The following is a 72,089-nucleotide window of genomic DNA, read 5'->3' as shown; positions in this document are numbered from 1 at the left end:
AGTTATTCTTGCACACATCCATCCTGTTCGCTCTCCTCATTCACTTGTAGAGTCTGAGAATTTCAACTACTCCCACTGTACAAGTCTGTGTGAGAGGAAACGTGAACCAGAACTCTCTGCCTTTCTCACTCTGTGTGTGGGTGGGTCAGTGGATGTCAGTGTAAACAGGTGCTGTATAGAGTCCAATAACTGTAAAAAAAATACTTGTAAAATATGTATAATATTTTGAGTTGAACTATCGTACTTTCAAATCCAGACTGCACCACAGCTATATCAGAGTTTGCATCATCTGGTTCCCAGTCCAGTCAAGAGTTCACCAAGTTCACTGCAATGAGCTGCAATTATTTTTCCAGTGTTTGTCTTAATGGAGCCTACAGGGCCAAACAGGGCACACTATATACACACTGTATACTGTATGTGTCAACAGAAGTTGTCAAACTGATACAATGGCATTAATGGAGTTTATCTGTGGGTCATGTTTTGACAATACATCACAGATATAGTGGCCGTATTCAGTATAAACAGTGGATCTCATGAGAACTTGTATGTCAAAGGTGTTATTCTGGCCCTGCTCACATTAACATGCATGTTGTGAGCCGATAAGAAGCTGTCAGCTCTAAGTACGACTGTTCACACTTTAAGTTGCATCTCAAGGGACCACTTGTGATCTCACCTCCCTGCTTTATATGCAAATGAACATGCAACTTCTAAGTGCAGTCTCAGGGAGTGATCAGAAACTAAATGCGTCCTCAATGCATCTTTGGTGCATTCACCTCAGCTTATAGAGATTTGCAGCAGCTTTTAACTCTTTTTTTTTTTTGGTTTGCAAGATTGAAATATAGTGTTGGTTTTCAGCCATCTGTGAAACCAGTGATACATTACATATCCAGCACCAAGTAAAAGACAGACAGAAAACATAGGAGAGTATTTAGGAGCCAGGGAGAATGATACTTACCTCAAGAATGGTAGAGACTTAAGGATGTGCATACCGCCCATAAATATGATGCCAACTTAATTTTAATGCTGCTCTTGTCAGCTGGATGTATAAATAAGTAACTGTATACTGAGTTTGCCATATACCTAATGAGGTGATCTACGTGTTGTGTTTATAATTTGTTGCCATTGCCCCTGAGTGGTCAAATATTAAAGCAGAAGTAAGCGATCCGATCGTTTTGGCTAACTTCTAGTCAGCAGATGGAGTTAGCAGTCCCCGCCCTCGTCCCTCCGTCACCACATTCACGCGCATCCCTTGGCTGCACACACAGAGAGGACCGCCCCTTTATGCCGTTCTCTCTCCTCATTGGATAAAGGTTGTAGGATACAAGGAACGTTTTCTCCTCGGCTTACAGCAGAGCAGAGTGACTGACAGACCCGTGTTTCAGACCAAACACTCTATATAAGTGATTGCTGTCGGAAGATATAACTATTTAAGACTCATATTAACACAAACATTCCGCTTACTTCTGCTTTAATTTTTCAAATATTGGTTTTATACATTAAAATTAAGTTGGTTTCTTTATTTATTCCAATAACTACTGGTATTATTATTGTTTTACTTATTTGTATTCATTTATTGTTTTTATTTTTTGTTTTAAATATCCCTATTTTGGAGTTACAGAACTAGATACGGTTTATGTGCTCTACCTACAGCTATCTATCTATTCTTTGTTTTCTTTTATGATGTTAATTGCCTGCTAATGTGCATTAAAGGCACAAAAAAGTTGGTCACAAATCACTTATTTCACTTTCTCTCTCTCACAGTGACGTGCACAGATTTTTGAAGGGCAGGGGCGAAAAGAAAAAAAGGGCACATACAGTACAGCATGTCCTCGCCACTGAAGAGGGCACTTTAACGTGTTTTTCAATAATTGCCCCCCTCTGTGCACACCACTGCTCTCTCACACACACACGTACACACACGATAGGCTACAATTTGTCTTGACCAAAGACTCTTCAACAAGCAGACTGGAGGATCCAGGGACCAAACCTCCGACCTTCCGACTGGAACAACCAGCTGTACCTCTGGAGTCAGGACCGTGGCAAACACAACAGTAGCAGCTATAGGAGCCAGGAGAATGATCTAAAAGAGTGTGAAATGAGGCAGATACTGTTTATTACCTAGTGGGCAGACCAGGACCTGCTCCCCACTCCAAGGTCCACTGTTATTGCAGTCTGTTGTTTAACAGTCAATAGAGCAGGTAAGTGGCAGTGACTTGATGTTATGGCACAAGCTACACACAGTCCCAGCTGAGCTACACAATGCCTCTACACACTGCTGTCCTCGCTCAGCTTGTGCCCATATGTGTGGTGCACTCTCATGGCAATTACCCAGATAAAAAATGTCTCACAACTGAGTTGAAAGGATTACTCTCTACAATAACTCAAGGCTTGGCTGCAGACACATCATCGTACAGTCCAAGAAAAGTCAGTAATTGAGCCAAGGACACAAAATGGCCTGCGCCTAACATTTCTGTTGTAAAACCAAATGCAGTAATGAAACAATCCGTGGCTCTTGGCTAAGCAACACACATGACAGACTTGTGTGGTAAATAGATCTGTCCTCAGAGAGATGAAAGAAAAAGACAACATGGACTGTATCTAGGTACAACTGTGTTTTGGGTGATCGAATGAAAGCACATTCATCTACTTACTTACACATTTTATTCTGTATTATCAGCTTATGTCTGGGCTGAGCTGTATGAGTTATTAAAACCAGGAACAACCTGATCTCCAGAATTGTTTGGTGCTTCTTATACTTTCCCTCTGCATCGCTCTGGGGTTCCACCGCTCTGCCAACACCGCTATCAGGCAAGCCTTTAACTGCTGCTGCAGAGAGAAGCATTGAGGGAGAATCGCCTCCACACTGGCCGAATTGGTTTTCTCACATCTTCATCAAAAAAGTAAAAGTTGAACTTCTACAGCAATCCAAATGGGCCCATTGCACATGAAAGAGTGCATGTGTTAGGAGAAAGGGTTGGGTCTCCAGAGCAGCATCACTGTCTGCAGCAAGGTATCAGCAGTCTGCAATAGCACAACATAAATAAGGCCCAAAGCTGCTCCTGACAGAAGAAGAGAAGACTCCAACCAACATCTTAAGTAACACACTCTAGTGTGAGGGCTCTATTAGTGTGTGGACCATACCTCTAGCTCTGCAATGTTTGCTTAATGTGAGCCTTAAATGCGTGTTTACCTCACTCCGACTAAAGGATTTCGATCAACTTTTAGTTGATTTTGGCAGCCACGTCTATCCTTGACAAGCAGAACTTCTGCTCTATTCAGGCTACATCACCATGGAGTATGAGATTTGCATTAAAGCCCTTTAGATTCATAAACCTTAACTTTCCTTGTTAACATTTCCTAATCATGATTAAATAAGCAACGAGAGAAAATGTTTTAAGTCTTTAGATATTTTTGAAGTAAATGTTTATCAGTCTACAGAGAGTCTAGCAGAACAGACACACACCCAAAGACTGCAGATTGGTAAAACAGATTTGCTGTGTCTCACCTCCTGGTTGGAGCTCCTGTCTGTTGGAGCCGTACAGTGAAGGTGACAGGTCTGTTTACAGTGATTCTGAAAGACTGCATGGAAAAAGAGGCGAAAATGAATATATTCACCTGGGTGTCATGTTTATCTCATTGCTGATTGGAGCTGTGGCAAATAAACATCTGTAAATACTGCAGAGTCATTTGACCATAATGTACAACTTTCCACATGCAGACAAATGCCTGATGTCATTGATGTACAGGGTGATTTGACCACTATCAAGGGCTTAAGGCTTTATGGGCACAGCTTGGTTTGGTTATTATTTAGTCATAAACCAATGTACTGGTTTAAGTATTTGACCTGATAACGGCTGTAGATTAAACTTTAAAAGATCCCCATAATGAATACAGTTCATCTGGGGGATATGAGTTTCTGTACCAAATTGCCAAACCATCCACAAATCTGATTGTGGTGGGGGAGGAAAAATCAACAGATCAGAGTCATTACTGAAGGAACTTGCCCCACATTTCATGACAACCAATCAAACTCAGGTATTTCAATGTGGTGGTGGATCAAAGGACCCTTGACCCACATCACCAGTGTGCAACCTCAGCTATTCTGTTTCATCAGGACAGGGTGGGTTATGTTTGATCAGACTTGACTGATAATGCTGAAAACCAAACAGCTCTAAGTGTATTATGATTCAAATATTATCAATTGTTGTCAAGTATTATCATGTTTATTATAACTGAGGCCCACCCACTTGTGGACTGATAGAAATCTAGCGTTCAGATTCTAAATTGGAGCACTCTTTGTGCTCACCCCTCAAACTAACCGTCAACTGATAACAAGAACTTTGACCGATTAATACTACCCGTTAATTTTTTTTATTATCTCCTTACGTTGTCAAACTATGGCGGCGTGCTGACACATGCAGACTTCCACTTGTGCCTTCAGTCATATTTTGCAGCAAAACGTTACACAGGAGGATTCAGGCCGACAGTATGTGCCAGTTATGCCGCGCAGTCCCCGTGAAGGAAGATCAGATGACAAACGTACACAGACGTATTATAGATATAGATACACAGACTCAATAGAGCTTTGGCTGTACATCTACATTTTGCTGTGATCACTTGTTCTCACCTGAAACTCATTGACTTAATTTTTCTGTCTATTAACAGAAATGTGTGCATGTGAACATCTGTGACAGCTGCAGTCGCTGTCTGGTGTGGATAATAAAACACCACGTTGAATGTGTGGATTTGTGTGTGAATGTGGTACGTCTGTGTTATTTTCAACGACTGACTCCAAAGCTGGCGACAGTTCAGCATGTACGCATGTGTCTTACAGGCCCTGCAGACCACTGAGCTGGCTGTGCTGATGGCAAATGTGGAGTTAGTGGCCCTGCTGGGATTATGATGGCCGCGTTTTTAATTATCATTTAATGACATTATAATTACATTTTCGTGTCAATGTGTCTCAGTAGGTGTCCCAGTGGCTTTTAAAGTATATGGCTAGAAGAGCGCTCGGAGAGCTGTGCTGAATAATCAGAATCGGGATGTGTAAGTCGAAACTTATTTACTGTGAGTAATACCGTACTAGAGGGAGTCTTTATTTATATTATCATGAATTAAAAAAAACCCTTTATGCTTTTAAAAGTTTAAAACAGACACTCCAAAGTTTGAATAGGTGGTAAATTTTGCTCAGATGGGAGGCCATGTATCGGGTGGTTTCTTAATCCCACTCTTGTTAAGCGTCTCTTTTGTGGATTTTTTGAGGAAACTGTTCCAACCTGAAATCAGCATGCATTCACCAAAAACCAATTCACATTGCTAATTACGTGTGACACACGCTCATTTTGAAACAACCTCTCTCAGCACCCATTGTATCAAAGTGTGTTGATTACAGGGAGTGATTACATGCCTTTCCAAATTTTTACACTAGTTTTCAGTAAAACTTTACCGGTCCACGTGGGTCAATAAACACGTGGGAGGAAAGTGATTTTACGGGGCCAGCCCCGTTGGTGCGTGTCTCCACTGCAGGAACTTTCCCCACAGGGCCGCTTACAGTAACCTTTACGGGGCCGAACGGAGTCCCTGCCTGGGGGTAGGTACTCAGATCGGCCCTGAAAAAGTCCCGGTGGGGTTTGAGATTTACTCTGTGCTGATTGGTCAGACTCAAAAGCAGGATCATGTGACTCTAAGAGAAAGCCCCAAAATAAGATGCATTTTTACAACCCAACGTTACTAAAAACGGAAAAACGGCCGGAAAAAAGAGAGAATAACTCAGTAAAAGACGAGAGTAGCAGTAGGCCTGGTAAAAAAAATAAAGGGTGGTAAATAGGCGATCGCAGGATTATGTGACGATCGAGACCGCATTTTTTTTTTAAGAAAGCGTCTATACTGACAGAAAAAAACAACAAGAGCAGTAAAAAAAAAAACGCTGCACGACGACTACGCGATCGAAACTGTCGCACGTCGCCATCAGAGCCCGGTTCCTGTCTGCAGTGGAGATACGGTCACCGAGAGGGCCGAGTGAGAGGACGGTTCCTGTAGAAGTTCCTATCCCCTCCCTTTACCAGGAACTCCTGCAGTGGAAACGCGGCTAAAGTGAAAAACTCAACTAGGTGCTTACATGGCAGCTGTCAGTCCTGACAGACAGGAACAATAAGGCTGAGATTTGTGGGGTCCTGCTCAGGTCCAGGTTATCCATCGTATGTTGAGAGTTCTGTGAATGGATGGAGAGGTTGTTGACCCTTTGACTCTGGAACTAAATCCATGGCTGAGATTACTGGCTTCCGTTATCAGGGCCTGCCGAGCCACAATAGAAGATTGCACATAAATCTCTGTGAGAAAATAATAAAGGGTTTGTTCTTCTCATCGCAAAGCTTTTCATCTGAGCCCTGAAAAACACAACTACACACACAACCGTGCAGCTGCATTAACACTCACACATACATCCACACATGTTTACAGACTCACATACAACCACACAGTCGCACAACAATCAATTCAAGTTTTAATAAATTGGAGAATACTGAAGAAAGGATTACGCGTGGACAAATAAAATCCAATAGCACATCTATAAAAAGATTATAAATGTGTGATTTTTTTTGTTAAGGTGCTGCAGAAAATTGTTACTCTTTTAATTCTAAAGGCCCTAGAGGCGCCATTTCAGTGTTGCCAAGTGCACAGATGACAAGTGGCTGTGAGGATGAGCTGGTTACCAGAGCGCATCTTCACAAATGACTCTGGGATCTTCCAACTGCGGGGATGATGTATGAATAGCCTGGGCTGAACTTGATGCTGAGTATATTGCCGTATCACAGCTGTGCTCAGGATCACAGGCTCACACACGCACACACGCAAAGCCGGCCAATATGTGCCACCTGCACCCACATGGATCACACATCACAGCTGCACTTTTCAGATACACACACACACATGCATATCCACACATGTGCAAGATTCTCACATGGCTGCACTCACACAAACACACAGATATAAGCAGAGGGTGACTGTAACCATGCAGCCAATGGTGAAGTTGTATTACAGTAAAGCTTATCTTTCCTCAGTCAAATGAGGCTCTTTAAAGGGATAGTTCAACATTTTGACAAATTGCCATAATCCCTATAGTCATAGCAGTAGGTTTGTTACCTATAATTGTCGGTGTAAGCTGTTTTTAGAATGGCCGAGCGGAGCTGCGAGCGAGGGTAATGATTTCTTGGTTCCCCTCATCAAACTCATCAAATACACAATCCAACAACTCCAAAACGCTTTTGTGGACAAGTTGTGATCTGCACATTCACCACGCTATGAGATAATAACGGAACGTTACTAGACATAGTTGTTTTTGAGGCAAATTCATGTAAAACTACTGATGCGCGTTGCCTTCAGGGAGGGGCAGTTTTCCGGCAAGCAGTCTCTGCATTTGCCTCGAAAAACAACTCTGTCTCGTAATGTTCCGTTATTATCTCATAGTGTGGTGGATGTGCAGGTCACAACTTGTCCACCAGAGCAAGCACCTATTGCTATTGATTTTATTTATTCGTCCATTCCACAAAACATAAACATATGCAAACAAGTCAAAATTTCATGATCAATATGGGCGAAAGGGCTTATTATTAAAGCTTATTAATGCCTACCCTGTTTACAGGAAGAAAAATTACAATAACAAAACAAAACAAAATTTGTAGGAAAAACAAAACTATACTACTACTATAGGGATTATAGCAATGGGCCAATTTGCCAAAATGTTGAACTATCCCTTTAAAGCATGAATGGCAAAGACATATTTGATGCAAAATCAAGCTGTGAATACACACTGACATATTGACTGACAAGTATGTATGAAAACAGTTATGCATCTGCATACAACCAAATACAAAGCAGCACTATACTATTTGCAGTCGTTTCTCTGGCCACCTGATGGATGCAAATGCAAATGCTCCACTCTGTCCAACAGTCAGTGCTCTGCATGTTGTTTTGGAGCTCTTTCCTCCACACAGCTGCCTGCCACAGCCAACGAAACAAAGGAAATCCAAAACAATGAGCCTAAAGAGGCTACATGGAGCTGAAGGGAACTGTAGTGTCTGGTAATAATTCTCAGCTTTCATCACTACGGGAGCCACCTCTCACATTAGTCACTGGATCCTTTGTTGTTATAAAAAAAAAATATTGATTTGCACAGCTTTAAATGTCAAAGTGGGGGCTGTTATAGCATGGTCAATAAATCTGCAGGGCTGCAATTAACATTAATTCTCATAATAATTAATCAGCTGAACATGTTCTAAGTAAGTGAGGCTTATGGGGAAGTCCTCCTCTTCTTCTGCTCTGTCTGGCAAACAGCTTAAACTCCCCAAAATACATCCAGTTAACTGTCACGTAACATAAATAAATAACAGCAGCGTGCAATGAACAACATAAGCTCAAACATATAAAATGTTTATGAGCCTTTCTGACCATCAAATAAATGCTGTTCTAATGTATGTTTGATTCTGAGCTTTGGATTCAGCGCACACACTCTGGGTGGGAGTTTTCACTGAGCTTCATGTAGGTGGGAGTCAATCTGCTTTTCTGAAGCTTCTATTCCAATCCATTTAATTTCAGGGAGGGCATGGAAATGTGACACTGTGCTACTTCTAAAATTAAGGGAGCCTATTATGATGGTGGTATTAATGCAATGTGTGTCTGCACAGAAGCACAGAGTACTTATTAATATTTATCTGGGTACGCAAGCGAGTGTTTGGCCCGCTATCGGCATGTATATGTTTTCTAATATCAACAGCCTCCTCGTCTCTACCCTTTGGCCCCTGTATATGTGTGCACAGAGTCCCCTGGGATCCTAGGGAGTCAACAAAGTCAGACAGACCTCCACAGTGTGTGTCTGTCTGCCCGCTAATCCTCACCCTCCCATCCCTCCTACCGTGGCAGATATCAAGCAAAATGAAATGAACACACATCCCCAGTCGATAGGTTTCCATTTGAAAGCACGAGGCGTTAATGTGAGGCCCCCCTGCACTCCTCCCACTCTCTGAGACTGAGGAGAGATGGAGAGAAAAGGAGAAAAAAAATGACAAGGCGGATCTCCCATGGGCCGCTACTCAAATGATAGATTTGTCGTGAAAGAGCTTTATGCAAGGCAGAAGCATAAGGATACATTTCATCACCAAAGAAATGTGTCAAAGTGTGTTACACCAAATATGTTCCCTGCTGTTTCTTAAATAATAGAAGACCTGCGTAATGCTTGAATTCCCTGTTGATAATGAAGCATGAAGGAATACTCAAAAGCAATTATTTGGTAATGGCATTAGATTCACATTTACCAGAAACATCTTTTTTTTTGCCAGTAGCCTACAGCGCCACTGTGTTTAACCAATGAATTCATTAACATATACTTAGACTGTAATATGTGATGCACATGGCATGACTGAAAATCAACACCAACCAAACCTGTAATGCAGGTAGAAATGAATTGTGGCATTTAATCTATTACCTGCCAGTTTAGCAATTCAGTTAGATTCTTGAACCCACTTTAAGAATCATTTTTACTGTCAACCAATCCAATTTCAGTACTCTCCTACATTGTCATGTCTATTTTCAGGCGACACTCGAGCAGTAAAGCCAGGGTTTGCTTCCTCCATTTTTTTGCAGCCTTTTTCTACCGTCACTTGGACTGACTCTTCTTCCATTGGGCTTCATCTGCAGGATTTTGCTCAGCACTGGAGCTGTGACAGCTTCAAGCCGACACAACGGAAACTGACACAGCTGATGTATTTCCCACTCAACATTAATGCTCCCAATGCCCTCTCACGAGCCAATGGCCTCTATAACTGTGGAGTGGCTCTGTTGCTCACTGTGACCTCAGGGAAATCTGTGAGAAATATTTATGATCCTTATTGGTCCAGGCAGTTGTTGTTGTTTTTGTTTTTTTTAATCTATGTGGTCTGGAGGTATACAAACAAGTCAAATCCATCCTCTTAGCCCGGGGCTGTTATTGTAGCTCTGGGATGGGGCGGCTCAACGTCTCTGCAGCAACATGCTGGAGGAAAAGGCATCACTTGTGTCTTCTCTGTATCCTGGCATGTTATGTGGGACATACAGCCTCCCGGAGAAGCTCACAGCAGCTGTTCATTTTTTATGGTGTAGGAGCTTGTGGGTACAACACTATGCAAACAGCAGCTCACACATCAGCTATGTGAAGGCTTGTTAGGTTGCCATGGGGAAGGGCTTCCTGCCAAGACAATGGCAGCCTTATGGGTTCTTTTCAGGGAGACGGTGATAGTGCACATCTGCATGGTGGCAGTTTGGTCTTCATCTCTCTTTGTAATTTATCACTATCAGGATTTTATGGATTTCCAAGTGTCCATGCTCAGTAGAGGCTTCTCTGATATTAAACAGGGTTGTGTTATATACAGTTAAGTTTTATCCACCACAGTTCTGGCTGTATATACTGTAGGCCCTCTTGTGGATGCAGAGTCAGGAAGTCATGGGGGTCCTTACAAGGTCATCACTGCAGGAAAAACAAAGATTCTGATTGGATGAGCAAGGTGTTTCTGCACCGTGGAGCATCGCATCACAAGATGTTTGTGGGTTTATTACTATTTATTTCCTCACACTCAAACAGACACATATAGCTTGTAGATGCAAGAGTTTATGTACTTACACTCAGGTTCAGGCCACACTAATACTTTTTCAAAAAAGGAATCTCTTTTGATTAGAGCATCTATTTTGAAAATGATGTCCAGAGATAGGAATATGCCTGCAAACAATTAACACATGATGACCATTCAAGAAAGTAGGAAGTAGAAATTGTCTGTTCTTTAGTTGGCTGCATAGTTACAAAAAATACTACAAACAAATAATTGCAAAGAAGAGTATAAGGGCTTCTCATGAAAAAAAGAGAGGAAAAGTTGTTTTTTCATCATGCACTTGTTGAGAATAAAGTTGAAAATACAAAGTCGAGAATACATTAAAAATGTTGTAGAAAATTTGAAAACATGTGATATGATATTAAAGCAGAAGTAAGCAGAATGTTTGTGTTAATATAAGTCTTAAAGCAGAAGTAAGTGATATATTTGTGTTAATATAAGTCTTAAATAGTTATATCTTCCGACAGCAATCACTTACATAGAGTGTTTGGTCTGAAACACGGGTCTGTCAGTCACTCTGCTCTGCTCTGAGCCGAGGAGAAAACATTTATCGTATCCTACAGTTTTTATCCAATGAGGAGAGAGAACGGCATGCAGGGCTGTGTGTGCAGCCAAGGGACGCCGTGAATGTGGCGACGTAGGGACGAGGACTGTTATGGTGCGTTCAAGGAAACTCGTATTTTTCCGACCGTGAAGTCGCACCAGTTCGATCTGGTACGAGTTCACCGGTCGGAAGTTACGAGTGGCCGTTATAGTGACTTTCACCGGTAAAACAGGTCGGGAAAACATGAGTGGGTTGCCTGGAACGCTACAAAGTCGTAAGTTGTGACTTGAAGCTGTAATTTACGATTTCAAAAGCCTGCCTGGAACGCAGCATTAGCGAAAACGACCGGACCACTTACTTCTGCTTTAAATAGGCTAGTTATATCTTCCGACAGCAATCGCTTATATAGAGTGTCTGCTCTGCTCTGCTGTAAGCCGAGGAGAAAACTTTCCTTGTATCCTACAACCTTTATCCAATGAGGAGAGAGAACGGCATAAAGGGGCGGTCCTCTCTGTGTGTGCAGCCAAGGGATGCGCGTGAATGTGGTGACGTAGGGACGAGGGCGGGGACTGCTAACTCCATCAGCTGACAGGAAGTTAGCCAAAACCACCGGATCGCTTACTTCTGCTTTAAGTGTGCAGTTGCATAACTTCAGGAACTCTTACCATTACTTTCCAAGGATGCATTCAATTGTCAGTAGCACTCCTGATTTGATGGACCAGAGAGGAAATGTTGACTTCAATCTCAACATTGTAATTTTTAAGTGCATAATGAAAAAATAAACTCCCTCCTCTCATTTTTCATGAATGGCCCTAATACTATTCCATACACAGGTGAAAGACCACAGTTTTGTTTTTGCTTTGTTTTTTTCAGATCATCAATGATGTGGAACTCTTGTACTGTATAGAAAGGGTGGCTCATCTGGTGGAGAGTATACCATTGGATGCCAGATGTAAACTGAGAGTGATATGTTTTTAAAACTAAGGCATGTAAGGGTTGATGTAGCCTCAAAGCACATTATATTATCATATGTAGTTTATCAAATGCTATAACTGGATATAGTGCCCATTTGTACATATAGTTTATGTCTGTCAATATACAACACATACACAGGAAATTAAGTTTTCCCATAGGCTTTATAGATTCTGATAGTGTGATTGATCAAATATCACTATCAATTTGCTTGATTTAATTATCAATCACAAGAAATAAGTCAGGTGAACAGCCAGGCGCATCTGCTTGATGACAATTGGAGAATTATGACATAGCGCCAAGGCTGATCATATACCTCCCTTGTTTCAACCACATGCTGTGCACGCCACTTGTTTTAAAGCTGCTCTGTAATAGATATGTGTGACAATGGGATTCTACACTGGAGAGCACAGTTTCCAGCATCATTGTTCAACAACACCCAGTCAGATTCCATTAAAGAACTTCCTGGGGCATTAATAGATGAAATTCCAAGATTGTATCAAAGCAATTATTTGAACACAGTGTGATTTTTTTTTTCTTTTTTGAAAGAATCCGCCTTATTTTGCATTCAGATGAGTGTGAGATGCTTCAGGGCAGCCGCACACAAATATTGTAAACATTAAAACAAAACAGTGACGATAGCGTTGAGACAAAAACATACGATTAGGCATGTAAAAACAAAGCTTCCTAAATTGGGAAATACTTAAAGCCTTTATCTACGCTGCTTCTCTGAGTCCATATCTGTATTCCAACTGCTCCAAAAGGGCTTTCTGAACACTGTGAGAAGAGTTCGGGTTTGAAAGAAAATGAAAAGAAAATGAAAGAGAGTGAGAGAAAGGCAAATCCCATCCCTCCCTCCATACCCTGATTAATTAGTTCCAAGTTATCCATGAAAGTAATACACTGATAAGGCCAGGAACAAACAGAAGCCAATTACTAGGTTTTCCCTGTGAGCGCAGAGCTCCTGAACACCAGCAGCACTGATGGAAAACATTTAAGGCCGGGTCTTGTGGGCTGATTGGACAGGTGTTGGGAGGGTGTTTGCAACTGCTCTCTTTGCCTGGCAGCACACAGCATGTCTTTTCATTACTGAGCCAAGTACACACCCTCACCAAGCTGTTTTCATTGGTGATGGGAGATGAGACCTTGCATAAAAAAAGCCATCTCCAGCAAGGGCTTTGATTGAGGGGAACCTTGGGACCCCAGCTGCACCTCAAGGACCACGAAAAGACCCAGAACACACACACACACACACCCCCAGGCTGGTCTGGTATTTCCAAGTCTCTCTAATATCTTGTTCTGTTGGTGTGCTTCTTGGCTTCTTAGTGTTTTGCTGTGCTGTGATCCTGCTGCTGCTGCTGCTGCTGCTGCTGCAACATCATCAATACATTGATTCTACTGCCACTATGCTTCACAGGCACCCTTTGACCCTGGGTACGAGTTTTTCTACAATGACCCAAACAGCTGGATTCTTTTACCCACAAGCATAATTAAGAATTGATTTGCCACTGACTGCTGTGCTAATGCATCATGTTCAAAACCGCAGAGTTGGTAGCTCTCCATACATCTTGATTTGTGTTTTTTCTTCTTCTCATAACTCAATGTCTGCGAGGTCTAATAGTGTGTTTATTTTAAAGCTTCCAGCTATGTTAAAGGAATAGTTCAACATTTTGGCAAAATGGCCCATTGCCATAATCCCTGTAGTCATAGCAGTAGGTTAGTTACCTTTATTTGTTGGTCCAAGCTACTTTTAGAATGGCTGAGCCAAGCTGTGAGCTGCTCAGAGATTTCTTGGTTTCCCTCATCAAACTCATCAAATAAACAATCCAAAAACTCCAAAACACTCTGGTGGACAAGTCGTGACCAGCACATTCACCACGCTATGAGATGTTGGATAATAACAGAACGTTACAAGACAGAGTTCTTTTCAAGATAAATTCATGTAAAAGAGCTGATGCGCGTTTCCTTCAGGGCCAATTTTTCAGCTAGCAGTCTTTGCATTCCGTTATAATCTCATAGTGTGGTGAATGTGCAGGTCACAACTTGTCCACGAGAGCATGAGCCTCTGTAGCTTAGCTCTGAGCAGCTCGCAGCTTGGCTCGGCCATTCTAAAAAAAAGCTTACACCGACAATTAAAGGTAACAAACCTACTGCTATGACTAGGGATTATGGCAGGGGTCGGCAACCCAAAATGTTGAAAGAGCCATATTAGACCAAAAAAAACAAAAACAAATATGTCTGGAGCCGCAAAAAATTAAAAGCCTTATATAACCCTTATAATGAAGGCAACGCATGCTGTATGTATCTATAGTAGCTATATTAGCTTATCAAAATGACTAAATTAACTACAAATACATAATGAGCATTCATGATTAAATGTTTATTTTTCCTGCAGTGCATTCTGTAGAGAATGACTCACCACGTGACTATACTCTGTTGCGAGATGCCGCCTCAAGTTTAACTTCATTACAATATTATTATGTTTCATTGCTTTGATGAAATTAAAGAAATGCAATAAAGAAATCAGATTTTTGATGTCGTTTTTATTTTGAGGATCCGAAAAAACAGCATAACATGCCCCTTATCGGCAACAGAGTGCAATAAAACATGCCATTTTAATTGCCCTTTCCTTCACTGTCTTAGCGGAGAGAGGCATGTCTTTAATTTTTTGTATTATCTCGGTTTTGTTTTTGCAAATATTGTCTGCAAATAGGTGTTCTGACACGTTGATGAATGACTCCTTCATGTACTCACCATCTGTGAACGGTTTGCCACGTTTTATTATCTCCCGGGCTGCAACAAAACTTGCAGCAGTAGTGGAGTTTGGAGATGCAATCCACTTCTTAAATCTATTTTTCCGCTCCTCTAATTTCTGCAGAAGTAATGCAATCGCACTTTTTCTCTCACTCCCAACTGGGTACTCGGCTGCAAATGTGGCATGCTTTCCCTGAAAATGTCTTTCCACATTGCTCTTTTTGTTATTGGACAACTTCTCGCTACAGAGCAAACATTCAGGCAATCCTTCCGCAACGTTAAATCCTCTGTTCTCCTCAGTTATTTTTCTCCTTTTTCCTTTGGGATCCATAGCCCATCACGCATCCGCCGGTTTGTTTACAACAGCCACCTGCCTGGCGAGACCTGTGTCGCAGGCTATGACGTAAATATTCGTTGACAGAAATGTTGAAATTGAATATTTATTCTACACATTTTTACAGCATTGGAAAGCGTTAAGAATGTTTGTCCTCCTACAGAAACCATATTAAAACAAAAAATATATTTTTCTCCCCCATCTTTTTCCATTTTCAAACATTTTTGAAAAAGCTCCAGGGAGCCACTAGGCGGCGTTAAAGAGCCGCATGCGGCTCTAGAGCCGCGGGTTGCCGACCCCTGGATTATGGCAACGGGCCAATTTGCCAAAATGTTGAACTATCCCTTTAACATCTGTTAACACAACACTGGACTGGATGGTCCACCTCCAAACACAGCATCACCTGACATTTATTTCACCTTCTTCCCCTTTGTCAACATCATTATCCATTCTTGTCAAACATAATAATCAACCTCAATCACCCAACTTGCAATCAACCTCTTTTACTTATTTAAAAGCACCTTTTTTTCCTCCTGGAGTGGAGGTGTGTATTTTTCCCCGGGCATCACTCTCACATGTCTTCAAAGGGCATTTTTCCTGATTCTAGAGAGAGGGCTGAGGTAGGATGTCGCCAAGCAGGATTGATTTGTCACCAGAGCTGAGCCTTGTAAACGCGGCCCCTGCCCTGGGGATGTCAACAAAGCCTTCACGCAGACTGGCTCGCCATTGGAGGCGGCTGTCATCGGGAGATAATTGACTGTCAATTAGAGAGAGAGAGACAACAATGTGGGAGTCAGCAGGACAGCAGTAAATCACTACCTGCCTGTCAGGAGGCCTTGACTGCCACGGCCTCATCTTTATTTCCTTCACTCTTTGTCTTTATCTATCTGGTATCCGCAGTCCGCAGGAAGTAGCCTGCTCTTTCACTCTCTCATGTATTGTTTCATGTCCCCTCCTACTGATGGTATTTACAACATGTCGCGTTCCATTTCGTGACCTTCCAGGAGAGTGATCGCTCCATTCAGTGGGTCAAGAAAACTGAGTGATTGGTGTCCGTTCTTAAAGGTGATCATTGCCACTCACGTCCTGCTTTGCTTAAAGGCCAAACAGGCTTGGTAACGTCCCCCAGATTACACACATTAACTCATGTAGGTACCTTTTATCTTGTCACTGTGAGATCTGAGTGCATTCCTGGCACAGGAGCAGCATTTATCCTAGTAAGCTCTATTGAGCTGCTGGCTTTTGTCTGTGCTTACAAGCACAAACACAATGCAGTGACGCAGTCAATACGTTTAAGAGCTATATAAATAAAGCAGCTGTGACAAACCACTCACCAACCCAAAGCACAGTATGTCTCCCAGAAGTTAAGATGGACTAGAAATGAAGTTTGTCGCTGTTGCAAATTCCTCAAATTTGTGAGTTGTTTGAGTACCATTTTCATTTTAATTGCTTCTAATCAAAGAGACTGAAGCAATTAGCAAGGCTCACAGCCACACTGTTGATTCCAGCTGGAAAAATTGAGAGCGTTTAGAGCGTCCTCCTGCAAACAATCTCTTGATTCATGAGTTATAAGCTGGGGAAAACGACAAGTGTATACCTCCAAGCTAATAAGAGAGAAAAGTCTTGTCAGCTGAGGCTGAGATGATGGAGTTGGCCGACACTATGGGGAAACTCATGTCTGAGAGAAGAAACTATGACTGGAGTTCAGAGGAGGAGAAGTTATGAGTGGTGGCTGCAGGGACGCTCCAACAGGGCCAGTGTGTATTGTTAAAGATAATGACAGCAGAAAATGTATGTGGGTGGCTGATGCATTATTCACACTGTTACTGTCTCCATTTTCATGTTGCCTATAGCTGCACGCTGCTGTAGGCCTCATCCAGTCTGCAGAGAGAAACTATCATAAAACTCCTGCAGAGATGCTGTTAACTCAATCAAGCATGAGCACACCGAAGACAAGGAGGTCCAGATGTCATTCGTCTGAAATGCTGTAATCTTTTAGGAATCATTAATGTGACAGTTGTCTGGCTGGAGCTATTAGGGAAGTGGACAGATTTATCACTTGAGAGCTTTGCATGTCATCATTCTTACCATTTAGCGACATTTTACAAGTACCTTATTATAGAGATGAGAATGCCTCGCACCACCTCTTATCTAATTGTCTCCCACACCACAGTGGCTTTTAATGACTACATATATGTGCAGATGTGCAAAAGTCGTAAGAGAAAAGAAAAGGGAACAAAATAATTGACTTGTCTTCTTTCAGTCGGGAGTTCTAACTTGCAACCTTGACATTCGAAAGTCAGTTTCGCCTTGTAGACATTCCATTGCTCTCAATTAGCACGTGTATATTGGCACTATACAGCCATAAAAGCAATGGAGGCCCATATTTCCCCCGCAGTGTATCACTGCTTGAGGCAAATTGCTGGTTTTGATTAGCGGCAGCTCTGCCATACCTCTGCCAGTAGGAGAAGGCCTAAGCCCCTTTAACTGCTGTGGTGATTCCTTTTTAATATTTCACTTAATGAAAAAGCATTTTAATCTGACTTGTGACACGTCGAGTCCGCTGCGTCTGTCACCCGTGCTGGCATGAGAAGCATTAATTTCGTCGATCAGAGGACAAGTCCAAATTCTGTCCTTTTTATTGGCAATGTGGAAGAAAAATGGGAGCTTTGAAGGCACTTCCTCCGCAAAAGGCATCTGTCACCAGACAACACCCACAGCACCACTCGCAGCAGGTCCATTTTATTACATCTCATCCACACCCTGCTCTTCTTTGTCCCGGGGACGACAGCTTTTAAATTTCATAGACAGTCGTGACTCTGCTTCGAGCGCAAATGTTTATTAGAGAGAGAGACACACACACACACACACACACACACACACACACACACACAAGCCAATATGAAGGAAAAAAAAGTTTTTACTTCTGCTAAAACATGAACTGATGTGCTTTTGCCTCAGGCTACAGATTTAAATGGCTGTGTATTTCTCGGGGTTGTGTGTGTGTGAACATCGATATCAGAATGTTAATCAGTCGTCTATGAGACATGGATTATCTAACAATGTTTAGGTCTGTACTCATGTCTCATATCATGTTAACTTATTGATTTAGTGCTGTCTGTACACAAAACAGTAAAGCTACAGTTCTCATCTGATTAGTCTGCATAAAGACTACTGGCTGACACCAAACCAAATTCATCAGCACCTCCAAAACTCATCCACTGTTTCATCTCGACAAAGCAGAAGATGAGCCGTTGAAACACATTAGATTAAGTGATAAATATTGATCTTATTGAAATAAACTGCTATCCCTCTTTTTCCAGAATTTGTCCTAACCAGCAGCTGGCAGTGAGAGAACCAATCTTCTCATCTACGTCAGAATGTCAAACTATGGCTTCAAATCAAATGAAGGCATCACGAATGTTCAGCTCTAAACACAAGCTGAATAGAATAACTTCTAAAGTGGTTCTGCCCTCTGCACTGATAACTGCTTTGTTGGCTTTTTAACTTTATATTATCTTCCATAAGAAGATATGTTCCACTCAACCGCCCAGCTGCTTCCGCTGACCAACTCTGAATGGGTACACATACGTAACTTCATCTGTACAATCTCATGTTTCCCTGACTCGGCTTTCCCCTTCTTGCTTTTGAGTTGATAAATAAATCTTTACAGAGGTATCTGCCTCTTTCCCGAGGGCTTCAAAATCCATAAAATTACTTCCATCTCGCCCCCTTTCTTCCCCCTTGCTTACAGACAAACCGGCAAGTGCAGAAGCAAGATAAAAGCCGCAGTTATATGGAAACATGAAATCCCTCGCTTTCACTGCATCTGAAAGGGCTTTCCTCGAAATGCACCGCCTACACTCTTTGAGAGGTGTGCAGAGTCACAGATGGAGCTGAAGCCGCAGAGCAAGTTTAGGCTGTACTTTTATGAAAAGAGCAGTTTCTCTCTGTAATCGAGGTTCTTAGTCAGACCTGCATAATTCGTCGGCTCCTCGATGGCAGCACCAGCCTGCACAAAGAACCTGCTGCCGCAAGGTAAACAATGACCCTGCTGCTTCTCTGAGAACCAGACTGTAAGCATGCACAAGTAATTGCACAGTTCAATTCAAGTGCTCTTTCATCCATTTCTTCTCGACTCAAACTGCCACGATGTAAATAGAAAGGTCTCACAACGAAGACGGATAATTTATTCAGATGCCTAAAACTGATGCCAAACATATGTACGAAGCAGTACAAATTCCCCCTTTTGTACAATATTCACTTAACAAAATAGTGATGCATGATGTCTCTTCCTCTGTATATGTTTATATTTGGAGCTATTTTCATCAAAAACTAACAAATACAGTCTTCTCATCACTGTTATTCAGCAGGGAAACTGTTTTCCTCTCTCCATTGAGGTTTCCTCATTGAAAGAGATAAGCAAATATATCCACAGAGAATATCCTGCCCATATGCAGAGACTGGATAGAGAGGGACATGTAAAGCTCCATAGTAGCATTCACTTAGGAGCTGGGAATAAGTTTGTACTAGAAAACTTTTGCGATCTATAGCTGAAGCCTGAGGGACAGCTATGGAAGTGGAGCTGACACAGCCTGGGGCCCGTGTACTCTTGTAGTCCATCCAAGATGAGACCATTTAGATCACATAATAACGTCTCCATGACTTTTTTCCTCCCAATAGGAAAGACAGTGCTCATTTATTTTTCCAAGATCACTTTTTTTTCAGTCGTGCATTACAAATTCACAAGGTATGATCAAACCCAGCACCTGCTCATTGTGCTATTTTTATGGAGTGTGTGAGTCACATAAGCACATAAGCCAAATGAGCCTCTTCGTTTGAGGTTGAAATCTGTCCAAAAACCTTTGCAATGCCCCAGGCAATTCTATTACAAACCTGAGCGTATCATATCCTCTCTCTATTATTTATTTATTTTACCAATTTGACCAAATCAATGACAAACTAAGGCTGACGTCTCAGAACACCTAGATGCGAATTAAATTTGTATAAAAACTAATTTATTCCCATCTCCATTAAGTTACTGAACAGAAACAAAAGCAACAGCACTTTAGTATTCACCCGCCATGGGTTCTTCTTCAAAGTCATTACAATGGTTTTCAACTGTATTCTAACTGTGATGAATGTGTTCTGTGCATTACGATGGATTTTAATTGCATTTCTTACTGTGGTGGACTTGTGCAATGTAGAAGCCTGGCGCCCAAGACGAATTTCCCTTTATGGGACAATAAAGTACACTTTAACTTTAATCACCTTCAGGGGTGGAAAGTAACGAGTTACATTTACTCAAGTTACTGTAATTAAGTAGCTTTTTTGTGTACTTGTACTTTTTTGAGTAATTTTTAAAGTCAGTACTTTTACTTTTACTTGAGTACATATTGTTGGAAGAAATTTACTTAGTTACATTTTAAATAGCTTCCGTTACAAAGTAAAAAATATATATCAACTTGCACTGCGTCTGTGTGGGTTGTCAAAAGTAGCTACACCGCTGCCGCCTCTCTCTCTCTCCCTCTCTCTCTCTCTGTCCCTTCACAGACGCACACAGCAGCAGGCAGGTAGCTACACACCCCTCTCCCCCCTCACCACTACGTGAGTTAGTGCATAACAGGGCTCGTCGCTATGTTGTCATTAGCCACAGCTAGCGGTTAAAAGCTGACGTTAATGATTAAAGACAGCGTTATCAGGCATGTCCATCTATTCGGCTACGTTTATGGTGACCAAACGCGTCCGGGCTTTTTTTTTTTTTTAAAAAGCGGTCCCATTACCGAACACAGCCGGACATGTGTGAGTACACATGTCCGGCTGTGTTCGGTAATGGGACCGCTGACCCTGCCAGATTAAATGACTAGACACACCGGGGCTGAAGGCCGGACCGGCGGTCCGTTTAGTTAAATGTAGGAGCCCAGTCAGATCCATGGCCATGCTCAGAGGAACAGACAAGCAGCCCACTGCTTCAGAGCAGCTACAGTAAAGAGGCAAGTGTGTGTGTGTGTGTGTGTGTGTGTGAGAGAGAGAGAGAGAGAGAGAGAACCTACAGTAAAATACACCCCCCCCCCCTCCTCCTTGAGAGCAGACAGGAAAGACAGTAAAAAAGGTGTGTGTGAGTGAAAGAGGGAGAGAGAGATTTTTCTTTTCTTTTTTTATCCATATTGAAAATGGTATTGAGTATCGAATATTTTCCTTAAAGCAGAAGTAAGTGGTCCGGTCGTTTTGGCTAATGCTGCGTTCCAGGCAGGCTTTTGAAATCGTAAATTACAGCTTCAAGTCACAATTTACGACTTAGTAGCGTTCCAGGCAACCCACTCGTGTTTTTCCGACCTGTTTTACCGGTGAAAGTCACTATAACGGCCACTCGTAACTTCTGACCCGTGAACTCGTACCAGATCGAACTGGTACCACTTCACGGGTCGGAAAAATACGAGTTTCCTTGAACGCACCATAACAGTCCTCGTCCCTACGTCACCACATTCACGGCGTCCCTTGGCTGCACACACAGCCCTGCATGCCGTTCTCTCTCCTCAGTGGATAAAAACTGTAGGATACGATAAATGTTTTCTCTTCGACTCAGAGCAGAGCAGAGTGACTGACAGACCCGTGTTTCAGACCACACACTCTATAGAAGTGATTGCTGTCGGAAGATATAACTATTTAAGACTTATATTAACACAAATATATCACTTACTTCTGCTTTAATATCGATATTGAGTTGAAAATTTTAGTATCATGATCATGATCGTGACAACCTTAGTGCCAGTAAATGTAACTGTCCATCTGATTGGCTCTGGACAACTGCAGTGTCAGAAGGTCAGAATCAAGTTGGTGCCACAGGAGCTAAAGATGATGGAGACCAGTGTATCGATGGAGAAGGGACAAATAATTTGAAACACAGAGACATGCACAGAGAATGTTAGGCCAATCTCTGGCCATTATAGCCCCCCTCCCAAAAAAAAGTAACTAAGTAACTTTTACTCTGAGTAAATTTTAAATGAACTACTTTTTACTTTTACTTGAGTAGATTTTTACACCAGTACTTTTACTTTTACTTGAGTAAAATTTCATCAAGGTAACAGTACTTTTACTTGAGTAGATTTTTTTGGTACTCTTTCCACCCCTGATCACCTTGAATCCAATAGGTTTATGGATGTTAGAAAAATGATTTGCATTGTTCCCTATATGTTCCAGCTGTAAGGAAACATCACAGGGAATGACCTCTGTGGGAGGAGGCTACTCGCTCGCCTTTTGCTTTCCATTTTCCTGCAGCTGATATGAAATCCCCATAGGATGACTTGAAAACATTTCAGAGGAGTGTGAAACCTCTGGGTCAATATTACCCACCCCACAATCTTCCATTTGGCCAGTCGGGACAACAACATACAAGTTCTATACCATTCATAATCAAATTCAGTCCCTTTTCCTCCTGGTGTCAAAAACTCTCATCTCCACCGCTGTTGGAAGAAAAAATGAATTGAATGTTCACTGCAGTGCAAACACTGGTCAGTAAGAAAAATAATTTGACTTGGGAAAACTGTCAGTGAGAGACATGCTGTAAATTACTCGCTTCGCTTTTCCACGAATCTGTTTGCCTAATCCACCCATAAATGATATAAGTAGAAGATGTAACTCCACTGTCTTGCTGTTTTTGTCATGTGTGGGCAAATGTGAGAGCTCATGAAGTGGGGGTTTCTATGGTGTTGCACCATCTTTGAGTGAAATACAAGAACCAGTCACCAGACCTGCACTTGCAGAAAAAGACCGCAGCCTAGTGTTGTGGCTTCCAGTAAAAAATAAACAAAAACAAAGTGCAAGAAAATACAACTGGGTTCATTTTTCTCCCCCAGGATATAATGCTTGGTTGTTGAAATTATGAGAACTGACTCATGGACAGATAACTGGGAGACACCCAGCATTCGTTTATTTAAGAAAAAGAAAAAATCAGAAATGACTGAAAGCTTGTGATCTATCTGTTTGTAACTTGACAACAGAGGCTTTTCCCCCCCAAAGAACTTAAAACTTCACAAATTATTTTTAAAGGGAACATATAAAATCCCTCTTGCACAAACCAGACAACACCAGAGGACGAGCAAAATATTTTCCTGCTCACAGTCTTGTTTGCACAGACAAATACACAGAATGCTGGAAAACACAGCAGTCTTCTTTTGATCTACAATGCTTATTAATTCAATCTGCCTGTGTCTGGTTTTGAACATTGGTTCTTAAGCATATGCTGGTGTGAAGGAAAAGTGGAGCATGCTCATTGATTTGCGTTATATATGAGGGGTTTTTTTGCCCCTGGTGACTTGGCAAACATCAACATTGTCTATTGTGGTGCAGTGTGTTCACTAACAAAGACATCAGCATGTGACTCACTTCTTACTCTTGCCTGAGCTCTTGCCCAGCTGCTGCAGTCGCACCCACTGCTGCTGCATGTGCACGGACATAAAACCAATGAAATACCTCAGAATCATCCCTGACACATTGGGATTCACCTTTGTGGAGATTTAGGTTCTTTATGGGATCATTTTATGAGGATCAATCAGGGTGTTGCACCCTTATTCTCAGGGTGTAAATTGAAAGCACTAGGCTCTATCCAAATGTTTGAGTCTAGAATGAAAATACCTATAAAGTGCCTCCCCAGTAAACTCTAACAACAGGTAATCCAAGTCCATTATAATTGCAGGAAAGCAGAGAGGTTGATTAGATAGTTAAACCATCCATTACATTTAGCAATGAACAAACAGAATGGTCAAAATGGCTGAAGTTGCTAATAGTAAATTAAAAGAGCTAAAGTTAAAGTTAAAATAGCTAATAGCAGCCTACTTGACAAACTGTTCTGATAAAGTTATCAAAATGAATTCAGGAACAGCATAAAAAGTGATGAAGCAATTACTTTAGTTTACTAAAGGGTGCACTCACACACAAGGTGCATTTTATTGTCAGTAACAGGAACAGCATTATAACGGGGGAAACATTAATATTTTTGATTACTCATTACTGAAAAAAGTAGCGCCGTTAGTAACGCTGTTAATTTATGACGCTGTTATTCCCATCACTCATCAACATGGTGTGACGTCATCACAAGTGACTGTTGTAATACGGCACAGTTGCAGCAGCACGATGCAGAACAAACCTGAAAACATGGCTTACGTAGGCTATACGTGCATACATAACCAAGTGTACCTTGCTCAAGCACACCTCTTCCAACTGGGCCAGGGAAGTGTACCGTACTCAAGCATGGCACACTTGCACTCACACTAGCCAAACAATCCGGACTTCAATGGGCACGGTACGATTGCCTATTGTGAGTGCGCCCTATCACATCAGAGCAAAAGTGTAAGTGAACATTCTCAATAAATAGCTCATTTAAACACTCTAGTTTATTTAGTTAAAGCCAAGGTGAAAACTATTTGAAATTATTAATAACAGTTAAAATAACTTAAAGTACACAAGCAACAGGTGAAGTAGGTTAGGCCTAAACTAATAAAATTAAAAGATTAAAAAGTTAGTGTTTACATTAAGCTTATCAGCATAGGCTTATGTAAAGAGCTGAAATAGCTCAAAGTAATGTATAGCTTATTCTCAGTTATTTGGGTGGTGACAGCAAAACAAAAGTTAGCTGGCTTTTGAGAAAGCTATTGTTTGTCACGAATCCTGGTAGTAGGCCTAGCTAATGTGCAACACTAGCTGCCCAAGCAATGCTAAAGGGAAGTACAGAGGAAAATCAACACCACAACCAGATGAACACACCTCTGTAGGTTTGATTTCTCCAGTGTGTGTCCCATATCAGGAAACTGTACCCGCCCTGCTTTCTTAGGATATGCATTTTGATTTGACTGGCTATAGCATCTGTGTTGTAACATTCGATTGGATGGAGCTTGGACGGTTAAACCTTAAGTAAAACCTTTTCTCAAATCCTATCAAGAGCAATGCAAGCAACAGATAAACAACAGAAACCACAGTGCATTCAACAATGCATAACATCACCTCATTCAAAGTGAACAAGATGTGTCTGTTGAAACCTCCGACTACTGTACAACAGTTGTGGTGGTAAATCAGACAAAAAAAGCTTGGGAAGTACTGTAAGCTAGTTATTAAGCTTCATACCTGGAAATCACAACAGAGTAAAACATAATGGCTGCTGTTTGCGTGCAAGAATACAACTATCACTGAAATACAAAGCCACAGTGTGAAATGTGTTCTTCGATTGTTCAGTGTGTGAGATGTTGAGTGGAGTGCAGCTCTGCATTTATGTTCAATAACCATGATGGTGACACCACAAAGAAAAGTGTACTTTACTGCACACGGATATGAGAACACTGCAACTACAAACGTCAGAGCTGCTTCTCCGTCTGTCTCTGGCAAAACCACCTACACTCCATGACTCAGTCTGTGTTTGCTTTTGTTTTAAGGACAACTCGAGCATCTCAATTACTCAGCCAGTTCTCTCGGGTTGTGGAGGATTTTTCGGATATGAATCTGGCTGCAGAGCTTCATGTTATATACATCACAGAGAAAAACAATCTTTTGCTTTAAAGAAAGGCCATCCTTCCTTTCTGATTTATTAGTCATTACATTTGAACATGTTTTTATTTGCACTATGTACATGTTGCCTTCACACAAGATAGGAAAAAAAAATCCCAAAACATGAATTTAATTAAAAAATGTAATCTTCTTTAATTCGGCTTAAGAGCATGACACAGAGAGCACTATCACCCTGGCATTGAGGAATGCATTCAGCAAATGTCTTTGTCACATGGATGTGTACATCAGCTCATCACAATGAGAAGGAAATAACAGCTGCATTGAAACCCACATACTTTTGTAACACACTGCACAATACCAGGTTGCCAAAGAAGCCAGATAAAAACACATCATTTTAATGACAGGCTACATAACACAAAGCATGTTCATCATTATCAGCGATAAAACTTTCCCCAAAAAGATGAAAGCAAACATTTCAGTATAGTTACAGTGATGGTCATGATGTGTGCATACACTGATGTGGGATCAGTAGCTCGTGAGCTACCACTGGGATGACATGTGTTCAGAAGGGGTCTGAGGTCATAAGGCAGAACATACAGAGTGTAGTAACCACTTCTTCAGATGACCAGAAACTCAGTGAGGTGACTCTTAGGGCCTCAAACAAACAGCAAGCAATCAATCAGCATTCAGTTGATCATGGAGGGATGGAGTCAGATGACTGACGACTGGAGGTTTTTCTCATTCAGGCAGCCGGAAATAAAATTCAAACAAAAGACTTCAGTCTTAGCTGCTAGTTTCATATAAAGCAAAGCACACTGGAAACCTCCTCTCACGGAGAACATGGCCAATATTCACTCTTCATTAGCACAACACAACTGACTTACATGTTTATCTTAAAATGTTCACAGGGATGTGTGAATGGATTGTTTACTTTCAGGGTTTGACAGCAACCAGTGACACCAAAAGTGGCTTATTAGTGAAATTAATGTGGTTGTGCTATTTTAGGGCTATGCTCCAGAGAGTACACATTCCTTCAGAAAAAGCCATTACGAGAGCGAACTGTGCACCATAAATGTCAGGTATGACTAATGTAGGACCTGTGCAGGGAAAACTAAGTATGTAATGTCACCTCTTGAGGCTTAACAGCTTGAACCCAGCATCTGCCTGGTTTATAGAAAACACAGACTAAGATCTCAGTAATTAATAAGCCCTTCAAATGAGGAGAATCCGTGAATTTGTGTGTTGAGTGCCTTGTTTTTCGACTTCAGTAAGAATTCGTGAAGTAAACTGAAACGTCTCAATGCTTTATTACCATGAAGCTCTCCCTGTATTAATAGCTGGATTGAGAGATGTGGGTTAAAGTATTGCAAAAAATATGAGACCCTTCACAGCCTGATCAATTTTAATTTAAGCTTTTTTATGATCTGACAAAAACAAGCTCTAAATCCGATCAATCATGCGTAGCAGTACACCGCTGGCATAGCCAGAGTCATGCAAAGAATAATTGATCACAGCTACATTCAAAGCCGTCAGACTGCGACACTTTGTTTGTGTATGTGTGCAGCCCCGGAGACGTAAGGCCCGCCCTTTAATGACATCATCTTCATGGTTTATAACCCCAATGTCCACTGCAAATGGCTGATGCTTCAGTTCACATTTTGTTACAAGATGCAGTGGTTTTGTTGGTTTTTTATTTTTTATTTTTTATTTTTTTTAGGGAGACACTGGATGCCGTTTCCCTTGAATTTCTGACCATCTGGCCAACTCACATCTGTGCTTTACTTCAAAGGCGATAAATGAACATTCCTTAAAGTGAGATTAATCAAGGTGCCTTTAGACAGCAGGGAACATAAAGAGACAAACATAAAAACAAAGCACATTTGCATGAATGTAGGCAAACTATATCTGACAGAAACAGATTTTGTTAGACTTCAGGGCACGCTTTTAATGGATGGACACCTTCTCCGAGGTAAAATACAAGCCTGAGGCTCCATTGAGATTCTTGTAATTCATGCCAGTGCATATTGTTCAGTAAGAAAGAAAATCGCCTCTGTTCCTGTCTCTATGTGATCTTTTTATTCAACCTCTCAGAGTTTAATTCTTTATTGATGGAAACTATTCTATTCAGATTTTTTTCTAAAGTTTCACCAGAAATGAAAGCCCTCTTTTGTCATGATTCAAGAAACTGTGCACATACTGTAGTCATATTCTTTTTTTTAATCTCCCACTGTGAGGCAGTCAGCCCAGAGACAAACGCAGCCCTGGTGTTTGGAGTTGATGAGGGCGGATCACGGTCTATTAAAGACAGTCCTGGTCGGCAGACTGAGATGACAGGTGACTGGACTCCACACCAGGCTCCAATTTTAACAGCAGCTTGAATAACAATAGCATGAAGTTGGTTTAAGAACATGTGATTTTGTGTCGATTTCTAACCATCCTCAACCTCGACTCTTGAATAATGCTTCAGTTCAAGGAGTTATCGCCTCAGTCGCATCGCCACAAAGTTACTGTTGGGGTCTTAGAAGTTAAAAACCAGCCACAAGAGGATGAAGTCAGCGGAGGGTTATGTCAATGGGATTCAAACTGGGCTCCAACATGGAATACTTCCATTACTCAAACCCTGTCCTTGTCTGAACAGAAAAAAAAAAAAACTTTGTCTATCCCCAAATCCCCCCTCTTCTCAACCTCAAGCTTGACCTCTCTCCAGTCACTGTGGCTAATCTTGGCTGACAGAGGGCCTGTAGGGAGAGGAGGCTGGAAAGGAAGGAAGGTGGAGGGAAGAAACTGTACATCCCCAAAAACTTTCCTCGAAGTGTGCAGGAGCAACGCCGTTCCCTAGAGGGGGTTGTTTCTCTTCCTGGGCTCCCCGGGGGTGTGTGGAGGGAAGGTGCGGCTGCTATATGCGTCCTGGTTTAGAAAGGTAGGCAATGAGAGCTACCACCACCCCCACATACACACCAGTGCCTATAGTGATGGAGAGGGCAGCCAGGAACAAAGCCCGTCGGGATGCGATGTTGGCCAGTGAGAAGTCACCTTTGTTCACTGCCTTGGTGGTCTGGAAAAGAAAACAAAAAAAGGTATGAAAAGAGGAGCGTCAGACACAGTTTGGAGCCACCTCAAGTGAAAGAGTGACCCATTTTTTTTCTTTTTCAAAAGAAACATAATTACAGAAGCTGTTTATTATTTTTTTTGTGGCAGTGTCAAGGAAAAAAAAAAGGACACAAGAGTTGGAGGATGGGCTCATTGACAAAGTGGCTCAGTGTAACCCAGGAGAGCTCATCATGCATGGCAGGACTGAGAAATGGCAATTAGTGTGAAAATGTCAAGGACTGGACGTTACGGTCAGGATAAATGATGCATGAGGAAAGCAGATTCATCATCATTTATCATCAAATTAGAAAAAAAGGAACTCCACTATGCAGATTTTTATCATGACCAATCAAGACAAGAAGAAATAAAAAATAAAATAAAATAAAATAAAATACAGTGCATTTTAGTGGTATTTTTTGCTTTATGAAATGCATTCAAGTAAAAATAAAGTAGAAAAAAGGGATAGATAGAGATTCTTTCATGCATCTACACAGCCTTGTTCCATGAAAGGGTATTATATACTTCTTTTTTCCAGGCAACCAATCCATCGTGATGACCCAGTTACCATCCATTTAAGGTTATAGTGCATTTTTACAGCCCACTATAGGCACATATAGATCCTCTGTGGTGCTGTGTTAACTGTTCTACTTAAATAGCAGTTCAAATACCACATAGTGTGAGTGGAAAAAAGAGGCCTTTTTTCTTCTTAATCATTTGAGTCAAACCTCATGTAAACAGCTGCTTAGATGCAATTATTGTCAACAGGAAAATGACACAAGTCTGACTCATACTTTGTGCCTCTCAATTAGTGAGACAATGTAAACAATATTAGACTAACAATGTAAACAATATTAGACTAACAGATATTAATTAGGAAGGTAACAGGTAACATCCTTTGTGCGCGATGCTAAAAACAGCTCATTGTTTCTCGCATTGGTCCATAGATGAAATGAAAACATGGTTTAAAATACAGCAATAAATACTGTTTGAAAAAGCGTCTTTATCTTGTGCATTGTTGATGCGTTTCAAGAGCTAGTGTGTTAAGCTTCCTCTAGCTATTTCACTATTTGTATAGACTGGGGAAAAAAAGCACGGAATAAAGAAGCCTATTTTTATTTGTTGTTTTTTATGCACATCCCTGAATAGAGGTCACAGTTTCAGTTGTTGCAGTGGCATTGTTTGGAATTTGGGCCGGATTTTCCATTTCCCATCTCCATTGTCTTCCCCTAAACAAATTGCTGTTCTTTTTTTTTTTTCAATGTCGTCGTGTTAATCTATTGATTTATTTTTTCCTGCTTGGTGAATTCAGTGGTCGATCGTTCAGCATGTTGCTAAATCCCAGTCATAATTTGTTTGGCTTGTAACACAATTCATCCGTCGGAGTGTTGTGCTGATTGTATGCCGACACAGTTTGAAATGCAGGAGCCAACTCTCTCTCTGTGTGTGTGTGTGTGTGTGTGTGTGTTGTGTGTGTGTGTGTGTGTGTGTGTGTGTGTGTGTGAAATGACCTTCCTTATTCTGTTGAATCTACTCTAATGATGGGGCTGATAGGTGATACGTGTGAATGTAATAAAGCACGGCCATTCCCTCTAAATCTGAAACCATAGTCGTCTCATAAAAAACCTGCCCTATTCATTTTGGATCTGAGCCCAGCTCTGAGCATACAAGGTGATGTTTCTTATTAATAACTGAAGTTAAGAGGGATTGTGACTGCTAGTTAGAAGCAGTACCAGCAGTGGTGAGGTTTTGTATCTGACAGTGGCACTGAACAAAAAACTCAACACTCTCTTTACAAATCCTTGTTTTGACCTTCATCTTTGACCTTCATCTCAACAGAGCTCAAATGAGGTTACAGCAAGACTGACAGTGTAAGAATTTAGGGTTTGTGGACCTGAGACACTGCAGCTACTCACTGAGAGGAGCCGGCTGGTTCTTGCTGGCCCTGTGGCTCCTTTTCAGTGTGCTCTGTGTGGCTGAACTGAAGGGAGAGCCTGAGGTAAACACACACTGAGACAAAAACACCCTGCTGGAGCACATGGACATTCCCTAGAGCTGGAGGATCTCACTGTGAACCTGACCCAGATCTACAGCTAAAAACAAATGAATTTATGTTAGATTATTAGGAGGTGAAAGGTAATTAAACTAATGATTTTGTCCTCCAAAAAACTGGTAATAACAAAACAGCAGTAAGAGTGGATCCTGCAGATTAAGTTAAGTTAAAGAACATATTTTACATGAAGTTTTTATGTCCAGATTTAGATATACTCTACCAGTCAAAGGTTTACACACCATCTCACTGAGTTTTTCTTTATTTTCATCACTTTCTTCATGAAAAAATGGAGACATGAATCTATGAAGAAACACATATGGAGTTATGTTGTAAACACAAAAGAGTAAATTAAAACCAAAATGTTATCTGTCACCTGACATAAACCCAACTGAGATGCTGAAGGCAAAACAGACAACAAGTGCTCAGCACCTCTGGAAACTCCTTCAAGACTGTGACGACCTCAAGCTAATGACAGAATGTCAGTGTGCAAAGCTGTCATCAAGCAAAATATATAGAATAAAGAATCTAAAATATAAAACATTTTCTGCTTTTTTCTTTACTACATAACTGCATATGTGTTGCTTTATAGTTTTGATGTCTTCAGTGTCAATCTACAATGTAGAAAGTAATGAAAATAAATAAAGAAAAACTACTGTGTCCAAACTTTTGACTGCTACTGTAGTTTGTAGTTTTAAGTATCATTTGTATCTCAACATTTCTCTCTACAGTATGAACAGGGTGTCTCTGATTGGCTCATTGTCTGAGTGACACATGGTCAGGCCAATGACAGATTAACAGACTGTAGCACAATACTGTATGTTGGTAACACTCGCAGATGGAAAAACAAATGCAAATGGCGGCTCTCAGTCAGGGCTGACATGAGCCAAACAGACAGTTTGTAATCCTTCAGTGAAAACAAACTCTAGCCACTGGGCTCTGGTGTAGCTGTCAGGCTGTGTAGTGAAATTGGCTTCCTGTCATACAACGATTGTTAATTGCTCACTGATAAAATGGCTTCTATGTGTTTTTCTTGTTATAAAGTTAAGACAAACCAACAAAAGGTTGGATACTGGGCATGGCTGGGGGCCATGACTGTATAGTTATAGTGACATCACTAAAGTCCTGAGGGCTTGTTTTACGGTGCAATTTCTGATAATGGACTGTGTGTATTTCTAGATTCAGAGTCCTGCTACATTTACACTATTTATACAGCAAGTAGACCTACTTTATAATTTAAAAGGTATTCAAATATCACTTTTTACATGAATAATATAATAATGGACCTTTATAAATATGATCACATCCATGATTATTTAAACATTTTTTTAAATAAGAAAATAAAAAACCACATGACTCAGTAACAAACTTTCTCTCTTTTTGAACTTTCCAAAGGCTAGGACTGCACCTGTTTCACTTTATATGCACCTGTTTAGGTTATTTATACAGCTGTATTTTTCAGTTCTATGAATATTTAACATTTACGGATACTTTTTCATCTATACATCTGCCTATTTACATTGCAGTCATGCAGACCAGTAACAGACCACGCGCTTAAAGCTGAACTCCCACATGAAAGTCACTGTCAGTTCATTAGAACAGATGCAAATGACATACTGTATGACAAACAGTGTGAGATGTTCAGCCAGGCTTTTGCCCACAACACTGGAATAATGAGACTGACAGACAAAAAAATACAGCCATGGAAAGCACAGGACAGATCGAAGCTCATTAGTATCTATCCTTCCTGTGCTTGCTGTACTTGAAGCATGACTGTATAATGACTTACTCGTGTCAAGTGGTTTGTTATATTTGTTGAAGGGAAATGAGAATGAGAGTGCACGTTCTTTATTATGATGACTGACCTTTCCCATGTTAGGGTTGACTTTCGACACAATTATTTAAACAAGACCGGGTTTGTTAACCTTTATCCTGCATTTCGGACAAAAATACTATGAGAAAACTTACAGTGATAAATTGGCTGACCGTTATTTGAATGATCAACTATTAGGGGGCAGCCCTGGCATAATCAGTGCAGCCAACTATGCAACTTCCCCCATCTTTAATCATAGCATCATAGCAGCATAGTTAAAATCAAGTTTGCACCTGACAGCAACAATGTTCAACCATAGGTTACATTGTTACAACATTACTTTGACTGAGGTATTCTGCTATTATCTTATAGTAAAGGAGGCTGAAGGCTTTACAATGGCTATTTGTAAAATCATATCCTTGCTGTAAGGCAGTTTTGTTGTGATGGATACGCCTATGGTGCCCTGTGCCCTTATTTTGGGGGTCATGGGCTGAAAAGTTTGGAAACTTCTGCCCTAAACAATGTTTTAAACAAAGACAAAAAACTCAATTTACCATCGATCAGTGATGGCTGTTGTTACAACTAAAAATAACTTAGCGTGGGGTCTTTTCACTTGATTCAAGTGTCTGACTTGTGCCAAGGTTTTACACGACAGTTCTTTATAGTCCAAGACAAGGACGGCTGGTTGAGAGCCAGAGAGAAAGAATCTTTTGACAAATGCTTCGAAAGGTCAGGAAGCAAATCTAGACAAAGGACGTGTATTCATTGTAGGACCTTTAGCGTCCATGTCAATAAAGTAATTATTGAAACAAAAGCACTGTTATGGAGGCCTTATGGGAAATTAGGTTTGAATGCGCTTTCAAAATGAGACACGGCACAATCTGCTTTTGAGGATGTAGTAAGCCTCCTCGCCACGGTCTTCAGTGAGAGTGAATCCTTAAAAGATCATAATGTGACAGTGGACAGTTTAATTCTCTCTACCACTACAGGAGTTGAAGGGCACACGCTCATCATTTCATTTCACCACTAAAAGCATCTGTAATTGATTCATCTTTTTTTTCCTCCTCCACTTCGCACACATAATCAAATGAAAGCATGTTGTGTCTGTCCCAGAGGAACACGTCGCTGAAGGACTAAATATAATAATAACGCTGTAATGCCGTACAAAACAGATGAGAATAACTGGATGGAAGTGTGTATTTGCTTATGCGGTTTTCTCTGTGAACTCCAGCCCTTTGTCTGGCATAGGCTACTGTACATGTCAGTGAGGATTTTTCACTCAATCCCCTTGAGAGAGAAACGGTTAGACAGCTAGTAGAATTTGAGGCCTTATCTTCACAACCTTGACAAAATGATTGAAATGTGGTGTCATAGGAAAAACTGATAACATCTCACACTTAGCTGCATGCAGACTCGTATGGCGGATGTCAATTCAGCCCCCTTAACAGGTTTTTCTTCCAAACAAACAACACATAGAGCCCCAAGTCTCTGTCTTTGTCTCCGGCTCTCTCTCAACCTCCCTCATGCAGACTCACACACATGCAAATAAACTGTTTCACAATAATTAGCTCATTCATTTTCACCCATTATGATGACTTGTATGCCATAAGATAACTTCAGGGGAGTCTTATTTGCATAATTGTGAAAGGAATCACTGCCTCTCCTCAACTCTGCACTTCCCAGCACAGATGTCTCAGAGCTGAGAGAAACATTTATCAGCATCTCTAAACAAAACACTCACCCTATTAGTGGCAATAATTCAAACTCAATTCTGCTTCCCAATCAAACGCTCAACGCTAATTTCCCCCAGATATTCATGGTATTCCAGTCATTATCGGTTGACTGTGCATGTGTGTGGGTGGTCGACGCTAAATCCGTAACTATGCAGGGGTATTTACCATAAAGACGTTCCACAGTATTAAAGATGTAGTCTGTAGGCAAATAGGATACAAGCCATTTCAATCGGCACATGGATGCCTGTGTCTGTGTCTGTCTGCTTGGGAAGCCATGCAGCGTCTCTCTCTCTGTGCGACTGGGTCTGACCTTCCACTGGGACAAAAACACTATTGATCTGCCGTCCACAGACTCTATTAAAGTTGCTAACCTGTTTGTTTGTAAATGTCCTCCGAGTAAGTGGAGAGGCTGATGTGCTATCATTTCTAACTTTTCCTCCCGGCTCGTTCCGCTGCCCTTGTCAAATCCCATAATGCATCAGCTTACACTGTCACGGTAACCACTAAAACTGTGTGGTTTAGAGGAAAAGGTTTGAAGCAACAAATCCTCCAACAAAAAAATACCTATAAATTGGCATAAATGCAGTTGCTTGACAGATAGGATGACACAGGTAAATGTAGCTTTAACTAAAGCTAATTGTGTTGCTACAGTAACAGCTGAGCTCTTGTCTCTGCACACCGGACACAAACCCGTTCCATAACCGGCAATCGTTTGTTTATGACAGTTAAGACTACACAGATATACACATTGCAATATTGTATATGTTATGTAACACTATCCACCGGTCCATGTATTGAGTTTTGACCAGCTTTGTTGTAAACAAATGCACATGGCCAGGAGGAGGGTTAGAAGAACAGCGGAAAAGCGACCAGACTTGCATAGTTCCTCTTTAATTAAAAGCAATGGTTCTTTGCCAAAATGTTACTAAAACTATCCCTTTAAGGCTTTTTGCTTCAACTGTAGCTCCTGCAATTTAAATTTACTTCCATCCTGCCCAGACAGTCTCTAGAGATCCCTATTTCTTCTTCTCAGTGCAGACAGCGAGGCAGAGGTATACGTTCACACACATAATCAAATTTCAACTCATTTTCTGCTAAAAAACTGGCAATATCTTTGTGTTAACTCCTGCAGAATTAATTCATTTAGTCGGGAGGGGGAGGGGGGTCCTGAACAATTGAATGAAATGAAGACCAGTGAAGTGGTTTATTGAGCTATAAAATGAAGCGATCCTGGACTCCCACCATATCTTTTCCTGACAGCTCCTCTGGACGGCACCTTCTAAAGGAGTGAGATTGGCAGAAAAGCCATCCATCCCTAAACACAGCCATCACTTCCCCATAATTACCCAGGAAGAATCAAATTAGCTCCTGACAAGATAATTCAGTGACTGCCTTCATCTGGCTCGGACCACTCGTGCCCACAGATAAGACAGCTAAACGCTTGAGCTTTTGATAAGATTTTATAGTCAAATGAGGAGCAATTTACCGAAAAACCTTGTCGGCCTCTTACGTAGCATGCCTGTGCAGTGTGTTGACATGTGCTTTTAAACATACACTGTATATGCGTGAGTTTGTGTGTGCCACTGATGGCCTATTAATGTTTTTTTGCCCTTTCAAGTTGACGGTGCACTTAAGGGTTAGCCTGAATTGATTAGCAGCAGGAAAAGTGGCGATCATTGTGCTCTTTGCTTGACTGACACACCATCATCAGAGTTGTTTCCTCCAGAACTGAAGAGGGGAAGGAAGTCCAATTGGAATCAATTAGACAACCATTATGTGCAGTTTTCCGATGTTACTGGCTAAGAACATATCGGCAAAAGCTTCAGCAATAACAGCGTTCCTTTGTCACCCTGACCGATCGTTGTCTTTGGAAATAACTGTCTGTACATTACACATTGATTCCCGTTGTTAAGAAAAACTCCTAATGTTTAAGGTGGGTGTTGAGGTTAGGATTAAAGGTCAATCTTAAAATGTATGATGTAACTCTCCAGAACACCACATCTTTACATCAAAGTATAACACTGGATCTCTCAAGTGCCGTGCCTCAGTGTGTATACTGTGGATTGCCAGCCCATTACCTGTTTAGGATTATATGTTTGCATGCAGTTTGTATCCACAAATTCACTTTCCAGATTAAGCAGCAAAGGGACTATTTAATGTGCCCCATCAAAACCTCCACTCACCTGGAATTGGGTTCAGCTCCATTCCAATTAAAAAATGCCACTTGTTCAAAGGGCTTCTCTCATCCTTGTATTTTCGACACCTCCGTTCTTGGAGTCTACAGCCTTGGAGGTGATTTATATACTTTTCCTAAAGGCACCTTTCAGTCTGTTTACAGAGCATCAAGCAGCCATTACAGTTTGGCCTTGAGTTATTGATGGGCGCCTCAGTGGAAAGCGGCCTTGCGTGGGCGGAAAGCAAGTCAACTGTCAGTCTTTTATTTTTTCGTGTGATAGCCCTTAATCTCTCGGTGATGAGTCACACACAGAGCTGGGTATATGTGCTCGTGTCTTTATGTGCTTGCGTGTCCGCAAATGCGTAGAAATGTGTGCGTATGTGGCTTGATGCCCCTGTTTTATGTCAATCCTCCACAAAGAGATGTTGCATCATCCATGTGTGACAAAACCACAACTTCACAGGCCTTTGTCTGGTGTGCACTCGTTTCAATATGTGTATATGTGTGTCAGTGTCCTCACCCCCTGTGAGAAGTAAAAGGCTGCAATCCCCAGAGGCCAGAAACAGCAGAGCATGGAGAAGATGGCCAGGCCGAGGTGGTCTCGTGGAGGGACGACTATGAAGTTGTCCTCGCTCTCACTGTCGCTGGAGCAATCCGTCTGCACAGAGAACAGCAATTCAGGTCAAAACACGCACACACATTTTGTGCCATTTTTTTGTTTGATGTGAGTTATGTTTGTTAAGGGTGGTGGGTGGTGGGTGGGGGTTAGATTTATGTGCATAAAGCATCTTAGCAGCCAAGACAAAGTCATGTCTCAAGTCTGAATCTTCATATTATCACACAAACATAAAAGTCTGAATCTCAGCTAACAAATGCAGAGGCGTATTTTCAAAAAATGGCTAAGCATCAATTCACAGTAAACAACTTCAAATTAATTTCAACTTCAGAAAAGATCACACTGTGCTGTTGGCAGCTTTTACTTCTCTGTCAGTCACTAACATGTCATATCCGTACAATACCCAACAGTATCCGACAACACCCCATGGGGATAATCGTGCAAAATAAAAGTTGTAACAAGTAACTGCATCGATTTACTACAGTTTCTGTAAAGGTTTGATCATTTGTGAAGTAGCTCTGCAGACAGACGGGAGGATCGAGGCAGATTTTGCTGAGAAAACTCAAACAGTTTTTGTTTTGTCTGTGAACAGGTTGATGTGATTTTCGAGTCGACTGGGTGGGGAAAGAGTCTGCTTTCATTGAGAAAGAAAAAGGCATTTGTGTAATGGGAAACAAAACACAGGCGAGTCGCCACACACAGGATCATTTGCTTCCGCGTAATGTCACAGCTCGTATTCATGGACTTCTTGTGATGGCCCATTAGTTTCTCATTAGTTTCGAGATATTCAGATTCCTATATTTTAGCATCTAAACAACAGATGGCATTAAAAAAAACGTTACGGTTGAAAGTACTCTTCATTTCAGATGTGAAATAGTTATGAATCAAACGCACCTCCTCCCTAAAGCTTTATGAAACTATTTCACGCTCCATGCAACATTCCTCACACGGAAGTGTAACGCCTTCAGCAAAGGAGAACACACGCTCATACATCTGCATACTGATTCTCAGCCCTGATCCACATCAGAAAACATCGGTGCGCTTTGCACTTCTAAAGTACGTTTGTTATGGCCACTTTAACCTCTAACATACAGATACACAAACAATCATTTGCAGTTGATTTCCCCCTACAACAAAGACAAGACTAGGATTAGAGATTTATTTTTCCGCTGTGACTGTGATGAAAAGAAGTCGCAGATTGAGGCCACGGTTTCTATAAGAGCAATTAAGCTGCATCCTTCACACATCATCCTGTTTGAGGGATGATCCAGCATGCATGGTGGGACATGGAAAATAAATGAAAATAATCAAGGTTAACAATATGCGGTGGTGTCAAAAATATGAATGAGTTCGATGTTAAAATGAACATTTCAATCAGAGATGAAGGAAATCAGGCGAACAACAGGGACATGGAGGAGGGCTGGAATACACACTGAGCAGTGCTCAACAAGACAGTAATCTGATGAAGGAAGCGCCCCCTCCACCCCCGTTCTTTTCCTGCTTTTTCAGCAATGTGGCATCTTATCGCCATATAATCCTTCATTTGAAAGTATTTGCAGTGGGTTTATAACTCAACTAACTTAATCCCTGTATGGTTTCTTGTGGTTGTACTGCAGTGTGCCTAATGAGTTTTGGACGGTTATTTAAAATCAGTCAGATTACAGTGTTATATATTCTATTTTTGACATCGTACATACGTATGGGCCAATTCTTTCCTCCAGGTGAGCTTTCCGGATTGGATTGGAAGCTCAACTGGGATAGCACATGTTGTCAGTGTCAGATGGAGTTGTTGACTTTTCTAGGACTGGTGTGTTGACATTTCTGACTGACTCGCGCCAGGCTCATGACTCACTGCAAACTCCCAATGAGGCAAAGAACTGTTTTTCTTTTATAAGTTATTTATTACTTTTGGAGGGATTTTACACATAGGATGACAGGAAATGAAGAAGAGAGATGAGGAACAACCCAGGGGACACTCTGGCTGATAGTCAATGCCAGAACCTCAAGGACACCTGGGGGTCCCAAGCTTTCTAAATGTATTTTATCATTCTGCATTTAAGGCTGTGCTGTGCTCTATGATAAACATTACTAGGTAATTCTGTATTAGGGTCAGATTAATATAAAAGCATGTTTTTGTGCATGAATAATTCAAATAAACAAGGGCACTATGGGCTACTCTATTAAAACCTGCAATTTGTGTTATATGAGTGTTTTATTTCAAGAAGAGAGAGTGCACTTCACTGGTGTTTGCTTTGTAGTAAAAGTAAATTACTCCAGCTAAGTAAGTGTGTTGGGAAAGCATTTGCTTTAAGGGGTGAAACAGTTTTCAATTAATTTTCATAACACACACCCCTTATAGTCCTGTTGAATGATTGATGATAAGGATTAGTGAGTGGGTGGTTGTTATGTGTGGGGGCCCTGCCCACTTATGGTGGAGGCAGCAATGGATTGATTTGTCTCCAAAACAGAAGGAAGGAAGGAAGGAAGGAAAAACAATCCAACTCTAAATGTGAAAGAATACCTGCCCCGTGCTCTGAAAGACAATGCCACTCTGTTGTCAAGCTGCACTAATGAACCTGTTAAAGGCTGTGAGCTCGACATGATCGATATGTTTTCATTTTCTTCATAATGCAGCACTGAGGCAGAAAAGGTCATAACACATGAGCATAATGCATGCCTACATTTCGCATAATGTCATTCTGCTGGCATGGCCTTAAGCAAGCGCTATAGTACAATCTCTGCAGAGACAGCCCTGCTCTGCTCTATGCCTTACAGCTCACTGACAATATCTGCACAGCCTTCTGGCTGTTTGGAGAATGAAAACACACATCATCCAGGGATCCTAGCTGTTTGGTTTAGGTTAGGTAACCATGGAGGAGAAAAAGAGAAGTTGGAGAGGCAGAGGAAGTCAGTCAAGCAAGAGAACAATGAGGTCGGCTGGAGGCGGTACAGACCTGCAGACAGGTCAGCGTGCACAGGAAGCTACATGCAGACCTGCCGGCCATTTACAGGAAGGTCATTAATCATCATGTTTTCAAATGGCTGCATGAGACCCAGAGCAAATGAAAAGAGGCCACCCCCACCCCACCCCACCCCCCCTCCATCCCCTGCAAAGCTGTCCCATGCACCCATTATTAAAATGGTGCATTCACACCAATATCTCTTGCTTTTCCTCAAATCTGTGTCATCCAAACTCTAATCAAACTCTCAGGAACCAGTGTTTAAAAGTTACAGATCACAAAACTGATCCACGGGCATTTGGATTCAGACTGCAATTTCATTTAAAGGCAACAGAACTTTGTTTACCAATTTTCCACCTGACTTTTAACGAGCATGTGCCTGTGTGTGTGTGTGTGTGTGTGTGTGTGCATTGTCATTCATTCACCACCTCCCCAGCACTAGAAAGTCCTAATGACTATGCATGTTGGTGCTGCTAGCTGAGCTCAGATATGTCTTGTGGGGCGTAAATCCTGTCAACATGAGGCAACAGGCTGACAGGTAACGAAGAGCTAATGGATGGTTTCACCACTCTGCCTTGACAGCATAACCAAAAGGAGGGCTTGTGTAATTTATCTGTTGCCAAACTGCCTCCACAACTTACAGGAAATGTGTCCCTGTCCACTTTTTTTTACCCCCCGTTCACCATTCTTCCCACCTGGACGTCTGTGTTTGGACCTTTGTTCTTTTCTCCTATTTTTCTGTCAAGTGAATGTCTCATACCGTGACTCCTGGATGCAGGTAATCAAATTAAGATGGTGTGTGGGTGAACATGATTTTCAACACCCTATAGTGTGAACAAAGTCTCACAGGCTGTCATATCATTTGATTTTCTTTTTATTTGTGATATGCAAAGCTATATTAGAGAGCAAATCAAAGTAAGCACTGCAGCGTGGGGATGATTCCTGATGGCAGGAAAATAAAGAAAGGAAGAAATGTACTGTAAGACCATAATAACTATCATATTTTAACTGCACATTGTTATCTATATTTTAGTTAGAGGACTCTCCTACGTACCATCCATGTGTCTCCACTTCATTATTATTTTACCATTCAAATAAAACAACAATAAAAGCGCAGCTATAACTTGTTGTCCTTGAGGATATACTGTATAAAGATCAGTCATTCAGTCTCGCTTTCCCATATATTATATTCTTTGACGCATTGGAATGCAGATTCATGGTATGAGAGCAGACTTTTTAATTAATGCCATGAGCCCATATATGAAAAATGTAAATGTATCATTTCCCATTGCTATGTTATAGAACACATCCAACATAATGAGTCCATATAATCAAAGGTTGTATTTATGGAAAAAATAAAGATGAGCAAGGACGCTTTTAGGGCTCAGTAACAAAGCAGCATGTTTGAATATACAGTATAAGGAAAAAGAACAAACTCCATGGCACAAACACATCACAGATGAAAAGACACAGACCACCCTGAATCAAATTAAACCACCCACAGAAATTAACATTGTCTTCCTCAGCCATTTTATGATGCAAAAGCCAGCGGTTGAGATTACACTAGTTAATTGCTTTACTGTGCGGCTACACAAAGGTATAGAGGGAGGTCTGGATATGGAAACAAACTACTTCACAACCAAAGGGAATTCAATTACTTGGCTGAATGCATAAGCAAAGTTAATGAGCAAATGCCATTAAAAAGCCAATACAGCACAGAATGACATTTTCAGCACATTTACAGTTAATACGTATTCAATGTTAATCACAGAAACTGTGCAGGATGTTTTCTTATGATATCGAGTCTCTGCAACAGTGTCCTATATGTCCAGAGGAAAACATGCTATCTGAGAAGGGAGCAGGCACAAGTCATTAGGAGCTTTGTGCTCTTAATAGTTCCCTGTCATTTAATTACACTTCTACTAAAGACAGTGCATGTTCACTTTGCATAGAGTCATCTGCAGGTCATCTGGGCCGTAACACGGCACGAGCCGCATCCCCTGCATCCTAATGTAGCATCAGTGCAATATACACTCGGTCTGTATCCACACCAGATGGTCATATTAAGTTATGCCAGGGCAGGAGCCCGCGGCCCCAGATGTGACTGTGGTGAAAGGGGTTATAATTTATCAGGCAGTGTGATAGAGGGCCACCGAACAGGATGGCTGGCAAAAAAAAAAAAAAAAGAAATAACAAACTTTACCGCACGGTTAATAAGACCCTGTGATTTACAAAGTGCCCGGGCTCTGCAGCCGCATGAGGTCCGCCACAGTCAGGAACCTCAGAGGGACACTCAGTCACAGAGTGTGTGATCACAATGATAACAGCCTTGTCATGATGCAGTGCACTGAAACATGCAATACAGTCTTTGGGGGTGGGGTGGGGTGGGGTGGGGTGTATACTACCTGTGGTGAATTAATGAACAGAATATTTGTTATTTTTCTTTCCGTTGCCCCGTGGCCTCTTGTTGACAGGTGTGCAATTTAGAATGGTGTAATGAGGCTACAACAGGGAGACGCTACACATCACGCTTAGTATTCACATCGTGCTCTGTGAGCAGGTAGAAATACACAGGAAAAGCTGGGCTGTGGATAAAAAAAGCAACAAAAACAAACACTGATTAAATCTAACAAAAATAATAAGAAATGATTGCCCTGTGAAGCCAGAACACCTCGTGTATATCCCACAACAATGGAATTAATAATGTGCTTTGTATATTTCAAAATAAAAGAGAAACAGTCTTTGACAAAAACTCAACAAAAAAACCCTGCAGTAAAGTAGTGACTGGATCAAAACATTAAAATATTAGCTTTTGGGCTGCATGCTCAATCAAACCAAATCTAGAAATCAAACCTGCAGAGATTTCAGCTGTAAGCGACACCAACACCTCCCTACATGTTGAAGATGCATGAGGCACACTGCAGCGCACCGCTCTGTGACTGTGATCGCAGCTGCTTCGGAGTGAACTGTCTTGCGTCTATAATTTAGCGAGTAAATTGATTGGCCTGTGCTCGGCAGTTTAATAGAGACTATGACAAGGCTGGATTACATATTCACAGCCAATCAGAAGGTGTCAGACTGGACCTGCCAGACTAATGGAGGGGGACAGAGTGGATATAAACTCAGTGTCCCTGAGGCATTGTAGCGATTACAACATCAGAAAAAAGAGACTTATCTCCTCTTAGGTTGTTTTTGTGTAAAAACCATCTAAATCCATCTAAATCCAACAGACTGATGGACAATCATTATACTGTATGTCTGTCCATGAAAAAAAACTGCTCAGATTTGTAACATGTAATCATCCCCCAAAGGGCTGCTATTACTCAAACTCATTGCATTACAGAAGCATCTTTCTCATTATTCACTTTTTAATACCCTGAGCTGTCATTCAGGCGAGGATTAAAGAAGTACCAGTGAATTCTGGCTGAGAGACAATAAAGTGCTACTTAATTCTTATTTCAGGAACTTCATTCCAAAAAAATAAAGAATAAGGAGAATATTTTAATATTCTCTGTAACAACCACATGTTTCAGTCGAGTCCTTTTAGTATTCAGGTTCTACATTTAAATTGCAGAAGTTTATATTCTGATAAAATGTAAATTATATTAAAACTACATTTTCAAAAAAATGTGCAGGTCCAAAGCACAGTGTTTCTTTTTTTCAAAATGCCGACTATATACCCCAATGCCTATTGTGTTTGCCTCGTACACATCCAACATTTCTGTTCAATCAAAAATTAGACTGCATTATGTACAGCATCTGTCAAAAGGACCAGGAGGACAGGATACACTATGAGTCCCAATGTGAGAAGCAGTGTTGGGGAAGCTACTTTGGAAGCGTAGCTTGTAAAACTACATGTAGTTCAGTTCAGCCTTTACAAACTACATTTCTCCAGGGGTAGAAATGTAGTTTGTTCAAATGTAGCTTAGCAACTACGTTTACTCATTATACTCATTTAAATCAGTGTTAAATAAATCAACATGTGGTTGATATGAAACAAAATATAATAGCCTGCAAAACATTCACATTCATTTTTTGGGGTCAACATACTGTAGGTTGACCATAGACATGTTGTGTAATTTAAAGAGAACATGAAAACCCCAATGCCCACTTGTAAATCAGAAATGTAAATCAACAAAATATGTCATAAAAAATACAAAGAGGTCGACATATTCTAGATCGGTGTGTCTGGAGCAACAATGTTTAAAACCATGAGAGTAACTTCAGAGGCACTAAGGCCCAATCCCATTCCTCTTTTTTACCCCTACCCCTTCCCCTACCCCTTGCCCCTCGCCCCTTGAAACGGAGCTACAAGGGGTAGGGGTAGAAAGTCAACCCCTCCGAATTGGGACACCCCTTCAACAGTCACATACGTCATCACGTAGTCTCACTGGCTTTTACGTAAGCTGATGCGGCGAGCTTTTGCCAGAAATCAAATAGCCGTGTACCATATAACTTCATAAAATAAGATAAAACTTAATGCAGACTGATCGGTTCATTGTAAAACATTTATTTACTGATGTAAATGTGGTGATTTCTGTACACAGAGCCCAGAGGCAGCTGCCTGCTCCTCTGTCTGATACATGAAGCTTCACTTTTCATCCAAATAAACTTGCTACTGCCACAATTGTCAGATTTCATCAATGAGACCAACATTTAAATGCTAAAAAGAATTTAACATGCTGGTGGTAAACCTCTAAAAACCCGCGGATAAGTTAATTAACGACCGCCTTCTCTCCCGGCGGGACCGGGACGAGGACGTAATTTGGCCGGTGGAGCAGCGCTGCAGGCCGGCTGCTGTCTCTGTGAGGAGCCGCTCCTCCTGGAGCTTCACTTCTCCGAAAAATCGTCGGAGCAAACTTCTAACCCGCCGTCATTTGGGTAAACTAACCGCACATTTGGGACCTAAACAGTTACTTTATCGCAAGAAAAAATATTAAAACTTAAGAAAGTGACGTAATAACAGCGCTACAGCAAGAAATAAAACAGCTTTTCGTTTTACAGCCACGGGGGATTGGGACAGCCCTACCCCTACACGTGAACGCGCAAAACGGAGGGGTAGGGGTAAGTGGTAGGGCCAAGGGGTGAAATGGGATTGGGCCTAACACTTAGGCACTGGCACTAGACGCCAGGGCAGAATCGCTTGGTGACACGACACATGAGCAGTCTCTCAGAGTTTTTATCAGACAGCCGGTTCCGGTTCATGTTATTGGCCAACATTTTAGTTTGTAAATTGAATAGTTAAACTACAAAAAATGACCCAAAAAGTAGTTGAAATACTTGACACAGCACAAAATATGAATGTAGTTTTACTAGTAGCAAGTTACAGCAAATTGAAGCTATGTAGTTCAACTACATCTCCACAACACTGGTGAGAAGTGGCGACCAACACAATCTATTTATTCTACGTCTACAGTGTTAGGAATGGTGTCATTATTGCACAGTATCAAAAAAGTTCACATGTTTTGCTTTCTGGGAGATATCACCTGTTTCACCCAGTTAAGGATGAGCGATTCAGCCACTGTCTGCTGCTGCTGGAACACCCACTCTCTGCTGCTCTGAGAAGGGACAGTGTAGACAGGAGGAAACAGGAGGAAACAGCAGGAAGCCAGTCAACATGCACCACTCACTAAAACTGTGGTCTGACTCACTGGCTTCCCTTGCCTGTTACCATTTTCAAAATCCCCTTCACAGTGGGTAAGAACAGCAGAGCTCAGAGCTAGCAGCCCCCACACTGAAAATGTCAAAGTTTTGATCAAGTTTCACACAGAAACACAGAAATGTACGTCTTTGTTGTTTGTTGTTGCATTTTCCTTGCGGGGAATTAGTCTTTTTAATGACACTGTGATTGGTTCAAAGACATGCAAACAAGCCAGATTGTTTTTTTGCCCTATAGCAGATTGATAATTGGCGCAGCCAGACCTTTTTCCACAGTACAAAGGTCTTGCTTGGCCAGACTGGTAGAAAAGTGACAAATCCCTCACCGGTTTCCCATCTGGGAACGCTGCCAACTGTGGTCCACAGGTGAAGAAATGCTGCTGGAGTTGGAATCAAAGTCTGCAGTGGTGCATGAGTGCGTTTGCTCGTTCACCTTACCAGACCTGTACCTGGGATTTTTTATATGACTTAAACTGTCAGAAACTACTTTGTGCTTTTACAGTTGATCAAATCTTAAGTCTTGGGCTCAGCTCGTTGAGATCAACCCTTCAAAGGGAGCGAGAATGATGTACTTTGAAAGGACATATTTCTTGGAAGTGCATTGTGAGCTTTTATCATTTCCTCTGCACAGTACACATAGAATATAATAGTAGGTAAACAGCACTGGATCCATCAGCGGTTGAAGTTTATGGCCTTATTTATGGAAAAAAAAACATCCATTATTCTAGATTATCAGACCTCCTGCATCATTCTGTGCACCACTTGGTTGCAGCTCTCTTTACGCTCCTAATGGCCATTAGTGTGACGTATGGTGCAGTGTGTTGTCACGAGAGAGTGAAAGAAGGCACGTCGAGTGATTATTGAAAAACACTGAATCAGGCTGATTGGCTGTTTCTCTTCCGCTCCACCCCAGCAACCACAGACTGGCAGCTGAGTCAGGTTGGCTGCCTTCATTTTGTATTGGACGGCAAATACGCCACTCAGTAGGTATACTGTAGGACGTTTGCTGTTACTGTAATAGTTGTGTAATTGCACTGATTGAGTCATCCTCTGACAGAAATACACGAGCAGCGAACGCAGCAAGAAGAAGCCGAGCGTCGTCTGAAATGTAAATTTCACTTCAACAACAGCATAATCAGCCTTTGACAGGATATGTGCCTCATTCACATTTGCAGGCTTTCCAACTTCTTTTCAAGGGTTTCGCGGTATCACACATAGTGACAGGTTACCATGTGGTGGAGGAGATTTTTAATGAGCAGCTGAGCAGTGAGGTTTGACCTGTCACATTGGCTGACCATGAGAAAAAGCACTCACAGGCAGAGACGTTTTAAAGATTGATATTACACCGGGGAAAAAAACATTTACACTGAAAAAAAAAAGTCAAATTCAGAGAATAACATGACATTTTGACTGGAATCCTCACCAGAGCTGCTCATAGGAAGATAAAATGTTGAAGATATTTGAGATGCTTGACTGGACGGTGACCTCGCAGTGTGGGACAAATTTGCCAAAAAGGAAAAAAGGGATTCTACTGAGAACCTGAAAAATTGATTATCTTTTATTTTACATTATTGTGCTTTCAGTTAGATTCAATTTAAATATTTTTCTTGTTATATATAATATTTTTCACATTTTTGTGCTACAGCACCTGTGATTCATGGGTTAGGGATCTAGAAAACCGGTGTAAAGGACTTATTTCGTCCTGGTGAGCTTCACAGAATTTATTCAGCAATAATGTTATATCTTTTGATGTGTCACAATTATTTTTCCTGCACTGCTGAGTGACGATTTCTATAGCTCAGATAGACACCGCAAACCGTAGAATAAATTCCCCCAGTTAGCGGAGGAGAGCCAGGCTTTAAAATCCATCGGACAGACGAGCTCACACCTGAATTGAAATGATCCAAGAGATCGGTTTGTCATTTACTGCTAGATGAGAAATGGGATATCTCTGAAAGATTCCACCAGAATATATGATACAGGCTCAGATCAGCTGCTGGACTGCTCAGAAAAAGGAACAATATGTGTGCACTGATCTGAAGCATGACTACATTTTAAATTTAATGAAGGCATAAGTGCTCATGTCCCCTCAGATTTAGTGAGAATGGACAACCCCTCCAGTCAAACCTGGCTTAATCTAAAATGCTGCAGAGATGAGGCAGAGGGCAGCTGGAAATATATTTAGTTCAGAACTGATCTCTCTATTATTTTACACCCACACACATGATTTTATCAGTCGACTGCTTGAGCTAAAAAAAAAAAGAAAAGAAAAAAACAATACATGGATACAGTCAGAAAAGCTGAGGAGAAGACATGAGTGGAGTCACCACATGCTCACATTATTATGTGACTATGAAATATATTGATAAATGCTAATTTCATGCACTGGAAGGTGTAACAAATGGCAAACAAATAGAAATGGCAGGTCCTCCCCCCTAGTTCATGTGCTATCTTTTATGCAGGTGAGAATACATGAACGTTTTAATGGAGCAAATCACTGCCAGATCAAAGAGTCCCAGGGTCATGTCTCTATCATGTCATACCCTGCTCCAGCTGTTAAATGCATTTCCACTCCATCAGTTACCTCTGTGTATAGGAGTTTGCAATGGCAGCGGTTGAAACGACCATTCCAGACATAGACATATAGACAAGCTGGTCAGATATTCTGCTGCAGTGACTGACAGTATAAATAACTCAATTTGCATGAGTGTCTCATCGTCTTCTGTTGTACGTCTGACCATGTGTCTGCTCGATGTTTCCTGATCAATAAACATGTCATCTGGAACAGAACTCTGTCACCAAATGAAGCTGAAATCTGAACGAGGAGCTATCGACCAAAATAACTTCATGGCAGGGAAGAAGCTGCTGTCTGCATACCCAGACCAGACATCACTGAGAAAGAAAAGCAGCTTTAAGAGCTGGTTAAGATCAATGTAAATCACTTCCTGCTGGTTCATTAACCCCAGTTAGCTCATCAGTCTGAGGCTACCACAAATAATTTGCAGAGGTGAGTGGTTGAAACTAATGACCAGACCTTGGCCAGTCTTTCGCTGCCATGTTATTCTTCCATCTTTGTCTTAAAGAGAACATAGACGATCTACCTGACTTGACTCCTGTCACTCAGACCCACATGTTCCAGCTTATTATGGTTTAGCAGGAGGCTCAACCTCCCTCACAGCCAGAACCGTGGCTCTGCATCTAAAGCTGTCAATTTACCTGTTGCCTGGAATAAAAGCACAAATATCCATATGAATATCTTAAAGGGATAGTTCAGTTTATTTTTTTAATTTTGTAAATGGGGTTGTATGAGGTACACAAAAACAATTAGCCATACCAGCCCATAGTGCTGGAGAGAGATACAGGAGATAAACAGCTGTGCAGACCCAAACTAACAGTGTGTTTTCACTGCCTACAAGAAGTCTCATCTGAAAATAATACACCAGGTTAAGCATACATTACACAAATTATTTGCGGTGCATCAACTGGTCGGGAAGAAAAAGGAGTTTATCTGCAACTAACTCCTCCGCTGTATCACAACGCCTATCAGCTGTTTGAGTCAGACTATATCCCCCAAATTTGACATATCAAACCCTCGTTCACTGGATGTGTCGGGTCTCTGAGAACTATAAACTATTGCGATAACAGCCGTGTATAAAGTGAGATTAAAATGTAGACTAAACAACAGTTCCCATTGCCTTTCTGAGGTTGATTTTCTGGTAGGCTACTTCTGTTAGGTATTTTTTTACTTTCAATTTGTTTTCTTGTAGAACGGGTGTGTTGTATCATGAAATATTGCAGTTTTCCACCTCCATGATTAATATTTTTTCATCTATGACTTCCTATAAGCTGTAGGTCCCTCTGACTGACTGATGACTTGCTGCTTGTGCCAGCAGGTGAAACTAATGTTGACAAAGTGATGATTTAGGATCGGAAAGTTTGTTGTTGTGTTTTATTTCGAAAATTTCCGGATGCTCTGTGCGTTTGACTTCCTGTGTGGGGCGATCTGATCGACGTGGATTGATGCGTCATGGCTTCGTCATCCGGCAAAAAAAGACCTGCTGCTTATTTCTCATAGATATAGAAGACTAGATGACTCACCTGACGCTGCTGCCTAATGACACGGCATCACCACATGGCTGCCATCTTGGCTCAGGTAACTCTCTCCCTTAGGCATTAGGCCTATGGTGCAATGTTCTACTAAAACAACCAGGGGCCTCATTTATCAAAGAGGGTGTAAAACTGCTACTAAATATTTGCGTACGGCGAAAAGACGAAAATGGCGTACACCCTAAATATTTACACCTTTTTCAGATCAATCAAACTGTGCGTACGCACAACTCTCCGCAATAAATCACACAGGACTCAAGAATGGTGCACACGTGAACACACCTCTTACTCCGCCCCCGGAACGCCTATATACAACTATATATGGTCAGCACGTGCATATTTAATTAGCCATGTGCTCTCTGTGGCGCAGCAACTTTTGTGACAACAAAGTGACAACGGAGACAACGGGCGGAGGACGGGGGAAAGAAGCGGAACTTCTCCGCTTCTCCGAAAGCAGATACACGGGCAATAAATCAGTCAGAAAAATGATCTTGCATTTTAATAAGCTACAATAAAAACAAAAACCTCCCAAATCTCAACAAAAGGGAGCAGAAAGAAGAAGAATCTTATGTAATCTGCCCCTTTATCCCAGAAAATCTTTTTTTTTTTTTTTCTTTTTACCTAGATGTTAAAACAATGTAGGAAGCAGGACGATAGTTACCATTATTTTGCATGCCTTTCCACTACACAGTTACAGCTCTACTGGACTCGGTTGAGGTCATTTTCCATTAGGCTACAGCTGAGTCCTTCACAGTTCCTCCTCAGAGCCGCGTTGTCTCACTCTTTATTCTCTCCTCTCGTCAGCTCCAAACACACGTGCACCTCGTTAACTCAGGTGACAGAATAATAACAGTCTAGGCTGCAGATCAGTGTGAGCTGCTGCCGGTGTGTTTTTAAACTTGGATGGTTTGATCCTTGTCAGACGTCACACATAGCCTGATCAAAAAAGCAAAATCCTCAATCCGCTCTGTTTATCAATTAACATAAAGCCTAGTGTTATTATAGAGCGGGTTGGATTGCCAGCATCAACGGCCCACCACTACCACAATTACTTCAAAAAATCCTACTGTGCTCTTCTAAATGTACTCCGCTCCTCTCTCCCTCCCACACTGCAGTTCTCTGACTCAGCAACGGTGTCGCCAATTCCTCCTGTTCCTCAAAAAAGGCGTACGCCAGGGTCAAAATGGGTGTAAATGTCCGCACTTTTCCCCGTCAGGTTTTGGCTTGATAGATCCCAAATTTGGCGGAGAAAAGTGCGTACGCACAAAACGAGGGGAAAATGGCGTAAAAAAAGGTGTATCCACAATGATAAATGAGGCCCCAGAACTTTTCAAATAGTTTGGTTTGTTATGAACATCAGAAATGCAGCTATCATACTGCATACAGTACTTAAAATCACAAATAATTTAAATCGTGTACTTTTCTATGAAGGTAACATATACTGTAGTAACATTATGCAAATAGTTAAAGTAATAGCTATATATGGACACAATTGCACAGAGAGAGTTATGAATAGTTTTTTTGGAGCAGATGACTGGTTCACCCATCTACTGCAGAGTCAGAGTCAGAGCAAGTTGCCTAACCCAATATGGCCGCCTGTGAGTTACAGCTGCTTGAGTTGGTATTTCTGCCAGACTGCCGAAGCTGTGACGGACTGGAGATGCATCAGAGACACACCACAGTGCACGCAGAAGAAATCCTCCGACTGACTTGAATGGGAGCGAATTAATCCAGAGTCAGTGGAAATTGGGGGTTAGTGGTTTGTGGAAGAGGCGGAGTGATACTAACTGGTTATAATTTTGAGATAGAGCTGTTTATCTCCCATATCTCTGTCCAACAGTGGTACGGCTAACTGGGGAGAGCAGAGAACTGTCTACTGCAGATATTATGCTGAGGGGCCATTTGTACCTCATACTACCATACTCTGTGGAACCATGAAGGTGTGCTTCTGCCGTTTCTGACACTCACAACAGAAAGTTTGCTTATAACTGTATTTATTTTTATTTTTCTTCCTCCTCAGTTCTGCCACCCCCTCTACTTGCCACGATCACTTTCATTCTGTTTCACTATAGCAGATCGTGCAATTTAGTTGTTGATTCTGTTGTCAGACGGCTGTATGAGTAGAAAGTAAAGCAGTAATTTGTTTGCGGCTCTTAAATGCTACCTGTTAACCATTGGAAATGTCAACACTTAAGCCCTGACAACTTCTATTAAATCACAAATTTGTGCGTGCGGAATCTTCTGACAGCATGACTCTAAATGCAGGTTTACATCCCTGTGTGATCTGTGGTAAAGTTAGCCATCGATGTGAGCAGGAATACAGTACCTCAGGAAAGCACTTGTTTGTTGGATGTGTGGATGGAGAGGGCTTTTTCCCAACGAAGCTGACTGACTTAAAACATGTCCTCATCCGCCATCATGCAGCAAGTCGAGTTCGAGTGTTATATGATTCGAACCAACGCAAGGATGATACATTGTTGCGAGTAGACAACAACGTCCTCGCAATTACATCATGGAGCATCGTCGGTTTATTTTCATGTTGACGCCAATCTAGACTACATATCAGGAGACTTTAACACACCGTGGATATGAACGGCTGGTAAAACTGTGGACATTGAATAATGAATTAACACACAGCCTACATTTAGCTTACAGTAAGACGCTCTGCAATCAGACGGACATATCACAGAAGACAACAGGCAAGAGCCTACCACAACTCTTTTTCTTTTGCCATACAAGCAGGACCAGCGAGGTCAGTGGACAACAGTAAGTTCACAATTGCAAACATGTAAAAATCACAAAGTTGGCTCATCATAACAACAGACCACCGCCACGATGCAGACCAAGGAGCAATTGTTTGGTCCACACCAGAGTTGGAGGCCAGTGTTCACACTAGGGTTGTTCGGTATACCGGTACTAGAGTGGTACCGGGGTACTGACGCATTTAAAACGGTACCATACTGCGCTAAGATGGGACCGGTACTTTCATTTTGCGTAGCCGCATTGTAATTTGAGCCGAGGCGAGTGAGCTAGTCACAAATGAAGCAAGGTGCTTTTTTAAATTACCGTTACAGCGCCACCTGTCCATGTGCCTGTGTTTATGTGTGTGCGCGCGCTGCGCGCGAGAGAGACGGCCGCCACAGACTCATTAATTAATGCAAACACTGCTGGTTTATAAGTTTCGTTTTTACCGCGGATCACCACTGGCATGCATGGTCTCTCTCTCTCTCTCTCTCTCTCTCTTTCTCTCTCTGTGTGTGTGAGTGAGGGAACACAGCGAAGGAGCGCTACGCGGAGACGCGCAGAATCAATTTGGTCTACGTAGGGGAAACAATAGTTGTGTGTTTGAGTAAAATGAACGTTTGTGTTTCATTTTATAAACTACTGAGAACAATTTCTCCCAAAAATTACAACTGGTCAAAATAACAAAAAAAGATGCAGTGTTTTCAGACCTCAAATAATGCAAAGAAAACAAGTTGATATTCATTTTTAAACAGACCACTAATGTTTTAATTTAGGAAGAGTTCAGATTAATATAGATGGACATTTAATCATGCAGCAGCAGTAACTGTTTACTGATTTACTGATTATTTACTGATTATTTACTGATGCATATGTTATAGTTCTAAGATTTTCTATTAAAATAAAGCCAATAATGACATTTTTTGTATTCTCTTTTTATTTGGAAAAGTACCGAAAAGTATCGAAAAACATGTTGGTACCGATACCGGTACCAAAATGTTGGTATCGTGACAACACTAGTTCACACCAATCCAAACCAACCAAGGGGGTAAAGGCTCCAGGGTTTGGTTCAACTGGACTAAACAACTAGTGTGAACGCGACCTTAGACTACAGAGGAGGACCACCTGGTAGACCTCCAGTTCTCCCTGTACACTTGTTAAAGCTGGAGCTGATAAGAGGAGACAGATGAGACTTTCTTGGTTAACTGGCACAGAAGCCTTGAACATGGAAAGACTGTGTTGGGCTTGTCGGCCTCTGAAGGCAAAACTCTCTCCGCTTTAATCTTCTACATGGAGATCAGAGAGAGGAACTGTGAGCCTGGAGCGATTTGGTGCCTTGCTTGAGGGCACTTTGACAGGGATAGAGCTTATTATTATTATCATAGACCCTCTACTTAATTGGTGGTCTGATTCTGTACTGTTGCTTTTCTAAAAAAAAAAGTTGCTCAAAAAGAGTAGAAAGCAAGTTAATGAAAAAGAAGTAGGAGAAAGGCTGTAAGTGGTGTCAGCTGGGGATACACAAACAAAGTCTCCCATGATTCAAAAACAAAACAGCAACTATGAGAAAGCAAATTGTTATGTTGAGATGTGAGGCATAAAAAGGGCTCTTCCCTAAAAACATTTTTGTAGAAACAGAAGTGATAATTGGCTGTTAGTGTATTTTGAATAAAGTGTCCTCTGCAGCTAGAGTACGAGGTGAAATACTAATGAAATTGAAAAAAATGTCATATCTAAATAGCTAACAGTTTGAATATCAAGTTTGACAAAAGGAGTAATGAAAATAAAGGAAAAAATAATTCAAATTTCCTTGATGAAATTTCTTTTCTACTTCAGTGAGTCTCCTCAGAGGCCAGCTATAGTTCACTCATGCACTTTGAAAATTGGATTATGTGTGCTCTTTTTTAATAATGCCATTTATAAAATAAAATACACAACCCTTTATTCCAAAGCAGTTTCCCCATTTATATCTTCTTGTGTTGAGTTCCCAAAAACACTGGGCTTTTAATATGCGAGTTTGAGGTGATGCAAAAGGAGCAAATATCATACAACCTGGAGTTGATGATTTTTTATGAGGATTTCCATTTCTTACTTTACACTGGTTCCTTATTATATTATGTGCACACAGTATATGCAACACATGGTGAGACTGCTTGCACTGTAGTTCCAAAGGATTTACAAGTTGAAAATAATAACTCTGACCTTTTAATCACAGTAATCATCCAAGAACTAGGTACAGTATAGGTCAAGTTCTGTCACTGGTAATATTCACTGTAGTGACAATCTTTCTGCTTTATCAGCGTGTTCAAGATGTGCTTAGGTTTAAGAATTGTTTGCTAATCTCTTTGAAAGTTTTCTGGCACTGCCAATGGTTTGTTCTCGTCTAGTTACTGTACAAAGTGCTGATGAAAACTTTTCAGATAACTTGCATAGTATAGATGTCTAATAGCTGTATCACTCTGCATCGCAGGATTATGAGGATTATGGATTAGACCTCAGATTCAATTAAGCAACGTGATTGGTGAAAAACTGAATTTTTAGGGACTCAAAATCTTTTCTTTCTGCACAAAGCTGAACTGAATCGGGCAGAAGCCGCTACACCCGACTGACTCCCTTACTAATTCAATACAGTACCACACATTTAGAGAAGCTGCATATAAAGAGAAACTGTCTTGATAGAAAGAGATTCAAAGTTTTAAAAACACAATTGAGAAGAAGAGTGTGAAAAATTTGAGGCAGTTTAGTCAATAAAAGATGCCCGGTCACACCGACACGCAGGACCGCTAACTGTCAGGTCCCAAACAGACAAATAATTCACTCAAAAAGAAGATTTATACCATCGGCTCCTGTCTCATAACAGTCTGTAAGCCATCGTTTTTGTAGAGCAGTTTATACTGTATACCAGCAGAGGAATAACCCAACTAATGAGCTACCCAAGCTTCCTCTATTTTGGACTTACAACCACTCAATACTCAGCATTGTTAAGACAGTCTGATCTTGGTCAATAGTGCAAAACAGCAGGTCAGAGTTCAACAGTGATGACCTCAACACCCACAACCCAGAGGGAGTGGTTTGATTCTGTGGCAAGATTTCAGAGTAGTTTAATTGCTAGTTTAGCCAGGCCTTACCAGTCTGACCACTCAGTCACTTAAAAAGAAAAAAAAAAAAAAAACTTTCCTGGTGATATTGCACAAAGCTGCAAAACTGTCAAACTTTATAATCAAAGCCACAACATGAGACATCACTTTGCTCTAAAAGCCACCTCAAAGGCAGCACGTCCAAAAAGTCTCTCACACAGCTCTGAAGACACACAAAGCTACAGTTTAAGCAGCAGTCTATGTGATACCAGAAAATCTGCCAGAGTGTAGATGTATCATGTCCCATTCCTTTGTCACATCCTCCTCAGAAGAAGCCTCCACTACCTACATCTGTCAATGTGTGTTCACTAACAAGAACTACTCTGCTTTCTGTACATGTGTGTGTTAACATTTGGAAAACACTGTTGATTAAACACCCACACACACAAATGAATACCAACATTATAGCTGACATTTACTTGAACAATTACAGTAGACTAAACTAAGTTAAAATTAGATTGAATTGAATTAGTCAAACCTTTAGCAAAATATGTTTTTTTTTTCATACAGATAAGAAGAAGTAAACAGTATTCTTTGAAAAAAATAGAAACAAACTGCTACATGTTCCTGTATAGTCTATAGACAAGTAACACTTGGTTTTCTCTGCTGCTAAATGGGGTTTCTTGCCATGAGCAAGTGGAGGCTTCAGCCATTGTTGAATTTACAAGACAAAAGGTTTTCAGCAACACTGCATCAATGTTAATAAAGTAATTCATTAATTCATTAATTGAATCATTTGTCATTTGTCAATCATTTATCAAGTGATGAGATGGGCCAAGAAGTGCTAACTTCAGTAGAAGACACATGGTGACATGGGTTAATGTGAGTAAGACCACTGCCTTCGACCACTGGCCATTAGCTCTCTGGGGGTAAAGATGCTGAAATTGCAACGTTTGTGGCTACAACCAGGACTCAAATCTGCTAATGTGAAAGGAAATGTATTCAGTTGTTATATCATTTTGTTGGGTAACAATTCCTTTTTTTTTAAGCCACAGGGCACCCTTGAGATATTTCTACTGCAAAAATAAGTACAGCACCGTCGTGGCAGAACACCAACAAGTGTGTGCATTTCAGCGGCAGGCTAAGCTGAGGTCTTTGCATTGCTACAGTATGTGTCAGACTGTGGGCAGCGTGGTGGAGACGCCTCACACTGCTGGGAGGCTACATAATGAGTCCCACTGTGTATTTTCTGCTTTACATCTCGACGCTGGCTGTGGGGCCTGATGATGCGAGGTTTTTTTTATGTGCTTGTTCATTTGTGAACAGGAGAGGTGTGGAAAAATGTGAACAATATGGTAATATGTTCACTTAACCTTTGAACAGCTAAGAGGAGCCTCCAGTTGGTGTATAACATTGTGTTTTCTTGGCAGGTTATTTGGTATTTGGCATCTGCGTGTCAACATGTTTCTCATCTCTTTCTCTGAGTAAAGCGGCACAGCCTTAAGATTAATTTTCTTATAATTAAATTTTCCCCCAATGACTACTTCTTCTTTCATAATGTGAAATGTCCTGACTTTCTGCCAAATGAGGCCTCGAGCTCTATGTCCCTATGTCACATTGTGTCGCAGCAGCTACATGTTTATCACACTGATCCAGGTTAATTCTAGCGGACACACAGGTGTGTTCTCTGTCCCTTAGGTCTCACAGGACACTGGTCAAACCGAACACCCTATTCCGCCTGTCCAATCCCTTAAATCTTTTGGAGTGCTTTGTGCCATTGGCAGAGCCAGTTGAAAGTGAAGGCAGAAGCTAATGCAGTAGTGCTGTAGCACATAATATCCCCATGTGAGGCCGGCGTGGGTGATTCATTATTATCTAATGATGAATTTCTCTAGAGTTGGGTATTGAGGCCAAGGTCAGTGGATCAAATGGGATTTGTGGTTGGTAAAATGTCAGTCTGATCCACGGCATGGAGCCCAATCCTTTGGTATGATGATACAAGTGTACAAACACCATGGGAATACAAGCATGCTTGCTCTGTCTCTCCCTCAACACAAACACACCACAGGTATCCAAGCTTGAGATGAATGGATTGTAAACCTCAACTGGACCTTCCATTGAAAAACACCAATATACCTAAATCCCTTTGGATTTTTGGTTACATCTGTAGAATTTAAACATTGGCTATTGTTCTTCCAAATAATTAATTGGTGGTAACAGTCTATTACATCTATTACGAATCCATGAGTGTGTTCAACTACCATATTTCCCTAAATAATGGCCGGGGGTCTTTGTACTTGGCTTCTATCAGAGGTTGAACATTATTTCTAATCCCATCTCTTTGACATGTGTAATTGGTCAGTTACTGCAGTAAGACTCTATACTTCCCATAACCATTTCAAATTAAAATCCCTCTCACTTTTCAGTGGACAGAAACTCTTTACTCCTTAATTGGTCCTTTATAGCTGTGCTGACATGCTGCAGTAAGCGTATTGTCTCACTACCGCTTACTGTCATTTGTCCTGATGCTCGTGATGGCCGGTCCGATCCAGCCAATCCAATAAAATCAGAAATGACTTTCACTGTCAGTGCTTGCATTCTTGCAACAAGAGCTGCTTTATTTTCACGTTTGACTTTTAGGGTCATTTTCTATTAAATGTTTGATAAAGAGTTTGGCATGCCAAGCTGAGAGGCGCTATGCACAGTAGTGGAATGGGGATCAACTTCAGGCAAGTTAAATTAACTTTTAACCTTTTGCCCTGTTAAAGTGTCTGCATTATGTTTTAATGCAGTGCCAACAATTCAGTAACCATTTCAAATAAAGTCTTTCACAGTAGATGTGTTTACATGCAGTGTTTGACTCAATCTGATTGAACACAGTCAGATTAAATAAATCTTATTCGATCTGTATACATGAAGGCTAAATAAAATGATCCACATTCAATCCGCATATACATGGCCCCAGCTGAAGCTGGTTATATACAGCTGTGAGACTGACCACCGGTGAGTGCTTTGGGACAGGGGCGGGGCTTACGGCAGTTGAAGACAGCAGAGATACGTGCTTTCACGTCGGAGTCTCCAAACCAGAAACGTCTTTAACAACACCGGGAAAAGTCGTTAGATTGTCGCTAGTCGCTTTTGACAAAAAAAAGTCAATATCATTTAGCGAGAAAGTCGCCAAGTTGGCAACACTGCTTTGACTTTCCTATTTCCTGCAAACGTCAATACCTGACTCCTACGTACTAGGGCGCGCATGCACAGAATGAATAATCCACTCTATCAACCGAATCCACTCTATTCAGCCGTTTACGTGCGGCATGAAGCTGATTATCAATCGGCGTAGACTACCTCTTTCAATCCGATCCGAAATTTAATCAGATCCGGATTAATCGGATCCGGTACGGTGTTTCCATGAGACATTTTGAATTTCGGACCCATGTAAACGCAGCTGTCATGTATGATCGCCCCTGTGTTCCCACATCAGGGAAGGACTGGGAATTTGATTCTTGCCTGTACTTGAAAATGATCAAATGCAATATTAATATGAGGTAAACTGTCTTTCTGGAAATCCCCTCCAGCCAAATTCAGGTTCCCTTCATCCTACATTTTCTGCCTTACCTCGTATTCCACGTACTCCTCTTCCTCCACCTCGTAGGAAACCGTTTGGATTTTGATGTGTTCGCCGTCCTCCAGCAGCTTGGCCTGAGGATCCTCTGTGCCGGGCGTGTCCGCCCCTGCTGTGTTGGACGCCTCCTTGGCCTTCTTCTCTGTGAAGGTGGTCTCACAGCACTCGCTTTTGTATTCCTTAGCCTTGATGCTGCCGCTGTCCTCCTTGTATAGGATGAAGTTGGGCCTGTAGAAGGCCTCCACTGCCAGATGCAGCGAAGTGGCATCTAAAAGTTGCTGAGATTTCACCTTGCCGTTGGTATTGTAACCTCCTCCGCTCACTACATTGCTGTTATTCACCTTTCCTCCTCCTCCTCCTCCACCTCCTCCTCCTCCTCCGCCTCCTCCTCCTCCACCACCACCACCTCCTCCTCCAGCAAAATAATTAATAATGTTTTCCTGGTACTGGTTATTAGGGAAGTCTCCCCCATAACCATTGACCATGTGCTTACTGTTTTTGTCCAACAATGGGTTCTGGAGCTCACTGAGGTTCTCCATGTCAGCAGAGGTCAAAAGGTGAGCGGGAGGAGCTTCTCAGTGATCTGAGCTCTAGTGAGGAGATGGAAGACTGCTGTCTGATGTGGGCTCCTCTGTGACGTGTGTTGATGTCAGTAAAGGTGTTAATGGCATTCAGAGTTCAGCGCTCAGAGACCTGCAGAGGAGACAAACAAAATAGAGACGGCAGGAGTTTTTAGATTCAGAGAGTTTGATTTGACATCTACCAGCAGGGTGCAACGGTTGCATGACAATTTACCAAACACTCCTCCAGATCAGATCAAAGTCCAGCCGTCACTCTCTCAGCAGCAACAACTTTAACAGCATTTCGCTTGTCAAGAGCTGCACACTGCAGATGACTCAGTTAGGTTTAATTTCCTTCCTTTGCTTCATACACATACATACACACACGTCTCAATGTAGAAACATCAATATACACAGTGCTGCTGTGTCCTTTTAAATATCTCAATATAAGGGGCCTATCTCCTTGTATGTGTGTTTCATTGTGTCTGTGTGTGTGTTCTTTGCACCTAATCAGATTGTTATCGCTCCATTGTTTATGCCTTATTTGGTGTCATCAACCTCGGTGTCTGATACGGATCAGTTGATGCCTCCTATAGGTATTAGACGACTGTAATCTGCTCCATCTGTGGAAATATATGGCTGACATTTAAGATGAAATTACTTTGACATTGGCAGCAAATTTAATTCTCCTTCATTTATTCATTCACCATGTGAATATTTGATAAAAGGCTGAACCGGAGATTTGTTTGTTTGTTTTTCATACCTGTGTTATTGTCTTTAATGGAAGTAATATAACGGAATCACCACTGTTTACATCCAGGTCTGATTGCTGATGGATTAATGGATACTGGAAATAAAGTTTTCATGGTTTTCAAAATAAAATATGTCTTGCTATGAATTTAGTATCTAAATTTCAATGTTAAGTATTCTGCAGTAACTACATATTACATTTCATTATAGACAACTGCTTTACTTTTATACAACCCCCCACCCCCACCCACCCACCCATAAAATAAAATGCCCAGATGTGTGGCTGTTAGCCATAAAGCTGTTAGGAGTTAGGACCTTCAGTGTCCTGACATTTCACCACAAAACTTAAAGCAGAGCTGCACAACAATTATTGCAGAGTGGAACAGTCTCCAGAAGTCATATAAGTAGCTACATTTGAAATTCATCAGTATCTTACACTTTTTATAATGATACCAACCATACAGTGGAATGCTAATATTTGCTTTGAGTGTTGCTCCCACGGGGGACAGACAAAATGTCACCTTCTCTACATTTAACCATCAAAGAGATATTGCTATTTCCTCTCTGCTAAAATAGCCCAGAGTTGTCTGCTTCTCAGTCGCCACCCTTAACCTTTGTCTGATTAATCTAAGTTTAAAATAGAAATGCCAAAAGCAGATTATTTCTCAGGGTCTTGACCCCAATCGTGTATAGCTGGCTTGCTGCAGTATTTCCACACCCATAAAGAGAAGGTATTTCCATTTGGAGACAACAAGATTACACATATTGCAAAATGGCATTGTAGTGACAGGATATGGATAATCCCTTGTCAATTGACAGGTCAATAAATTCCATACTAATCATCTCATAAATTATTTGATATCTCCTGCATCCTTTGGTTAAATAATGGTTCATACCTGTGCTTATTCATTTTCAGGGAACAAGACTTTAATCATTATATTTGCTTGACCTTCATTGTCTTTACCATACACTAATATAACATTTAGCCTTAGGGGACATTAAGACCTAAGAGAATGAAGCTGTTTAGACCCTTATACAGAGGATGTAGAGGTCCTGCTGTATCAGTGTCCAGAGTGGGACACCTACAGATCATCAATGTGTTATCGTCCACCCATACTGTCCCGTCAGGTTTTCACCCTTAACCCACTGTTTTAATATTTCATTTACAGTGTGATCATCACTTTTGTCTTTTACTTGATTTTCTTCTTCTTCTTCTTTTTTTAAAAAAAATTCCTAAAAGTTATTTTGTCTTCGTAATTTCCTGCAGAGTAGCTTTTTTTGTTTGCAACACTTTTCATGTCTTCTGCCCTATGAATAAAATACAAGCTTCATGCTTCCAGGCTTCCTGGAGCACAGTAAGCACCGGACAGCCGGCAAAGTTTCCATGGTTCCTCCCTATTGGACCTGAATGTGCTGACATGGATGTTCCACGCCAGTGCCCTCTTTGGTCCACATATAGCTCCAGGGAAAGCATACTCATGCACTTCTTCAGTCAGTTGACTAAAAGTATGACCATCACACTTATGAGCAAATTCCCATGAAAGGCAGAAGCTGCAGTTGCTATTAGGGATGCACATTTAGAATTGTTTTCTGACCGATAATCGACATTCATTAACCAATTATTAGCCGTGTTAACCGATAAATTTAAAACGCTCTATTGAGTGTTTGTGACTATTAATCGCCTTAATCGTCTTTCGTCGATTGAGGCCACAATCAACAATGTCTTTTTGTTGTTGTTGTTTTCTTTTTTTGCCATTATAAAACACGCACATGTGCTGCAACAGCTGAGCGGCGCCACATCCACTGTGCTTTGGCTCAGCTGTTCATACTCAGATGGCGGCTAGATCGTCCAATGTTGAACCGGCTGGAGAGCTGCATAACTGACACATACTGTAAGTCTTCCTGTGTAACTTTTCACTGCGAAATATGACTGAAGGAACATGGAAGTCTGCACGTGTCGACACGCCCCCATGAGTTGACGACATAAGGAGCTAATAAGAAAAAAATATTAACTGATAGTATTAATCGGTTAAAGTTGCATCCCTAGTTGCTATGGTTGACATCTACTGACTGGTGAAGAACTCTGACCAAGATTCGAACCACAAAGTGGAATCTACCTTGGCAAACTACTACAACCCAGACAACTCCAAAGATGACCATTTGTGGATGAAAATGATCTGTGACTTCCTCAGGTTTGACAAATAATCAAATCTGACTTTCTGACAAAAACCTTTACATTTTTTACTGCTTTCTATTTATGGTTTCTAACAAGACAACTTTAACATGACGTACCCTTGTGTCCTTTTGTTTTCTTTTCAAATGTCAGAAGGCATTTACTGTTCATATCAAAGGATAGCCTCTTAAGTTCCAAGGGGCTACAAATAGCATTTAGCATCAATAAATCACTACTGCATTAATTCTTGAGTACTGCTGTTATTACCATAATCACATGAAGCAGTCTGCAAGAGCACGAGTTACTCCGACTGGCGCCTCTGTTGAGATCTGATGGTGGAGTTCAGCAGCTCAAACAGCGAGGGGCCAAACATCACATACAACTACAAAAAGATTTCAGAGTTTTTCCACAATGGCAGATGGTGGAGCCTCACACAAATATGTTCATTTTATTTTGTCTTCATTAAGATTTGCAGCAGCAAACAGGTCACTGCTGATAAACTCCGTCTTTGACAGGGTCTGGGGGACACAGATACGATGGCTGTCACGCAGCCATAATAACTATTTCCTTGTTTCTAACACTGTAAAAGCCCGACTCTGCAGCGGCACTACAAGCTGACAGCGGATTACTTCTTGTGTCATTACTTTGGGATGCTCTGTGAAATCTTTTTTGGTGTTGTCATTCTTCCAAATTTGTTGCTGATGTGTTGTTGGTGCAGAGAAAAGCTTCTTTTTTTCTCTCATTTTAGTAAATGGGAATTTTTGTGTGAATAAGCTATTTCAGTGCAAGCAGAGCCATGTAGGACACCTCATAATGAGAGGAGATGAATGTTATAGAAATAACCATGCTTCAGTCTTGTGTGTGTGTGTGTGTGTGTGTGTGGTGTGTGTAGGCGTTTGTGCGTTGTCCATGTACATCTGTGTGTAAATTCATGTGTGTATGAGTGGGTGGATGTGTTTGTTAGAGAGTGAGAGCACAACAAAGAGATGGAGTGAGAAGAGGGGGAAAGAAAAAGAGAGATCATACTTAAATATGATTCTTTGCTTGAGTGCATCTGGGCACGTTGGTCGACAGCGGCGGCTGGGAGGTTTAAAGAGCCGGGAGGTACAGCTGAAAGCGAATGAGGCAGAGCAAGCGCTATTGCGAGGAAAACAATTCAGCATGACAGAGATGGCACAAGCAGGGGCCCGTGTTGCTGCAGTGGCGCTGTGTAGGAGTGCCCCGAGGTGTCTGACAAGGGGGGATAATAGATTAGCGGACAACCTGTAAGCATCCAGGTGAGGGGGGGGTAAGATTGAGGCCGCGGCACCGCTAACATGCCGGCCACGCCGATATCGTCTGTGCGCTCCAACCCCATTAGACTACTGTCAGCACACTCTATTTCCCTGTGTCAGCCCGTTGCCAATCAACCTCAGACCTCTGACCCTGAAGCCGAGAGCGGGTATTATCAGCCGGGGCCTCGAGGCCGGAGTGGCGAGGTGCAGCTGAATACCAATGTGTCTTATCTGTCTGCCATATTTACCAACCCATTTCATCCAGGCTGTCTCTCACAGCTTCGCCCGGGTAGCGCATGTGGAGATCTGCTCGCTGCACTCGACAACAACAACTTCATCTTTCTGTAATGTAATTTCGGTGGCGGTGGCTGCTGTGTAATATGCATAATAATGCAACGCCAGGTAGTCGTTGGTGATCACAGAACGGGACGACGCACGAGAGCTTAATGCCTAAAATGCAAATTGCATCCTAAAGCACATTTGTCAGTGAACTGTATCCCTGGCCTCAGCATATGAAAGTCCACTGACAGATTAAGCAACAGAAAAGGATGAAGTGGGTAATGGGCTTAACGCAGTGTTGACTGATCCTTTTATGAACTATTATCATCAAAGGAGACTGTGTAAAAATGTCGTAATCCACATGAAATTAATCTGAATCCTCCTCCTGTGTCAGCAGCCACTGCTGATAGTCTGTCCCCTCCGTCGCCTCGTCTATCTGAGGAGCTGATAAAACATTAAACACTTAGCAAGGAGCCTTCCACTGAGGAGCCAGGACTCCTCTGGAGCCTTGTACCATTACCGTCATATCACTTGGCTTAGTGTTTTCCACACCTCTGGCGGATGGTTTAAAGTGTTCCTTGATGTGTAAATCTGCCACTGAAAATTTCCGCCACATGTGTTTGAATTATTCAATGGGACACTGCTGTCAATAGCAGCCATGTACAGTCTAACAACAAACAACAAGCCAACCTGGACATGTCGCTGGAATGCATTGTGATTAGTGAGAGGCAGGCTCCAGCTAAGTTGTCTTCATTGCCTATTGATTGTGATCTCCAGCTGCTGATAGCAAGACAGCATTTAGATTATAGTATGGCTCCAACAATTACTTCTGAAACAGATAGATAGATAGATAGATAGATAGATAGATAGATAGATAGATAGATAGATAGATAGATAGATAGATAGATAGATAGATAGATAGATAGATAGATGCAGTGGATGAAGAGTTTAAAACCTGACACTTTTTACACTGAGGTTTCTTATTTCTGCTGCAGTTCAAGCAGCAATCAGACCTGACATCACTTCTACTGTCCCAATTGTTGCAGGCAGCAGAAGTAGATCAGAGAGAAAAGGTAGAGATTGATCTGTGGGAGTGTTTTATTTTTAGTTCTATTGTATTTCTTGCCTTCTCACCTACATTTTGGATGATTTTTCTTTTCATACCACCCTGAAGAATGACTTATTGCATTAATGAAAATTCAAGCTGCCAGTAAAATATCCTGAACGCAGACACCAGTACAGTACAGTACCACTCCTTTAAGCTCTTTGTTATCTTTTTTTTTTCTTGGCTTTCTTTGTTTGCAGGGTGAAAAATATTCGTCAATTCAATCTTTTGCCAAGTGAAAAATACAACGTTACAGTTCAGGGTGATTTTTTTTTTTTGATGACTTCAAAGCGCATATCTCAATCACAACAATGAATCACAACGCAAGGACGAGGATATATAGTCCAGCAGTGGCAGGTGTGAACTGAGCGCAGAGTTCTTTATCAACATCGTCCTCGACCTCCTCCGTCACAATAGACACAATGTATTGCAATGCGTCACATCCAGCACTTATATCTGGGCTGATTATCTCTGAGATATGAGCAGGTGCGTTCGCGTAAAAGAGAGAAAGAAAAGCGTAAAGACAGTTTTCATCCCAGTTTGAGAAAAAAAAATCATTATCATGTTTAACAGCTGTGAAAAGCGCAAAAGCAAAGTGTGAGGAAAACTAAAAACCACAATACTGTGATCATTTCCTACCTGTGAGTTTTTGACAATCCAAATATTGTGCGGAAGCTGCAAACACTCGCTGGTTCCCGCCTGTACATTATGGCTGGGATGCTGACGGTGTCGCACAGAGAGAAAGACATTTCTCTGACTTTCTCATCTGAAGAAATAGCCAATCACTTCTGGCGAACAGGTCTCCGCTCGGCAAGTCGCCGCCGTCACAGCCTCGTAATCTGTCTCCTCTATAAACGCGAAGGTCTCGCTCCCCAATAAACCGTTTACCTTGAGAGTCGACTGGAATGTTTTCACCCTCGGAAAGTTGATACACCTCCTGAGTGTGTGTGTGTGTGTGTGTGTATGTGTGTAGGGAGAGAGAGAGAGAGAGAGAGAGAGAGAGAGAGAGAGAGAGAGAGAGAGAGACCTGGCGCGGGGAGGTTCGGTGACGCGTATGGAGACAGGAGCCCAGTACGCTTCGCAGCGCGCGCAGCCTCCCTGCATGCATGCGTTTACTTTGACTGAATACTTCTAACGCGTGAACGAGGTTAATCTTCTCTTACAGCAGATGATGTGTGTGTTTTTTTCCTGCAAATCAGCAGACAGCTGAATCCAAAGCCGTCTTTGAGTGCTTGACAACTATGGATCAATCAGGCTGTGCCACCCATAGTTCAGGAATTGGGGACAATCTTTAAACTGCATTTTTAAAAATCCACTGTAAGTTATATTAAAGTACAAATAAATGCCTGCTAGTGGTCATTAAACTAAGCAGTGGTGAGTGGTTTGGTTGTGCTGTCATCACATGAGTGTTTCAGGGCAGATGGCAGCTAAAAACGTTCTTTTCTTAAACTGCCACTACAATTACTCTGAGTGGAGCAGTGATGTCTGTTGTGACCCTGCTGATTTGATTCGTTCAAAGAGAAAAGAAAGCACACTGACATTTTTGTTGCACTCATATTAGTCACTTTAATTTATTCAATTTTAAAATGGAGATGGAGCACTAATGAATGGCCTGTAAAGGTTGCAACCATCTATGTTCTGACTTTGCTTTGTATTATCGGTCACAGGGTCCTGCATCATTAGACAATTTCAAAGTTACAACAGTAATGTGTCTCTATTTTTTCTGCACCGTTGTCTTCTTTAGCTCAGGTGGATTGTGATGTCACACAGCTCCTAGCACCAATCAGAATTGGTTGGGTTGGGTTTCTTAGTCACAGTTGATAAAATCCAACCAAACCACATCCACAGTCATCATGAAGCAAATTGACTGTTTCTCAGCTCTCAGACTCTTCATTAAACTTTAACTTTGAATGTTCAACATCCATACTTTCACCAAGGGTGATGTTGTCATATATGCCATCAGTAAGGGAATATAATATTATCACGTTCTCTGGCTGTATGATTGAGTATTGGGTATAAAACCCACCACATGATCAGGTTATTGGTTTTCAAACTCTTTATAGCTCTTTATGTCCTCTTTATATTCTTTATAGAGATTTTCTTTTAAATTGCATGGATAGATTTAATATGTGCTTAATAGTGCTGTTTCAAAAAGTAAAGGAGAAAGAATGGAAAAACTGAATAATGAAAAAGATGAAATAAAATGACAGTTAAGGAGTGCTTCAGGCTTCAGTTGTGTCAGACTGGAAGAAACATGGTTTTTAGTGGCTTTCTCTTCCTCCTCATTGTCCCTCTTCCCCCTCCTCATGTGAGCTGGTCTGAGCTTCTTCTCAGCTACAGACAACAACATGTCTCTATCAACCTCAGGCACTGCCTCCTTCCTCTCTGTCCTGGGGTGGGGTCAATCATTTTTATATCAATAAATAAATAAGCAAGACATTAAGTATGTTGAATCTTAAAACAGCAGTTCCGCAATTTAAAAAAAGCTTTCTTGCTGAGAGTTGATATGAGGATCAATACCACTCTCATGTCTGTGAATGAACTATTAGCTGTGAACAGCTCCAGCTCCATGGTTAATGAAAGTGCTGTGATTATTCTCAATGAACTCATACCAAAAAAGCTAAAAAGCTTATTTACCAAACTGTTTCTTCTTTAACATCAATACAGGGAGATGTGTCAAACACTCTGCATATTATCAACATGCCTTCTTCTGTTGTTTGGACTAGTAAAGATGGGGAGGGGACAGTCCTTGCTGCTCAACCCAGCAGGGTTGTCCTTGTTGGGGACGCTGGACATGGTCTGTCTGGCAGTGCTTTTGGTGGTCTGCTCAGTTAGACATGTGCTCAGGGTCATCTGAGCCACACCATCCCTGCTATCAGAGCCCAGATCCTCACAGGCGGTCTTCAGCTCCACTACACGCATGATTTCACACTGGAAGACAACCAATCACTGAGCCTGGCAACTTCATCTATATCCATACCTACAGTACTATGTCTATAACGGCACAGAGATAATGCACTCACTTATATGAGGCTGGTTGCACTGCTGACATGGCATTTCATGGTGGCACGGTGGCACAGTGGTTAGCACTGTTGCCTCACAGCAAGAAGGTCCTGGGTTCGAATCCCCGCCCAGGTCCTTTCTGTGTGGAGTTTGCATGTTCTCCCCATGTCTGCGTGGGTTTCCTCCGGGTGCTCTGGTTTCCCCCACCACTAAAAACATGCCAGTTAGCTTGATCCTCCAGTCAGCGCCCCTGACCAAAGGCACTGGCTAATAATCTGGAGTTGGTCCCCGGCTAGGGATGGGTTAAATGCAGAGAAAGAATTTCACTGTACTAGCTGTATATATGTGACAAATAAAGTACCTTTCATCATGATGAAGGAATGCTGAATTCTTTCACGGTCAGCATCTGCTTCAGATCACCTGATCACATCTAAATAAAACAAAACTGTAAGAAAATAGTATATGTTCCCATGTTTGAGTCATAAACATGTTTGCAGGAAATCTCCTAGCTTCATGAGCATTTAGGCTGGTAATTGTGCACAAAGCACAAGTAAAAATGTATTTCTTCAAGTAATGACCAGGAAGAATAAACGTTTTAGTGAGCAAATGTGCCCCCAATGCAGTAGAGGGCACATAACAGACTGGAGTTGAGACAAAAAAAGAAAAAGCTAAGTAATAGGCAAGTAATTGTAACCCGAGTGTTCTCCAGTTTCTCTGTCTAAACTGTGGGTGACAAGCAGCCAATTTTCTTTTAGCTGTCTTCTATAATTACTGACATGGCAGGACAGTTAACACAGTTATTCTGCTCTCATAGCATAGACACCTGCAACCCCTAGTCTGTCACATTCATACCTGTCCCCCTGCAAACAATGGCAGGGGGACAACATTTGTTTTTGCACAACTTAATACACATAAAGTATGACAGTTTCTGTCAAATATTCAAAACTTATAAGTCACATTATATTTCAGAAATAAATCACTGGTAGACCAACGTGTGTATCCATGCTGATAGTGCACATTAAAGATGGAGACTTCAGTGACTTTTTGACAAATTTTGACAGTAACTATTAACTATATAAATATATGCAAGGCAAGGCAAGTTTATCGGTACAGCTCATTTTTACAAACAGCTTCACACAGCACCATAACAACATCCTCTGATCTTAGACCCTCACATCCACTGGAGAAAAACTCCTAAGAAAACCGCCTGACTTGCAATAGATGTTGTGTACAGACGTGAAAAAAGTCTACAGCATGGAATATTGTATGTGTGTGGTAATTAAAACTATTTCAGTTACTCTATAAATGGATTGTCATTTTCACTGTTGCAGTGTCAATGGTGTTTCATATGTACAGTAGACATGTGATATGATTACAGAGGGCAAGCACAGACAGTGCAGTGTTACGGGGATGACATTGGTGTAGATGAAAACATGTCCCAATATTATGACATGACTGGATTTTAATATGCATGTAAAAATATACAGTTTGTGCTTTGTGGGCTATAACTCTTTAAAAAGGCATGCTTAATGTTCCTACTGTTAAATGAAGGTCGTCATTTAAAGTTCAGGCATCCTCCTTGGGGTTAATGAGTAGTTCAAGCAGCTCATTTAAGCGAATGGACTCTAAAGGTAGCCGTGCATCAGGTCTGAATCCCATATCATTATCTAGGATCTCAATCTTCTTTTAAAAGCACGTAGCTGGAGTCCTGACTGCGATCTTGTCGTTTTGATCTTGAAAGACAGAGCTCCTACGTCCTCAGTGAAGGATCTGCAGTATCAACTCCTTCCTTTCATCTACCATATATAACCTGTTGGCTAAACAAGGGGGAAAAAAGGTCAAGAAAAAGCCAGGAAGTCAGAGGATCAGAAAATAGTCCTGCAGCCACACCGATCATTGCTGAGGATGACCAAGGGGAGGACAACAAGGGAGAGAAAAGAGGGCATGAGCAAAGGGAGGTGGCTGTGGCAGGTTGTGTAATAGCCTGAGTGTTCTCGAACACTGATCACACCTCTATCTTAACATTTCTCTAAATCCAACCTCCGTTCTTACCCCGCAGTGTTGCCTGTTATTTCTGTTTCTCACTTTCTTAGTATTTCTGTTATTTCCAGAACTGTCATCCACTGTCCTCTTTTTTTTCCCCCACCGCCACTAACTCAATATCACCGCAATCATATCTGACAAAAAGATTCAGATCCAGTGCCCAGCTGCTCTCAGGACCTCATCAGAAACCTATCAATCATAGATATCATACACAGCTTCTCTTCCTGCCTTTATCCCTCCTATTTTGATGCCAGCTTGACCACTAAAGTGCTGTCACGCCACAGAATTCAGCCGTACCCTCCTCTGCTTGTTGGAGCTGGTCATTCAGCTTGGCGCCGCACCCACAGGCATGCCTTGCATTGCAGATCAGCTGTAAGATCCAATTTGTTTGTGTTGAGATGACTCCAATTCCTTTGCCACAGAACATTAAGACTGTAAATTAATATCCCTGGGCTCTGCGGCTCACGGGTCTGTTTCCAGACAGGAGACAGGCACACTGGGATAATGGCATGCAGCTACATGGAGAGAATTCTTTAACACCTCAGGTACCTTGTCTTCTTTATAAGCCCTTGGTCTCTTGTCCAACATATTCTCTTGCTTTCCCCCCCATAGCTTCATCTGTCACCTTTAGAGACCTTCTCTCATATGAGTTTAGAAGGTAGAGGGCTCATCATCAGTGTCGTGCTCAGAGTTACAACATCTAGAGTCACTCTTACCTCTCTGCAGTCATTCACAAGGAGGAGCAGAAGGGAATACAAATGAGCAACAGTGTGAAAACTAAGTTCTCAGAAGCCGTACGTCCTATACCACTGAGGCAGGTGACATTTGAAGATGACGCTTTCATAGGTTTAATACTAACATCACTTATCACTTAAATTGTATGTTTAATCTGTGCATGTGGTTTATGTTGTACTCAGCTTCATCATTTATTCATGCAGTTGTGTTGGTTATTAAATCACAGATGTATTACTTTTAACATCATTTTGCTAAGCTGGGAGGAACGTACTGCTCATATTACTGGTGAGTCCTACCATCTGTACTTGAACCTGAACACTGATCATGCTGCTTAGGTGTTTGTATTGAATAGAATAACTGTTGTATGGCTGCTGCTTTTTGGTATTTTTGTATTTATATATTTCATTTTTATTTTCTATTTGTCTATTTGATATTTTGAGAAATAGTGTTACATGGGGAGCACTGTTGTGTGTGCATGGCTCATAAATGTGGGTGCATGTCTGACACGATGCTGTTACCACCAGGTCCATTGCTCTAGAGTTTTTAGGATACTGGAAAGTTGGGTTTCTGTTCAATTCACAATACCGTATGGTACCATACGATACGTTACGATGCAATATGTTACGATACGATACGTTACGATACTTTACGAAGCAATGCGATGCGATGTGATACGATACGTTACTATCTCAGCTCACCTACCACTTGCAGAATAATTCAAAAAGCCTGATCGCTGTAGGTACAAAGGATCTTCTATATTTCCTTCCACCACTGCCGTTTTCTTGGTCCAT

The 72,089-nt window shown here is 41.4% G+C and overlaps 1 protein-coding gene across 1 annotated transcript; it reads right to left on the bottom strand.

Moving 5' to 3' along the window:
* Window positions 1-25,775: 25,775 nt before the first annotated feature.
* Window positions 25,776-66,524, bottom strand: syndig1l (synapse differentiation inducing 1-like). The gene is made up of 4 exons (XM_085770902.1): window positions 66,157-66,524; window positions 59,370-60,069; window positions 37,115-37,252; window positions 25,776-28,790 (listed from the first exon to the last, which is right to left on the bottom strand). The coding sequence occupies exons 2-4, from the start codon at window positions 59,913-59,915 to the stop codon at window positions 28,632-28,634; spliced, it is 843 nt and encodes a 280-aa protein (XP_085627028.1). The 5' UTR covers window positions 59,916-60,069; window positions 66,157-66,524; the 3' UTR covers window positions 25,776-28,631.
* Window positions 66,525-72,089: the final 5,565 nt, after the last annotated feature.

The sequence above is a fragment of the Trachurus japonicus genome, chromosome 24 (assembly GCF_045865225.1).
Source record: "Trachurus japonicus isolate A0001 chromosome 24, Traja_1.0".
Classification (NCBI taxonomy): Eukaryota; Metazoa; Chordata; class Actinopteri; order Carangiformes; family Carangidae; genus Trachurus; species Trachurus japonicus.
Note: the sequence above shows the minus strand (reverse complement) of the source record. Positions and strands in the feature narration are given on the sequence as shown.

Coding starts and splice junctions, on each gene's coding strand:
- syndig1l (XM_085770902.1), bottom strand. CDS start 59,915: ATGGAGAACCTCAGTGAGCTCCAGAACCCATTGTTGGACAAAAACAGT. Junction 37,253..59,369: donor AGGAGTACGTGGAATACGAG/GTAAGGCAGAAA, acceptor TTCTCTGTGCAG/ACGGATTGCTCCAGCGACAG. Junction 28,791..37,114: donor CCTTTTACTTCTCACAGGGG/GTGAGGACACTG, acceptor TTTCTTTTCCAG/ACCACCAAGGCAGTGAACAA.